Source organism: Coffea arabica, chromosome 9e, assembly GCF_036785885.1.
Source record: "Coffea arabica cultivar ET-39 chromosome 9e, Coffea Arabica ET-39 HiFi, whole genome shotgun sequence".
Taxonomy (NCBI): Eukaryota; Viridiplantae; Streptophyta; class Magnoliopsida; order Gentianales; family Rubiaceae; genus Coffea; species Coffea arabica.
Genome location: NC_092327.1, coordinates 29,306,212 through 29,377,546, shown reverse-complemented (window position 1 = coordinate 29,377,546; position 71,335 = coordinate 29,306,212). Strand labels below are relative to the sequence as shown.

The window sequence follows — 71,335 nt, the reverse complement described above, 5'->3', positions numbered from 1 at the left end:
TTTGAAGAACTTTGGAAGATATTTGAAGACTCAAGTCTTGATATCTGGGAGACTTGAAGAGCTTGAAGAGCCGAACCTTTGTAGCTTGGAGCTTCAATGCTTTGAGCGTATATGATGCTCTTTGAAGTCCATCTGTGTATTTTTTTGTCTCTTTGATTTGGTTAAGAGACGTCTATTTATAGTTGTAGCAAGAGATTGAGGTTGAAGACCTGCATACCACTTACTTGTCTTGCAAGACGTGCAGTCATATTAGGACTGTGCTAGCCAAATATTATCTCTTCATTTTATATTTATTAATAAAGAGATAAGTAATCCCTCGATTGGCCAAACCCGTGGGGACACGTGAAGTGGCGCCGTTTGACTGGCCAGGCCATTGCAGTATATAAGAGATATATTTGGATTAAACAACTCTAAATATTATCCCTTTAATAAGAAATAAATATTTAGATATTTATCCGATAAACATGTGATATGATGTGATTTGATTGGTGGAGATACCCCTGCAATTTGAATTGATTTGGAACACCTCACCTTGACACGTGGCAAAATATAATTGGTCATTTAATAACCAATTTTTCCAAGTGTACATGCCATATGGCAATATCCGATTGGACAAAAATATTTTATAGACCAATGGTAGTTTTTGGAATTTAATTAAAATTCCATTGTCTACAGGTATGTCTCTCTTCCTCCAAGCAAGCAACCTCTTTTTTTCTTTTTTTTGTTAGGAAAAAGAAGATGCATTAAATAAAGTTAAATTAAATTAGGTTCATCACAAATACAGACATCTTAGAGATAGATGAATTATGCTTAAAACAGACATCACAAATGCTTAAAGTAATACAAACTCTTTTACATTATTATCTTATTATGTGCTTATTCAGTATATATATTAATCTGGCCAAGTTTTAAGTAGGCTAAGGTTGGTGCACCTCAATCTTAGTTCACAATTAAATCAAGTCTTAAGTAGCCTTTAAACCCAAGCTTAACATAGTTCGGCTTATATTTATTAAGGCTCAATTCACTCTATTTAAGGTAGGTTGGGCTGAACTTGAGCAAGCCAAGTCCAATTAACAACCCTAAATATGATTGTGCAGTGGGTTTTTTGAGCCCCCGGGGAGTGGGGGGAGGTTCAGGGGGGGGGGGGGGGTTGTTGTTGGGGAGGAAGGGTCCCATTCCACTCTACATAAGTCTTCCTGCCCATTTCCCCTACCCTCGCTTCACTACGCTTCTTGGTGTATCCTCCCAATGTGATTGATGAAAGAATAAAAAATTATGAGGTCCTTGACAAAAGGTTTTAGAAAGGCGTAATTAATGCAAATGTATGTAAAGTAAGAAATTAAATGATTGATTGAAAGTTTATATAGTTGCTATAATTAAGAATGTGAAAAAGGAAAAGAAAATAAGTGGGTGAAAAAATAAAGAAAAATTGATTGTTACCAAAAATAAAATAATTAAAAGGTACAAAAATACTTAAAAGCTAACTCAAATAGAATATTGTATTTGGCCACATGACAAAAAATAGAGCATCCACTTAGGGAAGGATTAGAATAGCCAATTCAACAACTTATCATATAGAGAACTGAACATTGTTTTATTATATGTTGCCAATTAGAATTTATACGGGTTTCTAAATGGGAATGTAGATTCCTGGTACAACAATTTCTTGGCAAGGAACTGGGCACAATTTTTCATTGATTCGCTGGTTTTACTACATCTGCAATTAACTAGACATTCTAAAACTGGAGTGGTGATAGTTGCCTGCCAACTAGGGCTGCAAACGAATCGAGCCGCTCGCGAGCGGCTCGAGTCAAGCTCGAGTCGAGCTCGTTATTAATCGAGCTCGAGCTCGAGCTCAGAATATTAAGCTCGTTAGCTCGCGAGCCGGCTCGCGAGCTTGGGTATATATATATTTTTTTTTATTTTTATTTTTATTTAATAATAAAATTACGTATATTATATATATATTTTTTTTTATTTTTATAGTAAAATTACGTATATATCCTTAATATTTTATTATTTATTAAGAAAAAAATATTATTTTTATTTATTTTTTTTAAAATAAAATAATTATTTTTTATTTTTTTTCGAACTCGAGCTCGAGCTCGAGCTCGAAATTTGCCGGCTCGTCGAGCTCGAGCTCGAGCTCGAGCTTGGTAAAATTTAGTCGAGACTCGGCTCGATTAGCTCAAAGCTCGACTCGGCTCGGCTCGTTTGCAGCCCTACTGCCAACTGAAGATTTTGTATTTTAAAAATACTGGTCCATTCCCAAATTAGACATAATTGGGCAACCTCATGCAACGCATGAGGCCCCAATTTTATATACATACATATATACATATATATATATATATGTGTGTGTGTGTGTGTGCGCGCGCTCGCATGTGAAACGTGTTTAGGATGGGGATCAAAATTTGCTAGATATAAAAAGTTTGCTATTTCTAACTCCAAATTGAAGTTAGAACAATTCGTACTATAAAGATGTCAGTAATAACAAGTTAACTGAGAATTACAAAATTATTTGGAGATCTAGTTGTAATATAAAAAATTTATGGAAAAAAATAAAAAAATAATAGGCATGGTTTATTATGGAACTGGTGCCCTTCATTTGTAGGATGTCATAGTTAAACTACTATTATTTATAGGATTAATCTTCTACATGTACACAGTCTTTATCACTATGCTTGACACTAACTTTGAATTTGGATTTGAAATCCAAATTTTATATGTGCGTTGTTCATCTAATTGTGACAGTGTATACACTGTAAGTATTTATGAGATTTACTTATATAGAGATTGGGGATCGAATACATTCAATTGTGATATTGCATAATATATAAGGTTAATTACATTTACCTCTTTCATGGTTAATTACATTATTTCACTGGCCTCCCTCCAAGTTTCAAAAATTACACTAATCTCTGTTGAGGTTAATTATCTTGTAACACTTAATCCAATCAATAATTAAAAAATGATATTAAAAGAGAGAAAATAATATGATTCCATCATTGTCCCTCATATAATACATTATTTAATTAATTTAATACCAACCCACACATTAAAGAAAAACTCTAAAATTTACTGTTCATTGTTAGGGATCAAATCATACATGGTATCAAAAAAAAGGATACCATTTTATATTTTTCACTTAATATAAGATCCAAATTACTTTTTTCAGTTATATACCCATTGTCAAACATGATCAACAACAATTAATCAAAAGATTTGCAACCAAAATATTATAGAAAACAAACTTTAACATCATAAATATTCTTGTCAACACATTAAAGTTAGTTAACTAAACTTTTTATTATATTAAAGTTCACTCTTTGTAATATTTTGGTTACGTATTTCTTTGATTATTTGTTGTTGATCATATTTGACAATGAGTTTGTAATTGAAAAGAGTAATTTGGATCTTATATTGAGTGAAATATACAGAATGATATACTATTTTTGATGCCCTATGTGATTTAATCCTTGATGATAAACAGTAAATTCTAGTGTTTTCTTTAATATTTGGGCGAATATTAGTTTAATTAAACAATTCAATAGATGAGAGCCAATGGTGGAACCATATTATTTTCTTTCTCCTAATATCACTTTTTAATTGTTGGTTAGACCTAGATGTTACAAGATAATAAATCTCAAGAGAGGTTAGTGTAATTTTTAAAAGTTAAATGGACGCCAATGAAATAGTCAAAAACCACTGAGAAGGTTGAGGTTTCTGAAATTATCCCTTCTTTTAAAGCAGGAAAAGAAATGGAAATTTACTATCATGCTCGTTTCGTTATATGCTTTCGAATACTACCGAAGCAATACCAAGTATGTAGGTAAACTTCATGTATGTCCATCCCTATTCCAACATTTACTTGGACAGTTGGCAAGCAATTTGGTAAAAGTTGAATTTCAATTCATGGGTGACATTGAGCATTGGCAGTTAAGTACACAAAATGCCCATGACCAAGGCAAATAGATGTTTTTGAAGAGAATGGTGTTTTGTGATAAAATCATATACATTTACATATCTTTCAAAAAATGGTTTGCTTCATTCCTCGCTGCATTTGGTCTTATGGATGCTTTATTTGATTTTGATGCTTTCTAAGACTGGCTACTGCAAAAAAAATTTCCTTTTGCTATGATATATTCTTTATACTCTTGAATCATGACACAGTTGCAAGAATGTTTCAAGGTAGTAGTTAAAGAATCAACTTCTAAATTGCATTCATCATCTAGATCTTAAATGATATTTTTCCCTTTTCTCGTTTCTTTCATAGTTTAATGAGATTTTTCATTTGACTTTTCTTAAGCTCTTAGTTATGTTCCCTTTTGATTTACTTTGGGTTTTTCTCTTTCTATATATCTCACCTATGAAATTTAAAAACTGTGTTTGCAACTTTCCTTTTTTTGCTCATTTGAGAAGGGAAAGGTAGAAAGGTAGGACAAAAAAGACATGATATGAAGAAAATTTTGTGCCAGCTTAAAGTGAAGTCTTAAAAATATATTTCTAATAGGGAAGATGTAGGATTTAAGAAGTGAGTAGAGGACATAAGACTTCTAATTCCTGAAATCTCAACCTTAACCACTAAACTAAGGTCTCCTTGACTGCTTAAAAAATAGTTTTAAGTTGAGGATACTAATTTCCATTGCTGTTTGTCGTTTTGCAGGACTTCTAATTCCTAAAGTCTCAACCTTAGTCACTAAACTAAAGTCTCCTTGATTGCTTAAAAAAAAGTTTTAAGTTGAGGATACTAATTTCTATTGCTGTTTGTTGTTTTGCAGGACAAAGCGATCTGTCCACTGTGGAATTATGGCAAAGAATGGTGAGGAATCAAATCTGCCGAGACGTTTGTAATGATTTCTTACTTTGCGTTGTTCATTGTGTAATATCCTGTAAGGACTTCTAAAAGCAGGAACTGGAACTTTTATTTCCTTTTCTTGATTTTGTAGCTCTTCAAACAAATTGTATATAAAGAAAGATATTTAGCTGGGTCGCTTACGAAAAGGTGTGAATGATTTCAATTTCTTCCCCTTGTCTTCATCATTTAAATCCTTGACGTCTTCCTACTATATAACCTGATGTATTCAAAAGGCATTAAATTGTATCCCACCATTTATATAACAATCAAAGATATTGGAGAAGTGCCACGAACTCAAAGTATTATCCACTTGATGAAAAATCAAAAAAGAAGAATTAGTGTGCCATGAATAGTTATCTTATTTTTTTAAAAAAATACTAAGCTTAATATGCAACAGACATGCACCAAGCACCCATGCCTTGCGCGGGTCTTCCATCACAGTTTACATGTCTCCTTTTGGATTCGACTATTTTTTAAAAAATTAATTTTTCAAACACAATACTCCAATAATACATAAAAAAATAATTCAAAAAATATATCATCCATATAATATATCAAAAACAACTTAAAAATATAAAAAAATAAAATAAAATAAATTTTACAACATTTTTCACCTATCACCACCGCCACCCCCTCCCTCTTCCACCTCCCTCCTCCCTTCCCCTTCCCCCTCTCCCCCCCACCGTCTCCCCCTTGATCGGGTCACGAGAGTGGGAGGGAAAGGGAAGGGGAAGAGGGAAAAGAAAAGAGGAAGAGGGAGGGGGTGGTGGCGGCAGTGGTTGTGAGTGGTAGTATTGATTTTTAAAAAGTAACATAAAAATATTTTATTTCAAATTTGTCCCAAAATATATTTTAAAAACCCCTCCAAAAATATCACAAAAAATATATCTACAGTAAAAATTTTTCATATACAGTGTTATAATAAAATATTTCAAAAACACCCTAAAAAACAACTAATCCAAACGAAACCATAGATATATGGGTTATTCAAATGTCCCTCCTCAATATCCCCGTTTTACTTGCTCCTTAAACGTCCAATTTCGTCCATCTCCCTCTTGTGCTATTACGTTTTTCCTAATCAAGCTCAATTTGCATGAAAGCACGTCATGTTTAGACCAAATTACTCCCATAAACTCTCTCATGTGACTTTTGCTTTGGTTTTAAAAACAGAAATCAAAGGGACAATTCCACTGTTAGTCTTTAGATTGAGTCATTGGCTATAAGATTTGCTTGTAGGTCCTATTTGATTGTACTCATTAGTAGCAATTTTACTGGGAAAAGGGAGATTGATGGTATAGCATAATCTAGCATGGTGATATTAGGAATTCTACCTAAAGAGATGAAGGAAACCTTTTCCTTGGAAGGGAAAGGGTGATAATAAAAAAACAGGGAGAGGGAAGGGGGAATTTAACTCAGATTTTTTAATTTCTGATATCTCAACTTTAGTCACTAAGTTAAGGCCGCAGGTGGAGGTGGTAATGAGGTCAACTTCAACTTTTTTTTTTCTTTTTCCTTTTTGAACATACATAAATATTTTTAAAGCCCAAAACAATTGAGTTTATTTCGAGTAACTTCATTTATTCACAAAAGTTTGTGCAAGGCACATGGTCAATTTAAACCTAAAATGGGCGTCCTATGTTAATTAGACCTGATTGGTAAAATTACAATATAACAAGGACAAAATTGATGCAATTGAGCATTGGAGGAGGTAAAGTAAGAAGAAGGCTTTTTGGTGAGGGAGCTTTTGGAATTAATCTTAGATATATAGATACTTAGATCTATACTAAGAATTTGAAATTGAATTAAAATTACATATAAAATATAAATTAAGATTTACAAGAACTCAAATTCTTAATTATATTTATATAACCTTGAGAGATTTGTCGAAAAATTTGATATTCTCTCAAATCCCTTTAACCTTTTCAAGAGAAGAGGAAAAGCAATTTTCAACTAAAAGGGCAAAATTAACCTTACAAAAAATCTGTTGCATAGAATACCCCTTAGCTCTCTTTTATTCCCTTTTTCATTGCTCCTTCTCTCATTTTTTTTTTCTTTTCTTTCAACTTTTAGCATTGCTATACCATTACTGACACTGCTACACCACCATGACGAGCAAGCACCATTGAAATGGAAGGTACAAGAAAATTATAAAAACAATGAACACGATATACAACAACCGAGCAATATCAATGTAGATCAACAATGAAACCTATCATAACTATACGAGAAAATTGAAAATAAACATTAAAAAGCCATGCCAAATTTCCAGACATCAAAATCCAAGACACAATCTTATCATGTTGTGAGCCAATCTACCTCCAATCTAATTGCTATATTTAGCAACAACAAGATGAAAAAAATAACAAATAAAGCTGACATGAAGAAGTCAAATGTAGATTAAAGGATTGACCCGATTGGAGGCCTCATGAATCAAAGAGCAACATGCTCCGTGAGTGTTGGTTGATACGAAATTTCAAAGACAAATAAGATTTGGTGCGATTTGGGAATATTGGGAGGGATAGGGACATGAAGACAAGGCACTCTAGGAAGGAGAAATGGGTTTGCAAGATTTAGGGTTGAAGAATCAGCAATTTGAGTGGGGTAGCCTTGTAGAGCTTCGTAATTTTTGATAGAGTTATTGTGAATTGATGCTATGTACAAGAAGACATAGACAATTTGGGTAGTTTATTTATTTCATTGATAGGTTGCGATTTTATCATTTATTTTATTATTAATTTTCCCTATTACCTGACCCGATATGGATTAATTATTAGATTCTACTCACTTTTCGTAATTTACATTTATTTTAGGGAGTAGAACGAAAATACCACAACCAATGCTAATTTGACAGTCATCGGGAAAGAGTTCAAATAGCAGGCATTCAGGAGCATTTTTGGAACAAGGAGATGCAAGCCCTTTTTGGTAATTCGGCCGAAGACAAAAGGACGAAAAAGGGGAGTCTTCTGAGGGCATTAGGAGCCGCTGCACAAAAGGAATGCTTAGTTAGTATTAGATAGAAAATGAGATATAGCAGAGGAGGAGCACTACTTTTGATAGCTTTTCACTTTGACTTTTCCGTTGCCGTCTTTGAGTAGTTGCTCCCTGCAGATGTCAGGTACCATTAGAACCAAGCAATCACTTTTGTAGTTTAGCTTTTCATTTCATGATTCGAACGAATTGGGTCCTCTAAATCGGAGACCATGGCCGCAATTACTTCTGAATTTGCGCGTGGGTTTTCCTCATTAAACATGAACTAATTTCCTCACTCTAGTCAAGGAACAACGGAGGTTTTGGTTCGGCTAAAAATTGTGAGATCGATTTAATTTTATCTTTCCTTTTACTTATTGGTATTCGCATATTTCTTGACTTCAATACTTGTGATTATTTACTTAATTGATTGTCTTGGATCCGGATAATTCGTTAATTGGGTAATCTACTGTCAATTGGGGCATTTAAATCTGTAATTGTTTAATTGTCTTGAATTAGTGACAACTGGTATGATTAGATTTGTGTCAGGGGGATACGCGGGCTAATCTGAAATAATCCTGGTAGTGCGTTATTTGGTTAGAATAGAACTCCTCTAATACGTAAGGCAATTGGGGAATTGAATCTTACGGACGTACCTAGGATTATTTCTCAATTAGAGTAGTGGTTAACGGGCGTACCTTAATCACCGACATAGTAAGGAGGGATTGACTGTCATCGCTTGTTTGGCAGTTATAACTTATTTATTAATAGATAATTGGAATTGCTTGTGCATCGATGATCAATTAGGTGAACCATTGCTGAAGTTATTTCTTGGCTAGACCTTTAATTATTATTACTTTGCTTTCAGTGAATTGTCATTGAATTTTTAGTTGGCTATTTTATTCTTAGTTGAATTGTTTTAATTGTTATCGTTTATACAAAACCATCCCCTTGTGTTACTTTGGATTTCTTAAGAGAACAAATATCCCCAATCCCTGAGAATACGACCCTACTTGCTCTGTCTATAAATTCATAATTATTTGTGAAAAAGCCATCCCACTCGAGTATATCGGATCACGCAAACTCTTCGGGAACAGGGTGAATCAAATAACCCATTGCACACCTAGAGTCCCGCTCCAGTACTTGAAATTGGGTTTTGGCTACTTTAACTGGCAATTAGGTTTATTTTATTATTGTACAGACTTCGACAACCTGTCAATTTTTGGCGCCGTTGCCGGGGACTGGTGTCAGTTATTTGTTTCTTTTTAAATTCATTTTTGTTCTAATTTTCTGGTGCTTTTCGAGTGTATACCCTGTTCTTCTCGTACAGGTGAATTAATTTTCGACCCCGAGGTAGAGAAGACTGCGCGTAGAACAAGGAAAGAAATCAAACAAATCAGAGAAGAGCACTCAAGTGTTGCATCTCAGAGACCTGAGCCAGAAGTTGACCCAACAGATTCGTCTGGTGACACTTTGAGTGATTCGGATCAAGAGGAAGTCACTATAGCTAATGCACGAACATTAAGAGAGTTGACTGCTCCTGATTTAAATCAGCAGCCTTTGTGCATTACTTTCCCGAGTTTGAGTGATAACACTCCCTTTGAACTAAAATCTGGTCTAATTCATCTTCTGTCATCTTTTAATGGTTTACCAATTGAGGAGCCTTACAAGCACCTGCAAGAGTTTGATATCGTGTGCAACAGTATGAAGCCCCCGGGCATTACAGAAGAGCAAATAAAAATGAGGGCATTCCCCTTTTCCTTGAAAGACTCTGCAAAGGACTGGCTGTATTACCTACCACCAGGTGGTATCACCACGTGGGACCAGTTGAAGAAAAAGTTCTTAGACAAGTATTTTTCCCCGTCTCGAGCTGCAAGTCTAAGAAAGGAGATCTGTGGTATCAAGCAGCACCCAGGGGAGTCGCTTTACGACTACTGTGAGCGGTTTAAGAAGTTGTGCATCAAGTGCCCCCAGCACCAAATAAGTGAGCAGTTGCTCATACAATATTTTTACGAGGGGCTACTCTTCAGAGACAGGAGTATCATTGATACTGCGAATGGAGGGGCACTGGTGAACAAGACCCCTCGAGCAGCGCGGGAGCTAATTGAAGGAATGGCGGGGAATTCGTAGCAATTTGGTACGAGGGAGGATGTCCCGATACGCAAGGTGAATGAGATAGAGACATCCTCTATCCAGCAGCAACTGACTAAGTTGACTTCTTTTGTTAGTCAACTGGCTGTAGGAAATGCATCTCAGGTCAAGGTGTGCGGAATTTACACTGGCATGGGTCATTCTACAGAGATGTGCCCAATGATTCAAGAGGAAAGTGCATAGCAAATGAACATGGCTGGTCACACGCCCGCGCCAAGAAAATCCTATGACCCATATTCAAGTACCTACAACTCTGGTTGGAGGGACCACCCCAACCTCAGCTATGGAGGGAACAGGCAGTCTAACTTCGTGCCAAATAGACAACGAGAGTACCAGCAGCAGTACCAACCCCAACCACCTCCGCTACCGAGCTCTAGTCCATCTTTGGAGGAGATGATGAAACAACTGATGGCTACCACCGAGCAGCATCAACAAAAAACGGACTCCGAATTGCAGAACATAAGAAATCAGATGAATTAGATGGCAGTAGCAATCAATCACCTGGAATCCCAAGTTTATGAAAAATTGCCGTCTCAACCTAAATTGAACCTGAAGAACGTAAGTGTGATGACTTTAAGGAGCGGGAAGGAAATTCAGGGACTTGACCTCACTATTTCAAAGGACAAGGATGAGGAAAACATCGAAAATGAACTTGAGAAGGAAGGCAGTAATGGCACAGATCCAAAGGTACTTCCAGACCCAGCCATTACAATAAAAACTAACCCACCTCCCTTTCCTAGCAGGTTAGAGAAACCGAGGAAGCGGGATAAGGAGAAGGAGATCCTGGAGGTATTCCGCAAGGTGGAGATCAATATTCCCCTATTAGACGCCATCAAACAAGTGCCGAAGTATGCAAAGTTTTTGAGGGACCTGTGCGTCAATCAAAGGAGGTTGAGGGGAGATGAAAGAGTCATCATGGGGGAGAATGTGTCTGCAGTTTTGCAGAGGAAACTCCCACCGAAGTGCAGGGATCCAGGTGAGTTTACTGTCCCATGTAAGATAGGTAATACTTTGATTAGGAATACCCTGTTGGACTTGGGAGTATCGATCAACGTAATGCCTAAATCTATGTATGCTTCTCTGAACCTCGGTCCATTAAAAAAAATCGAGATAATAATTCAATTGGCTGACCGAACAAATGCATACCCTGATGGGTTGATCGAGGATGTGCTGGTTAAAGTTAATGAATTGGTATTTTTAACTGACTTTTATATACTTGACATGGATGATGATCATTCCCCTGACCCCTCACCTTTGCTACTAGGTAGACCCTTTTTTAGCACAGCACAGATAAAAATTGACGTTAATAAGGGTACATTGTCCATGAAATTTGATGGAGAACTAGTCCATTTTAATATTTTTGATACAATGGAACATCCTGTTAACTCTCACTCTGTGTTTGTTATTCATGCTATTAATCTCTCTGTACAAGAATTTTTTGAGTTTGCTTGTAGGGGCAAATTCAAATTTACTGAGAACAAGTATAAGGGGATGAAAGCAATGTATGAGGTGAAAAGGAGTAGGAAATTAAGAAAGAAAGCTACACTCAAAGGCTATTTGGATCCTGGAGGAGGGCCACCAATTACAAGGAAAATTACGTTACACCAAGATTGAAGAGTGGTGTTTAATGTCTAACCAAAGACATTAATGAAAGGCGCTCATTGGGAGGCAATCCAATTTGTTTTAGTCGTTTATTTAGTTTTGCTTGATAGTTTGAATATGTTTTTCTTGAGTTTGACTGATTTCGGGATTCAATTTTCGTTTTTGATGATTTGTAGGTGTCCCTCTGACATGACGCGCCCGCATCAAGTCATATGGACAGCCCATAGTCAGAAGGGTTCTTTCCTTTATGACGCGCCTGCGTCAAGTCGTATGGAGAACTCACGGTCAGAAGGATTCCTGCTCTCTTGACGTGCCCACGTCACGTTCGTGGGAAAGACAAGTATTCAAAACAGGAGGACAGTTTTCAATTCCCCGTTACTCTCTCATTTTGAATTTCAAAAATAAGTTTTGTTCATATTAATAATATTCAAAAAAAATTATAACAAAATTTTTTTTTAATTAATTAATTAAATAAAAAAATTCAAAATTTTCGGACGATAAAATCCCATCGGACGATAAAATCCCATCGGACGACGTTCGGACACAGAAGCTCGGACGATAAAATCCCATCGGACGTCCGAACAACAACTTGACTGATTTTCGGACGATGGGATCGGACGATGACTAAGCTGTAGGACGCCCGACATCCCCAACGGCTAGCTGACTCTTTATCTGTCTTCTATCCGTTGGAAGCATTAATGAAGCCCATTTTAGGTCCCCTTCAAATACAAACGATTTTGAACAAGACAAGGACTTTTGCACACTTTGTTTACAAGATCTCAAGAGATATCTTAGCTTGAAAATAGTCTCCAAAGCTAGATTTGTTCTCCAAGTGGTGTGAATTTCTTGTGAGCATTTCTTTTGTGATTGAAAGTTTCTTTAGTGTAGCTTTGTTGAGGGTTATCTGAGTGATTGTAAAACTTCTTAGCTTGACTAAGTGAGGCTTAGGGCAAGGAGGAAGTGCTCCCTCCATTGTACATCTAGTTGATCATCTTTCATCAAAGAGAAGTTGCTCAACCTAGTGATTGGTCTTCAAGTTTGAGGAAAGCTTGGTAGACAATCGGTTTGATATTCTATCTTATTCTTTTTTGTTTAATAAAATTCTCATTGCTTATCTATACTTGTTTTTCGAATCAATATTGCTCTCTTCTTCTAATCTACTTGATTGATCATTACTAGAAAAGAAGGTAAATTTTTATTAAGCAAAAAATTGCATAAATTTGATTAAGATTTTAATCAACCTAATTCACCCCCCTCTTAGGTTGTCTTTGGGCCTTACAATTGGTATCAGAGCTTGGTCTCCTAGAGATTAAGCTCAAACGGCTTGGAGTAAAGATGACAGCCAGTCATGCTATGTTTGTTGAGGAGCAATCTGTTACTAGGCCTCCCATGTTCAGTGGCTCCAATTATGTTAGTTGGAAAGAAAGGATGATTATCTTTTTGCAATCTATTGATATTGAGCTATGGTTTATTGTGAGTGAAGGACTGCATGAAGCTAACTTTCTTGATGCAGATACAGGGTTGCTTCGGCCAAAAACGAGAGCTGAAATGAATGCTCAAGATAGCACTAACCTCACATTGAATGTCAATGCCATGAATGTTCTTTATAGTGCCTTAGATTCAAATGAATCAATTAGAGTAAAAGGCTGTAAATCGGCCAAAGAAATGTGGGATAAGCTAAGAGAAATCCATGAGGGTGGTGACAACGTGAGAGAACAGAAAAAGGCTATCTTGGTCACAAAATATGAATCATTTAAAATTGAACCTCTTGAGGATATTGACAAAATGTATTGCAGGTTCAATGACTTGATCAAAGATCTCGAGGTATTGGGTAAAGAGTACACCTTGGGAGAGAAGAACAGGAAAATTCTCAATGCATTGGGCAAAGAATGGGAAAATAAAGTGACTGCAATAGAGGAGACTAAGGATTTAAATTCTGTGCCTATTGAATCTCTCATTAACTCACTAACCTCTTATGAGTTGAAACTGAAATCTAAAGTGCAGGAGGAAGAGGATGCTAGAGCAAAGAGAAATATTGCTCTAAAGACTACTCAAAGTGAAGATGATCCAACTCACTTGGATGATGAAGACTCGGATGGTGATGATAATGATCTTGCTCTCATCACAAGAGGCTTCAAGAGAATCTTGAATAAAAGAAAGTTTAGAAAGGGATGACCTAGCAATCAATTTCAAAATTATTCATCAAATGCAAGGAACAAAGGAAAACAAGAATTCAATAAGAAGCTAGTGGACAAATGCTATGAATGTGGACAGCCTGGATACTATGCAAACGAATGCCCCATGAAGAAAATAAAAGATGGGAAAGCTGATCGAAAGCCAAGATTCAACAACTTCCAGATTACTTGGAATGAATGCAACTCTGAAGGGAAAGTTGAAGAAGAGGAAGAATCAGCTCAAATGGCCTTCATGGCTATTGGAGATAATGAGGAAAAAGGCTCAAACAAGTCCAAATGGTTTATTGATAGCGGCTGCTCAAGGCATATGACCGGTGATCCCTCTTTGTTCATAAAGCTAAAATCAAAATCAAGTGGAAAGGTGACATTCGGTGATGATGTGAAAGCTAAGACAATTGGAATAGGTGATGTTGGTAAGGAATGTGAAACTTTTGTTCATAATGTGCTCTTAGTTGATAATTTAGGTTATAACTTGCTTAGTGTTAGTCAATTGTGTGATAAAGACTTGAATGTGTTGTTTAAAAAGCATGAATGCATTGTGCTTGATTCCAAATATAATGTTGTGTTCAAAGGTAAGAGGTTTAACGACATATATATTGTGGTTCTTGATAAATTGATTCATCTAGCTTCAAATGTCTTAAAGCTTCAAATGATGATCCTTGGTTGTGGCATAGGAGACTTTGTCATTTTAACATGAATTTACTAAAGGAAATTTCGAAAAAGGAACTGGTTAGAGGCTTGCCAAAAATTAGTTTTGAAAAGGATAAAATTTGTGATGCATGTCAATTTGGAAAGCAAACAAAAGTTTCTTTTAAACCAAAGAAGTGTGTATCAACTTCTAAACCTTTAGAACTCTTGCATCTTGACTTATTTGGTCCTACTCAAATCACTAGCTTGGGAGGTAAGAAATACTGCTTTGTGATTGTGGATGATTATTCTAGATATACTTGGGTGATATTTCTTGCTCATAAGGATGATGCCTTCAAGAATTTCACTTCATTGTTTGCTAAAGTGCAAAATCTGCTTGGCTTTAAAATTGTTAGGATTAGAAGTGATAATGGAACGGAATTCAAGTATTGTGGTTTTCCAGAATTTTGTGATCATAATGGCATAACCCATGAGTTTTCTATTGCAAGAACTCCACAACAAAATGGTGTTGTAGAAAGGAAAAATAGGACACTACAAGAGGCTGCTAGAACTATGTTAAGTGAATGAAGTTTGCCAAAATACCTTTGGGCTGAAGCTGTAAACACTGCATGTTATGTGATGAATAGAATCCTTTTGAGACCCATTTTGAATAAAACATCTTATGAACTGATTTTTGATAAGAAACCTACGGTCGGATATTTCAAAGTCTTTGGTTGTAAATGTTTTATTTTAAATCTAAAGGTACATCTTGGTAAGTTTGAGAAAAAATCTGATGAATGAATATTTTTGGGTTATTGTGAGAACAAAAGAGAATATAGAGTCTTTAATAGAAGGACTCTTGTGATAGAAGAAGCCATTCACATAACATTTGATGAAACTAATGATGATAATTCCAAAAGGTCGTGTGAGGATGATGATGTAGGTGTTCGTGAAGGAATGGAAAAGCTGAAAATTGGTGATGAAGGAATTTCTAAACCAGCAGCAATGGAAATGATGGATGAAGCTCATAATGATCAAGAAAAGGGTGATGAAGATGAGAATGATGATTCAGTCAAAGACCTTCCCAATGCTTGGAAATTTAGCCAAAATCATCCAAGAGAGCTTATAATTGGTGATCCATCCGAAAAGGTAAAGACTCGTTCTTCATCTAGAAAATTGATAGACAATTTTGCTTTAGTTTCTCTTTTTGAACCCAAAAATATCAATGATGCTTTAAAGGATGATAACTGGATTTTGGCTATGCAAGAGGAACTTAATCAATTTGAGAGAAATAAGGTTTGGACACTTGTTGATAGACCTCAAAATCAACCTATCATTGGCACAAAGTGGATATTTAGAAATAAATTGGATGATAAAGGTGTTGTTGTAAGAAATAAAGCCAGATTAGTTGCTAAAGGATATGCACAAGAAGAAGGAATTGATTTTGATGAAACATTTGCTCCCGTAGCGAGATTAGAATCTATTAGAATGCTTCTTGCTTTTGCTTGTTTCAAAGGTTTCAAATTGTTTCAAATGGATGTTAAAAGTGCCTTTTTAAATGGTTTTATTGATCAAGAAGTATATGTGGATCAACCCCCCGGTTTTGAAAATACAAAATTTTCAAGTCATGTGTTTAAACTATCTAAAGCATTATATGGTTTAAAACAGACTCCAAGAGCTTAGTATGAAAGATTAAGTGGTTTCTTGATTGAAAATGATTTCAAAAGAGGTATTGTGGACACCACACTTTTTACTAAGCAAGTGTTAAATGACCTTCTTATTGTGCAAATATATGTTGATGATATTATTTTTGGTGCTACTAATGAGTATCTATGCAAGGATTTTTCCACCACTATGCAAAGTGAATTTGAAATGAGTATGATGGGAGAATTAAATTTCTTCCTTGGACTTCAAATACATCAAGCCTTTGAGGGAATTTTTATAAATCAAGCAAAATATACCAAGGAATTGCTGAAAAAGTTTGGCATGGAGGACTCAAAGCAAGTTGGAACTCCAATGTGCACTTCTACAAAACTTGACAAAGATGAAGAAGGTAATCATGTGGATGAAAAGCACTATAGAGGTATGATCGGAAGCTTACTCTATTTAACCGCAAGTAGACCTGATATTATGTTTGCTGTTTGTTTGTGTGCTAGATTTCAATCTTGTCCAAAAGAATCACATTTAAATGCTGTTAAAAGAATTTTTAGGTATTTGAAAGGTACATTAGACTATGGTCTTTGGTATACTAGATCTTGTGAATTTGCTTTATATGGATATTCGGATGCGGATTTTGGTGGTTGTCGTGTGGACAGAAAAAGTACTAGTGGAACTTGTCACTTTCTTGGTAATTGCTTAGTTTCTTGGTTTAGCAAAAAGCAAAATGCAATATCTCTGTCTACAACCGAAGCAGAATATATTGCTGCTAGTGCATGTTGTGCTCAACTTTTATGGATGAAGCATACCTTGAATGATTTTGGATTGTTATATGACTGCATTCCTATATTCTGTGATAATACTAGTGCTATTAATTTGATCAAAAATCCAATTCAACATTTTAGGACAAAGCATATAGATATAAAGCACCACTTTATTCGTGATCTTGTTCAAAAAGGTGAAATTTGTGTAAATTATGTTTGTTCTAAAGATCAATTTGCTGATATTTTTACCAAAGCTTTGCCATTAGATCAATTTATTCATCTAAGATCAAAATTAGGGTTAATCGAAAAATCATCTTAAATTTTTCATAGCCTTCGGACGTCCGAAAGAGGATGAACGGACGTCCGATGATGTTCTTCAGCTATTTTCCCAGAATGCACCTGTTCGGACGAAACTGTCGGACGCACGACTTCGTTCGGCCGTCCGACAGTACAACGGCTCATTTTTTAAAGGTAACTTTCTTAGTCATTTGCTTCAAACTCTTCTTCTTCTATTTCCTCTCGGACGAAAACCCTTTCATCTCTCGCCCTCAAATTCATACCATTCTGAAGCTCTCATTCCCAAATTGACTCAAACAAAACTTTTCCTGATTGATTGCGATTCATTTCTCCTGATCATTTCACCGAATCGCATAACATTTCGTAAATTCCCAAATTTCCCTCAAAACCCTACTTTCTCATAACCGCTCTGTCAAATCTTGTTCAAGGCATTTTTGTCCCAAAAATTCTGTGTGATTCACTTCCATACTACTGTGTGCATTATTTGCATCCTTCATTCCACACATTTCGCACAATGGTGAATCTAAGAGGAGGGAAGGTCACTGCCGGACGCAAACACCCACTCAGGGATGAGGATGATGATCTTCCTACGGTCAAACGATCATCCAAACGCTTCAAGAGAGGAGCTGTAAAGGGTCGAATGTCACAGCCTACACCACAACCCTCCCCTCAGCCTGAATTTGGACAGGGAACCTCATCTCAACCGCCTCCAAAATCAACCACACTCCCTACATTCTTTGATGATGCTGCAAAAAACAAACACTCCTGGATATCCCAGAAAGGTGTCATTCCTCAACGCACTATAAATTCTTCTGAATTTTGCCAAATAGGTTTAGAATCCATTCTGAGTCTGTTTGCTTTCCAGAAATGGTCACATCTCATTTCTATGCCCAATGTTTATTACCCTAAAATGCTGTATCAATTCTTTGCTAATCTTAGGAAAGGCACTGACCAAACTGAGATTATGTCCAGGGTTAATGGGGTAGACTTAGTCTTTGATTCTGAAATTGTGAATGATATTTTAAAAACTACTATTGAACCTGGATGCAAGAGTAAAATTGCAAATTTCTTTTCCTATGAAGAGCATCCTACTGCTGATAATCATTTTGATGGGGCTAAGATGTTGACTTATTTTAAACGAAGTTTTTTTGCCCCTGCCGATGCTAAACTGAATTATCTTGCCCCTGTGAATCTAATTGCTTTTTCAATCATTTCAAACCTGCTTGTGCCTACTGATGGCCATAGAACAGATGCAAACAAAATGGAGTTGTATCTCTTTTACTGTTTTCGAGAAAAGATTCGTATTGATTTTGGTTTTGTCATGTGCAAGTTTTTATTTCGCTATGCCACTGATTCTCGCAGAAAATTATCTTATGGAAAATTTCTTCAAAAGATCTTTGAGTTTTACAAAGTACCAATTCTTGGTGTTTGTCCTAAAGAAGCATCTTCTTATGCCTTTACCAAAGGATATTTTGAAAGGAAAAATCTTGTCTTTAAGGATAATCTATGGGCTTATAAGGGGGCATCATCCAGTGAACCTAGGTCTAAGGCTGCACATGATCCACTACACAATCCTTCATCTATTGCACTCACTCCCATTCATCCCAGGAAGTCTGTCACTAAGGCATCTTCCTCCTCCAATGATGAAGTGATTGAGCTCCTTCGTGAACTCAAACAGCATGTTCTTCTTCTAGAACATGGTCTAATGCTCACCATGTCCTCTGAACATCAAACAGCCTACCTAGACAAAAAGAACCTTCTTTTTCCCCCACCTGTGGTTGAGGAAGTTTCACATGGCAAAGAGCCACGCCCCACTGATCCAAGTTCATCAATTCCAGACCCGAACTCATCAACTCCTGTGACTCCTCATGGCCCTTCCACATCAGATAAAGGCAAGGCACCAGTTGAAGAAGCTGCTGAAGATGATGAAGAAACTGAAGAGGAGGACCTTTCCCAATATCAGCTTTCTCGAAGGACACCTGGATCCACCTAGTTCACCATAGGGTCATTTGCATTTTGTTTGACTATTTCATGTGTTTTTAGTGTTTGTGGTGTTCAACAATGGATATGTAGATATAATGCTTATGTTTATGTTATGTTATTTTAGTACTTTTTCATGGATGATTATGGCTGTAATGGTTATGGATATGTGGATGGATTTTAAGTATGTTGAATGATAAATGTGTGGATGTGATGAATGTTTTTTGGTTCTCCGTGATATATGTGATTGATTGGCCTTTTGTGATGACAAAAAAGGGGAGAGGACTGGATTGGATTGATTGATGATTTAATTGAAATTGAATTGGCTTGATGGATTGAATTGGTAAAATGTTGGATGTTGGCTGCTTAATGGTTATGTTTTTGGATAATTGATTAATTCGGTAGGGTAGGCAAGTGAGGGGGAGTTTTTCAAATTTTTGCTCTATGATTCACTAAGTAAGGGGGAGCTTATTTTGCAATCATCAAATCGCATTTCAAACCATTGTTTTGTCATCATCAAAAAGGGGGAGAATGTTATTCTTGGTTTTGATGATCACAATGTACTTTGAAATGTTTATCTAATTCTCTTCAAATATAAGTGTTTTTTGCCTATCAAAAAATCAGGTACGAATATGTCAAGAAATGAATATCAACCAAAAGAAGAAGCAAAAACAGGACACTCATATCGGACGTCCGAAGGAATCTGTCGGAAGTCCGAAAGGATGAAGAACATCAAGAAGGAAATACTGTCGGACGCTCGTAAGGAAACATCGGACGTCCTGAAGGATCGGACGCATGCTTCGGACGCACATCAATCTCATCGGACGTCCTAAAAATTCCACAAAGCTTTGATAACTCTCTGGACGACGTTCGGACACAGAAGCTCGGACGATAAAATCCCATCAGACGTCCGAACAACAACTTGACTGATTTTCGGACGATGGGATCGGACGATAACTAAGCTGTAGGACGTCCGACATCCCCAACGGCTAGTTGACTCTTCATCTGCCTTCTATCCGTTGGAAGCATTAATGAAGCCCATTTTAGGTCCCCTTCAAATACAAACGATTCTGAACAAGACAAGGACTTTTGCACACTTTGTTTACAAGATCTCAAGAGATATTTTAGCTTGAAAATAGTCTCCAAAACTAGATTTGTTCTCCAAGTGGTGTGAATTTCTTGTGAGCATTTCTTTTGTGATTGAAAGTTTCTTTAGTGTAGCTTTGTTGAGGGTTATCTGAGTGATTGTAAAACTTCTTAGTTTGACTAAGTGAGGCTTAGGGCAAGGAGGAAGTGCTCCCTCCATTGTACATCTAGTTGATCATCTTTCATCAAAGAGAAGTTACTCAACCTAGTGATTGGTCTTCAAGTTTGAGAAAAGCTTGGTAGACAATCGGTTTGATATTCTATCTTATTCTTTTTTGTTTAATAAAATTCTCATTGCTTATCTATACTTGTTTTTCGAATCAATATTGCTCTCTTCTTCTAATCTACTTGATTGATCATTACTAGAAAAGAAGGTAAATTTTTATTAAGCAAAAAATTGCATAAATTTGATTAAGATTTTAATCAACCTAATTCACCCCCCCTCTTAGGTTGTCTTTGGGCCTTACAGGGTCATTTGTTAAGATTTTGGGGGGATACATTTATTGCTCTTGGTTTGTTTGATTGCCACATTTGTTGAAATTGTTTGGCTGAAAATGACTTGGACATCCTCTGCCTATTGATTGAAATTACTGCATTGTTGGGACATTTGTCTAAACCTTGGGTGACTACCTTGTGCATTTTGTTGACTGGGTTGACCGTTTGAGTTGCTTCATTATCTGTGGGGTGCACCAGTGGTACTGATTGGGGTATTTTGACTAGCATTTATTATTTCTAATTGGTTAGCTGCTTGTTTGTAAAGGGAGAACTTGTAATTGTGTGGTTATTGTCAAATTTCTAAACTACTATTGCTGGAATTGCCGATTTTGAGTTGAGATATTCACTGTCCAATTGGAGATTTTGTTGAGATTTTGGGTGGACAGAGTTTTGCATTTGCTGGTTGAATTGAGTTGAGATGTCTCAGAACTTAGCCACGTACTTCCATCACATCGGTTTCCCTCCACCGTTTCCGCCTACCCCCTAGCTACTCGCGAGGGAAGTTTCGTTGTCCTCTTCGCTTTATTTGTTTTATTACCTCCATTGAGGACAATGTCGAATTTAGGTGTAGGGGGGATTGAATCAGTTGTGGTGCTAGTTTTACTAGTTTTTAGTTTCTATTTTTTTTTCTTTCCTTTATTTTTAGTTAGTTATTTGTCGATCTTTCTTTCATTTTCTTTCTTTTTTTTTAGTGCTTAGCTCTCATGTGAATACCAAAGTTTAATGTTGGGTTATTGACTCTAATTCTACTATTGCCAAATTTTAATAATACAAGTGTATCGAGTTAATGTGGTTGAGTCCAAAAAATCTCTTTGGTGAATATCGGTGATTGCTTGACTCTTTTGAGATATTTGTTAACTTTTCTAAGTATAGGGAATGACTGTTGGCATTTTTTATATGAATTGGTCCAATATTAACTTTAGTTCTCCATGTTTGAAAAAAAAAATGAGGCTAGCTACTTTTTTTGTTTGTTTTTGAGGTGTTATTTTGAGTTATTGTGTTATCTAGTTGTAAATAAGAGTTTACTGTACTCCGCTAGTTGTTACTACAGAGTAACCGGGGATCTTCACCAAAAGTGTTGATTCTCGCATCAAAAAGTAATAATTTCTATGAGTACGTGGTCGTATGGCGATAGGAGCTGAGTAACTGGGCTCCTTCATCTGAAAAATATCGGAGTTCGCGTCAAAAGGCTCCAATGGATAAAGACTAAGTCTTTTGTGCTATTTTTTTAAAAAAAAGGGAAAAAAATAAATAATAGAAAACGTGAAAAAAGTGTAGGTTGTGTTAGTGTATGATAGAGGTCAGCTTGCCGATTTATGGATTTAATGTGGAGATTTTGGTTAATATTTGGACCATTTACTGATAAATGTTGTGCGCCATTCCTTTTTCTTAGATTAGTTAACCTGGAATTGAATGAGTTTGTGGTTTAGAAACTAACCGGGGTGATGTTTCTCGGATTTTGATCACTAATGCTTGATATATGATTTTTCTTGGTATCTTGGCAATATGGTAGATAGAGCAATAGTCATTGTCAAATTTTGGTGTCTGTTTACTGTTCTTATGCTTGATAACAAGTATGGTTTAGGTGTGGGGGGAATTGATAGGTTGCAATTTTATCATTTATTTTATTATTAATTTCCCCTATTACCTTACCCGATGTGGATTAATTATTAGATTCTACTCACTTTTCGTAATTTACATTTATTTTAGGGAGTAGAACGAAAATACCATAACCAATGCCAATTTGACAGTCATCGGGAAAAAGTTCAAATAGCAGGTATTCAGGAGCATTTTTGGAACAAGGAGATGCAAGCCCTTTTTGGTAATTTGGCCGAAGACAAAAGGACGAAAAAGGGGAGTCTTCTGAGGGCATTAGGAGCCGCCGCACAAAAGGAATGCTTAGTTAGTATTAGATAGAAAATGAGATATAGCAGAGGAGGAGCACTACCTTTTGATAGCTTTTCACTTTGACTTTTCCGTTGCCGTCTTTGAGTAGTTGCTCCCTGCAGATGTCAGGTACCATTAGAACCAAGCAATCACTTTTGTAGTTTAGCTTTTCATTTCATGATTCGAACGAATTGGGTCCTCTAAATCGGAGACCATGGCCGCAATTACTTCTGAATTTTCGCGTGGGTTTTCCTCATTAAACATGAACTAATTTCCTCACTCTAGTCAAGGAACAACGGAGGCTTTGGTTCGCCTAAAAATTGTGAGATCGATTTAATTTTATCTTTTCCTTTTACTTATTGGTATTCGCATATTTCTTGACTTCAGTACTTGTGATTATTTACTTAATTGATTGTCTTGGATCCGGATAATTCGTTAATTGGGTAATCTACTGTCCATTGGGGCATTTAAATCTGTAATTGTTTAATTGTCTTGAATTAGTGACAACTGGCATGATTAGATTTGTGTCAGGGAGATACGCAGGCTAATCTGAAATAACCCTGGTAGTGCGTTATTTGGTTAGAATAGGACTCCTCTAATACGTAAGACAATTGGGGAATTGAATCTTACGGGCGTACCTAGGATTATTTCTCAATTAGAGTAGTGGTTAACGGGCGTACCTTAATCACCGACACAATAAGGAGGGATTGACTGCCATCGCTTGTTTGGCAGTTATAACTTATTTATTAATAGATAATTGGAATTGCTTGTGCATCGATGATCAATTAGGTGAACCATTGTTGAAGTTATTTCTTGGCTAGACCTTTAATTATTATTACTTTGCTTTTAGTGAATTGTCATTTAATTTTTAGTTGGCTATTTTATTCTTAGTTGAATTGTTTTAAATGTTATCATTTATACAAAACCACCCCCCTGTGTTACTTTGAATTTCTTAAGAGAACAAATATCCCCAATCCCTGAGAATACGACCCTACTTGCCCTGTCTACAAATTCATAATTATTTGTGAAAAAATCAGCCCACTCGGGTATATCGGATCAAGAAAACTCTTCGGGAACAGAGTGAATCAAGTAACCCATTGTACGCCTAGAGTCCCTGCTCCAGTATTTGGAATCGGGTTTTGGCTACTTTAACTGGCAATTAGGTTTATTTTATTATTGTACAGGCTTCGACAACCTGTCATTCAATTAGGACAAAATTGTTATATAAACTTCTTTTGAGCAATCTACAATAAAATAATAATAGAAGATAGTAAAATACAACAATTGATTAGTTTAAGGAGTAAATAAAAAATCTGATATAGTTTAGAGGTGCATTTTGCGATTGACCCTATCTTTTTTTTTCTAATCATCGAGCAAAATTACAAAAGTGATCTCAGGTTTGTTTGGTTCATGGGCTGACATAATCCCATATCATCCCATGTTTGGTTGCTATTTATGTATGGGATGATACATCCCACCTAATTGAATAAATCCCGTATATGGGGGATAAAATAATCACATTAGGAGTGGGGGGAAGTGGTATGAGTTATCTCGAAATGAGTAAAAGGCGAAATGAGTAAGAGGTGGGATGATAACAATTGGAAATTATTTGCTACTAATAGAACAATGCTTTGTTCTAACAACTAGGCAAAAACTTTGATAGATTTGGCAAAATTTGAAGATATGACAAAATTTGGGCCACATGGTCTACATAGACCGGGTCTACTTGAGTATTTGTCTAACAACTATATAAACCTACTGTTTAGCTATAATATTATCTAAATTTTGGACTAATTTTCTCTATTAATCACACAGTAAAATTTTGAATGAATTTGCCCCAACTAATAAAAGATTAAATTTTGAACTAATTTAATCATATTAATGATATACCATAATTTTGGACTAATTTGCCTACATTATCAACAAAATTAATTTTTACTCATTTGCTCATATTAATGAAATAATTAAAGTTATGGACAATTTTGCCCCTACAAATAAAAAACTTTTTATGTTTTGAAGTAACTTCCCATTTTAACAACTAAGCAAATCTTGGACTAATTTACCCCTATTATTAATAAATTGATTTTTTGACTAATTTGGCCCATTAAAATTTTAGTTCGATTTACCCCTGCTAAAAGAAAAAGTAAATTTTATACTGTTTTGGCTTTACTAGTTAATTATATAGCCATATCTTCTTGGTCAAATTTAATTCATAAAAAGTTAGGCCGGTAGATTGAGACTGTGAACCCATTTAAAATGGTTGAATCAGTCCAAAACAAAAAAAAACTCATATGTTGGTTTGGGCCCAGACCACACAAAGCTCACATGTGTGCTGTTTACTAATATCAATCTCATGTTCAAATCAATCAGTATACATTTATATCAAGCTCATGTTTTGACAATTATGTGTATGTATGCGTATGATGTGTATAAAATTTTCCCCTCTATTGGAAAGTATTAACATAATATATTACTATTTTTTGGAAAAGAATGAGGAATACCAAAGAGCAAAAAGAAGGAACTATAGTCAATGCGAACTGTATGTGTTTTCTTAGCATAATTTATTTGGATAATTAACTATTATTTGGTTTGTTAAATTGAAAGTCACCAGCAAACACATGAGCTCCATGTATTTCATAATTTGTATGTCAAATACTACAATAGATCCAGAAGTTTCATGTATCTACAATCTGCAAATGTATAATTAGTCAAAACTTGAAAATTTATAAGTTATTTTCAAAATGTTAGATTGAAGTATGAGAATATATCAAAACATTCAACATAACAAAACTCCACAATACAACTAAACTGAAGGGGCAAAGCGTATATATCATTGGAAGCTTAGTGTCTATACACCTAAAAAGGGTGACATACTGAAACATTGAACAAAGTAAAACTACAGAGTACGAACAAATTTAAGGGACAAAATGTATACCATTATTGAAAGCTTACTATCCACACAAATACAAGGATATCGACAACAAACAAGGTCAAGTACAAAATGATATTTTTGTTTCCCATATGCTACCGATTCAAAGACTACCAAGTAGTGTTAGAGATTTGGATAAGCATGCAAAAATTGGAAGTTAAATGAAAAATAATGGTATGAAACTTTCCCTATCACCCACATTTTGGCCTTTCCCATTGATATCTACTCAACAGCTCACTATGTTTGTTTAAAATATAGTCATTCATCATTCACCACTATTCACTGTGTTGGCTAGAGGTGGCAATATAGATAAAATGGTTCGTAATTGGTTGGATGATGGATGAAATTTATCGAATCCATTTATAATCATTTAATTAATAAATCCTGAGGATCTAAGTGAGAACCAATTATCATTTATCATGTGACAAGATTGGGTGAGCAAAACCCGCAACTCATTATCTTATTTAGATTTTTGTTTCATTTTTTCCCTTACTGAATAGTTATCCATGTATAACAAAATCTCTGATAAAATTCAGAAACCTATAACGTACAAGTAGCTGAAATAAAGACAAAATGTTAAAATATTGACAACATCTTGCTCGAATACAGTCAAAAAATTCACAATGACATTATTGTAGTCATCCCAAGTCCCAAATACTATATATAGAGTTCGTCACCTGCTATCCTAGTGCTACACTGGAAGTTCTATTTTCTAATCTGATCCTCCATTCTACCATCAAAAACCTTCCAATTAGCAAGCTTCAAACATATGTGCAAAAACCTCATCATACAACTAAACGGATTCGGATTCTAGTCTGACACAAGCAAATAGAAAACAACAAGATATTACCAAGGAAAACACGTCAATTGTCCAAGAGTCCCCTCAAATCTATGATTGTGACTCCTCTGGCTATCAAGATAAGTCCTTATCAGCAAAATGCAGAAGCTTTTTAACTCTTAGAACCAACCATGTCAGAGTGAAATGGTAATGCAAATTTACTTTCTGTGCAGGAGTTACAATCATCCATGATAAAGGATGAAGTTCTTTCTTCATGATTTACCTTGATGTTGTTGCCTAGTCTTGTTTATAGAGTTGTTCCTAAATAGGATTCTTTCTGCAGTTGGGCCAATATTTGGATTTATCTTGATATTGTTGTGTACTCCTGTTTATAGAGTTTAGTTCTTTATGCAACTAAACCAATAATTTGTGATGTCCTCCCCCTTGATTAAACATGATAATGTTAGACCATTGTTACAACATTGAAGTATGGGATGTGTTAAAATGATTCCTTGCCTTGTTGGATGTTTATACCAATATTAGGACAATGAAATTTTAGCAAATTATACAAAAGAAACAGTGTTTCAAAAGCTAAAGAGTTTTCATTTCCATAATTTTCCAAACAAAAAAAAATTTACCAACACTGCTAATCATGAATTATTGTATGAGCTTATTTAGAAAACTATTCATCCATGCTTCTAGTGAGGTTTTGATGATTCAAAGTAGATGGCGTTGGATTAGGCCTCCTTGTTATCTTAGATTCTTGAACATATGGGAAGCTATTATTAATTACAGAATGTTTTGGTTCCTCGTAAATTTCTCAAGGTTTGTGCCTATGTTGGGTTCAGATAGCTAGACACCTATTGGAGCCAATTGTCACACTTGTGCCAATAACATTGCTATTTGAATTGTGCCAAAAAGATGGAAAGCAAGCCGATATAAGACATTGGAGAAAAGGGGAGAAAAGCATTGCAAGTGTTTATGTCGATGGGCAATTTGTTGTCTCAATTTCTTTTGAGCAAAAAGAAAATGCAGAGCTCCATGCAGCAAAGGCTGCTGTGCAGAAATTATCTTACAAAACCAATGAAAAGTTTGGTAGGGGCATTATAGGTGAAGTCAATAGAGCTACCGAGATTGAAGGTGCAAACTGAAAGCTCCATGAGCTTTGTGGAAAGAAAAGATGGCCAAAGCCAAACTACAGGTACTTCTTACTCAACTACAAGTAAATGTGAGTGATGACAATTTTGGATATTGTAAAACTATCAAAACATTTAAAATTACAAATTTGTGGAAATTTCATTATAGAATAAACTCACGAAGAAAAAATATGTATACATCTATAGTGTATACTTAAACTTAAAGCAGTTGGTTGTACATTATGTTACAAAACCATTATTTGATTAATGCGAATCACTTAAAATTCCGACACATAAATCAAACACACTAGGTTTTAGTTTCTAAATTAACAAACTGAAAGCAACGGCTAATTTATGGTGAATGAGCCAAGGGAATTGGATGGACATTTTTCTACAAATAAATTTTGATTTTCTTAATTTTTTAATTAGTTGAGGGATTGAATTTTGAACATAGAAAAATTTTTACTTATAAGTGGGAGGGTTAAGGTGATAAGTAAAAAATAAAATCTGTATTTGCATTTTCGCATTATTTTTTCTTACTGTTTGATTAAATATGTCTACAGATACAATCGCACACCATAAAGATGCAATAGTCTTAATTTATAATTTTTTGAACAAGCAAAGAAAATTCTACAATCAATTTGGGAATTAAACCTAGCACAACAATAAAATAAAGAACGCGTTATGAAACAACTAAAAGAGATGTATATCCATTAAGTTCGCCTACGTCCATTGAGTTTTCGAAAAATATGAAGGGACAAAAGAGTCAATGAGGATGTCTATTTAGTTCCCTCATATTTATGTACCATTGATTTTGTTTTGCCTATAAATAGAAGCCTTTCTAACATCTCGTGTAACCTTTTGATCATTTGAGTTAATAAAACAATAGTTCTTTACTTTTGTCTACTTTTGTAAACTTTTCTTTACTTTACACGCGGAGCTCAAGGCCATACTCTTTGGGGTGCGGCTTTGTGTTGCTCGAGACTTACAAGAGTTGCATGTTGAATCCGACTCACTTGTCTTGGTGCAAATACTCCAAGGGACACATGGTTGCCCTTGGAGACTGCAACGGGAGGTGGATGAATTGCTCAGTTTCAAGCATCATTTCCGTGAGATAACCCATTGCTATAGAGAGGGGAACAAATTCGGAGCAAGAGGATGTTTTTGACGACTTTCGTTCTTTGCCGGCTACTGTCCGTGGGGAGATTATCATGGACACTTTAGGTTTCCCTAATTTTCGTAGAAAATTACTATAGCTTAGCTAAAAATTTGTATTAAATAACTGTCAAATGGATATTTTCATGAGATTGGGTTTGTTGGCAGGGAGTTTCGTCCATTTATAAGAGGAAACTCTGCCAAAATTTTTAATAAATAAAAAAAAGTTTCTAAAAAAAAACTCTCTTATGCATTTTGCTGTTTTATTAGTACTCCCTCCGTCCCGAAATAATTGTCGCACTTCGGGTCTTGAGCTTTTTTCAACAGTGCTGCATTTTGGTCTAAATTCCAGCCGTGCCCCTTCTATGCATTTACTCCATTGAGTGGCGGAAAGAAAATGAAGAGATGACAAGATGTGTGGGACCCATACTTCAAAAATGTCTCCAGCCGTTTTTTGGGAAAGTACCTTGCATGCCATTGTTTGCATTTGCTGTGGGACTCACACATACCAGTGCAACTCTTGTAGTTTTATGGGGCCCATCAAAAGCTTAAAAAGAATCTGGTATATTTAAGGGCATGAGATGGAAATAGGGGAAAGTTTTATTGCCAATTATGGTAAGTGACATTAATTTTGGAACAGACCAAAAAGGAAAGCATGACACTTTCAATGGGACGGAGGGAGTATTAGTTTTATAACACATTATCAGTATGAGTCTCAAACTTTGAGTAAAGATGTAGTATAACTCTTTAACTTTGAGCAATCAAGTACAAGTTTCTACTTTTGAGCTATCAAGTACAAGTCTCAAATTTGAATGATTATTGAACAAATGTTTCTATCCTTAAGCTCTCCTTGAGGTAAGATTCTTCCACAAACTTATTTTATTTCTTATGATTAATCTTTGATTAATCACGAAGTACAAGTGTTTACCATTAAACAATCATTGAGTACGAGTCTATACTTTTTGGGCAATCTTTGAGGTAACATTTTTCTTTTGAACTCAATTTATTTCTTTATTGAATAATATTACAAAATTGAAACTTGTGCCTCTTGATATCCTTGGAAGAATTATGTGGCATGAATACTAGATGTTGAAATACATCTCGGTTCAATGGATCTTAGAGACATCATTATAAAAAATCAATGATACTTTAGAAATCACTTGTCCTTTAAAATAATTAAAAGAAAAAGATCTGATCACCTGAAGATGGTCATTTTTGCAAAAGTCCGATATGATAAATTTACCTAAGGCTACAAGATTTTCAATCAATTAATGAACATAATTCTACAATGTTCAAAATTATTTCTTAATGAGATTGTACAGAGCAAATATTACTCATGAGATGTGTTAAACATAATATTCTCCACACTTCATTCCTTGATTATGCTCATGTAGTAGCAATAATGGGAGAAAAAGATTGAGAAGTCTTCTATACTGATTACATGCCTTCTTGTAGTTGAACAAATTTTGAAATCTGACCAATTAGCTCTAGTTCATTTCCTGGAGTAAATGCGACTAAATTTTGAAATATTAGTTGTGGTTGTGGTCATGACCATAGTTTTAGTAGATATGTATATTAGTATAGCAATAATAGAAATTATCCCCTGGAGTGGATAATATTGGAAAAAAGGACAAGAATAGAAGAATCCTAAATTACATGCTAATGTTAATCTATTAGTCTTTATGAAGTATCACTGAAAAAAAAGATCCTGAAGATCTATAAATGCGATGTAAAAGATTATTTCCATACCTAGAACATGATTAAATATTTTGTTAATCTTTATGATGTATTAGTGAAAAAGAAGGCAAATGTCTTGAAATACATTTGACCAATCAAAATTATAACTTTGAAGATATTGACACAATATCTTAATGTGGCCAATTTCTTTAAACACCTTGAAGGTATGTTGTGATTAGTTAGATTTATGATGGTAATAATTGTACTTTCTTCCTAAAGAAGAAATAAAAGCAAAATATTTTGGATCCTTAACATGGTGATGATGATACTTTTATCATTGCTAGTGTAATGAATACACACAAAGATACAACTAAGGAATTCTAATGTCAACATTAGAAATGCTAGTGCACGATTGCTTGAAGGCTTTAGAAGAGTTACTATATTTCTCTCTAAGGGATTAAAGGCTAACATAAATAATGAATTACTATCTTCTAATATTTGAAAAAATAGACTGAATTTTACGGATATCCTATCAAAATAGATATCATATTAAGAGAAAAAGTGAAATAAAGTTTGATTATACCACAAAACATTCGAGGTTTAGTTTATAATTAATTCAAAATCATCACTCACAATAAACCAAAAGTTTACTGATCCCAATGAATTTATAATTTGACAAAAGTGAAATTTTGCATGATTGTAAGAGTCAATAAGTACTCATACATACCCTTTTATATTATATATGACTATGTCATGTATCAATCACTCTCTACAATTAAACATCGTCAAATATTAATGAGTGATCTATTTATTGAATAATTTAAGAACATTGTGATGAACTATAATTCTCAATATTAAGGGAAGGAAATAATCAACCAAAAAAGAAAATCACTTAAAAATAGTATTGAATTTCCTTGATCCTCTTATGAAACAATATGAACTTGAAGTTCAAAAGATTACCTATTTGGAAACAATTACAAATTAATTATAGGATGTATTTATAGATTCCAGAAGAGTTACTAAATAATTCTAACTAGGAATACTCTGATTAAAATTGATATCCCTGAAGGACACATACAAGTGCTATAAATGAGTTTAAACCTAGCCTACCTAAAGATATCTTGATTTCAAATATCTCCAGAGATTAAGTAAATGTCAGGAACAAAATTCAACTTCCTGAATAGGTCGCTCCTGAAGAGGTCGCTCTTGAAGAGAATGAAATTATAGAAAATTCAATAAGTTTTGTCGCTATCAAAATCTTGGAACCTAAACAAATAGAAATAATATTTTTACATATAGTGTAGCACTCGATATCATTGAAATTAATGTATAATAGTTGATGGATGTCGGCGTAGAAATGATTGGCCAAAATGAAAAAATGCAATCCCATTAGAATCAGATTCTCTAACAAAACGAAAAGTCTTTGGACCCATAGTTCATACACCGAAAGGTGTAAAGTCAGTTGAATACTAATGGGTATTCAAACTATATGTATTAATAATTTCAATTTGATTGAAACTCTAGAAGAGTTACCAAAAATTGATGCATGTTTAAAGATAGATTTTGAAATCAAAGATTTTGAAAAAATAAAATTTTGCCTTGATATACAAATTGATCATTTAGAAGATGATATTTTTATTCATCAATTACCTAGAAGGTATTGAAGTAATTTTACATGGATAAAGCACTTCCATTAAATACCCCAGTGGTCGCCTAGTCACTTGATCTTAGTAAGGATCCTTTTAAGGGAAGAGCAAATATGAAGAGATACTTATTTCTATGTGACAGCCCACCTTCCCCTAAGGCGTACCAAAGGGGTTAACGAACTGCATGCCCAACTCTCGTCAGAACTACTAAGACGGTTATACACAAACTAAAACGTTCCAAAATATATTAGTGCGCTTAAACGATTCAATAACCACGAAACGGAAAAATGAAAACGAAAACGAAAGATGAATAGTAACTGCCACGTCACAATCTGGCCGGATTCTAGCCGGATTGGAGGCAGTAGGCAACTCAAAAATTTTCAATTTCCCTTGCCTATCCGGCTGGATACTTGGCCGAATTCAGTGAACAGTTTCCGGCCAGAAATTTTCTTCTTTCTTGTTCAAATTTCGCGCGCGTCCAAACTTCAACCAAGTACAAGTAAATTCTAACTAACATTAAAGAGTACACATTCTCAAGTAAAAATACTATATACACATGAGAAAACACTTTTATATATACATGTTAATGGGTTTACATAACAAAAGGGAACATTGGAGCGATACATTTAGGGTTTCCAATTTTCGAGGAGCTATACAAAAGAACAAAAGAATTTCACTAGCTCAACTCGCTTCCAAAATCATGGTTTCCAAAAGTTGATCCTGTACGGAAAACAAAATTAACGAGGGGTGAGCTTTCGCTCAATGAGGTACCAACAGGTTATATAGTCACGAATCACAGAAGTACACTTGAACAATCACATGAGCCTTACTTAAATACCAAGGAACATCACATTTAAAGGATACGGATGGCACTCAAGTGCCAATTTCCCATCTTTGCATTACTTGATCTCAACTTGTTGACACTCCGCCAACATTCGAAGCAACGAACATGACTGTAGACTTCACTTTACACCAATTACCTTCCACCATACATTCCCCTTACCGGGTCCGAACACCTCACAGAATCAGAAAGGGTAATACTCGAGTATACCACAAAGTCGAGGAGATAACTCTCCACTCGACAAACAGTAAAACCCATGGTACGTTATCTAATCGACCAAGCCCATGCCGGCTCGACTCGATTAACGACCCATGCGGTTTGAGCTCAGATATCACAGTAAAGTCGTTGGACACATGCCCCAAACGACATCTAACCATGCACAGGTAACAAATCACAGTTATACAGTAAACAGTTGCACAAATAAGAGATCGGGAGTGATAAAGTACACTCTCGTCTCGAACGGAATTCACAGTCATTCAGTCCAAAGATTCAAGTACAACAACCATGATCTTATTCAAAATTCCAAAGTTATTTGTGTTATTTAGTAACATTATTTTTTCCTCAAATTCAATGATCTTACCTGAACTTCATCCATGGATTCAATGGTGGGACTGGTTCTACGACCTCACTTGTTCCTACTATCCGCATTTCTTCCTCTCCACCTAAACGATCATTCCTTTTATTGGCTCTTTTCCTTCCCATCCGGCCCCTGCATTATCAACATTCTAATGCATTATAATAAAAACAAATCCAACCTGTCATGACCATACATAAGCACTGACCACTTACCTATTCAATAATTTAGGTGGTGTCTCGTGTTCTGTTTCACCAATTGTTTCAGCTAGTTCTTCTCTCTCTGCTTCCTGATGTGAGCTTCTTGATCGCGTTCTTGCCATGTAAACTAATGTTTTTTTACAAATAAATTGCACTTCAATTCCAAAATTTCATTTCCAACCACACGCATAATATATGATGAAGTACTGCTAAGCATAATATATGAGTTTCAAATATTAGTTACACTAATTATAGTACAACTTGTAACATTTTTTTCACATTGAGTAAGTTATTCTTCACAGTTTGTTATTTATTCCAACTAGCACTAATTAACATAATCTGTTGTCCTACCTATCAGGTTTTGCTTGGGATCAACTTTTTCTTTTATTTATCATGCTATTGTACAATATCAATGAAGTACCACACGGGGGCAAGCAATTTTACACTATGTTGATGTAATTTTACAGAGCAGTTCTATTACTGTCACTTCTGACCTACTGTGTGTAACAACTATCAAACTTGGTGTCCAACCACAATAATTACTGTACTAGTAATCTTCTTTTTACAATTTATTTGTCACCGTGCAAAGTTTCTTGTTAATTATGCCTAATTTAGTCATATCATAATCTATTCTCCTACCTACCAAGCTCGATGCAATTAACTTCTCCTTCATTTATCACGGTATTCAACAATACGAATGAACAAATCCGTAGAACAATTTCAACGTATGTTCAGCCAATTTTACACAACACTTCTAATACTGTCACTACTGAATCACTGCGTGTAACAATTATCCAACATGATGTGCACCCACAATAACTAACAGGATGCGTAACCGTTTTCCCACACTGAGTATGTCAAATTTCACAATTTATTATTTCTTCTGCCACACATTGTCAAATTATAACCTACTCTCCTACTTATTCAGTTCCATGCAATAAACTTGTCTATCTAAACACTGTGCTAGTATACAATTCCAGTGGAGTGACAATCACATTCTTGCAATTTCATCATTTGTTGGGGCAATTTTACACACCATTCTGAAGGTGTCACTAGTGACTCATTGCATAAATGATTTGTCCAACATGATGTGCAAACACAATACCTATCAAGACTTGTAAACTTGTTTCCACATTGAGTATGCCAAATTGAGTATGCCAAACTGTGTAATACTTTCTACCTGCCATTGTCAAATTATAACCATCTCTCCTACTTAGCGCATTATAATCTTCTCTTCTACGGCGCCCTTAAATGAAATATCTTGTAACCATTTCACTTCACTTTGTATGTCTCCCTCAACAGTGTGTGTTAAAGTCCAGCCACAGCAGCAATTCTTGACTTCTTGCTGCAGCCGCAATTCTTGATTCTTGACTGTGGCAGAATTTTGTAATCCCACATCGCCAGAAGCTGAGGGAATAGCCTCCATTGTTTCCTATAAATAGAGAAGGCCTTTGAGAAGTTTAACTCGCACCACTTAAGAGAGTTATATGGGCTATTAGCTTCTTAAGTCATTTAGCCCATTCAGTCAAATATTTTAGGCTCTCTTATTTTGAGTTTAGGAATATTTTCTAAACTCTTTTGTAAGTGCCTATTGGCCTAGGAACCACTTTCCTACGGCTTTTGTATTTCTTCTTCATAGTAGAAATATTGCTCCTCCCTCGCCCGTGGACGTAGGTCAATTTGACCGAACCACGTAAATCTTCTGTGTCTTTTATTTGCTTTGCTATCTGTCTTTATATTGTCGGTTTTACCGCCTAATTATTATATGGCTGGTATCTACCGCCTATCTATTATATGGTCGGTCATACCGCCTACTTTGTGCTAACTTGAGTTTGTCTATTTCCTGGTCCGGTCCTAACAAACTGGTATCAGAGCTGGTTGTTATATTTTGCAAGACAGGTTCATCTGGTGGGGCCCGTTCATCTGGTGGGGTCCGTCCATCCTGTGGGGTCCACTCATCCTGTTGGGTCCGTTCATCCATGGGGTCCGCTCACCTTGTGGGGTCCGTTCATCCCGTGGGGCCCGCTTATCTCGTGGGGTCCGCTCACCCTGTGGGGCCCGCTCACGAGACTTGCATATTTGTTTGGCCAGTTTTTTGAGACAAATTTCACGTTACAGATTTTGTGGCAACAATGACGATAACAAAGACGGTTGTCGAGAAATTCGACAGGAATGTCAACTTCGGAATGTGGCAGCTCAAGATGGAGGCCATTCTTGTTCAAGACGGAGTTGATCTAGCGATTCACGGAATCGAGAACAAACCAGAAGATGTCAAGGATGCGGATTTCGCCGATATGAATAAGAAGGCCAGATCCAGCATAATCTTAAATCTCTCCGATGAGGTATTGCGTGAGGTAGCAACGGAGACTTCGGCCAAGGTTATGTGGGATAAATTGAAAGCCTTGTATATGAAGAAGACAGTCGAGAATCGGCTATATTTGAAGCAGAGTTTGTACATGCTTCGGATGTCTGAAGGTACATCTATACTCTCCCATCTTGATAAATTTGATTCCATTATTATGGATTTGGGGAATATAGATTCGAAAATTGATGATGAAGATCAAGCCCTATTACTTTTGTGTTCCCTTCCCCAATCTTTTAAGCATTTCCGTGATACTATGATTTATGGAAAGGAAACAATCTCGTATCGGGAAATTAAATCTGCATTAAAATCTAAAGAGCAGATAGATAGGGATATTACTGGGGAAACTAGTGGGAGTCAAGCCGATGACTTGTTTGTTCGGGGTAGATCTGAAAAGAGAAACACAGAAAATAGAAGTAGATCCAAGTCCAGACATAAAAATGTGGTGTGCAATTATTGTAAAAAGAAGGGCCATGTTATCTCTGATTGCTTTAAATTGAAAAATAAAGAAAAGCAAAAAGGGAAATTTGTTGAGAAAAATACTGAATCCGCTGAAGCTAGTATAGCAGCTGATGAGAATGATGGAACCATTTTCTGTGCAACGGAAAATAATTTTAGGTCTAACAATGAGTGGATTTTAGATTCGGGTTGTTCATATCATATGTGTCCCAATAGGGACTGGTTTTCAACATATGAATCAGCTGAAGGTGGAGTTGTCTTAATGGGCAACAACGCTGTTTGTAAAGTTGTTGGCAAAGGCACAATCCGGATTAAAATGTACGATGGTATTGTGAGGACGCTCACAGATGTTAGACATGTTCCAGATTTGAAGAAAAATCTCATCTCTTTGGGCACTCTTGAGTCTATAGGGTGCAGGTATTCAGGTGGAGACGGAGTTCTCAAAATCACTCGAGGTGCTCTTGTTGTTATGAAGGCACACAGATCTGGTACTTTATATATTTTGCAGGAATCTACTGTTACAGGTGCTGCTGCTGTTTCTACATCAACTTTGTCTGATTCTGATTTTACCAAATTATGGCACATGAGATTGGGGCACATGAGCGAGAAGGGCTTATCTATCTTATGCAAACGAGGTCTTCTTGGTAGTCAAAGTATTGGAAAGATGGGACTCTGTGAACATTGCATTTTTGGAAAGCAGAAGAGAGTTAGCTTCCAGTTGCCGGCAGTTCACAGGACCAAAGGAACTTTAGACTACATTCATTCAGACCTCTGGGGGCCTTCTCGTGCTCCTTCTAAAGGTGGTGCCAGGTACATGTTGACTTTCATTGATGATTATTCAAGGAAAGTTTGGGTATATTTTCTTAAGCATAAAAATGATGTTTTCCTAACTTTCAAGCAATGGAAAGTTTTGATTGAGAAGCAAACAGGAAAACACATTAAGCGGTTGAGAACAGATAATGGCATGGAATTTTGTGGAGGTGAATTTAATGAATTCTGCAAGAATGAAGGAATTGTTCGGCATCACACCGTCAGGATGACGCCTCAACAAAATGGTGTGGCCGAACGTATGAACAGAACTCTTTTGGAGAGAGCAAGATGTATGATCTCCAATGCAGGGTTGACAAACGACTTTTGGGCAGAGGCGATCAATATGGCCTGTTATATTGTCAACCGTTCTCCTTCTGCATCTCTTGATTTCAAAACTCGTGAGGAAGTTTGGTCAGGTACTCCTGCTGATTACTCCAATTTAAAAGTTTTTGGGTGTCCAGCATACATGCACGTGAATGATGGAAAATTGGAGCCTAGGGCTAAAAAGTGCATTTTTCTTGGGTATGCTTCTGGGGTGAAAGGATACAGATTATGGTGTCCTGATCCCAAATCCCCAAAATTTGTAATCAGTAGAGATGTTACTTTTGATGAATTGTCTATGTTATCTTCTAAGAAGGAGTCTTCTAGTCCTTGTACTACTGATAGTACACAGAAGCAGGTGGAGCTTGATATTGGCAGTTCTGGTCCTTCTCAGACCAAATCTTCTATTCAAATGCCAGTAGATACACCTGAATCTACTGTTGAAGATAGTTCTGAAGAAGAAGAGTATTCCATAGCCAGAGATAGAGCAAGGAGAGACATTCGACCACCACAAAGATATGCAAATTTAGTTGCATATGCTTTATCTGTTGCAGAAGAAACTGATGCAGTTGGTGAGCCTTTCACCTATTCAGAAGCAGTTTCTTGTGATGATTCTGCAAAGTGGTTGATTGCGATGAATGAAGAAATTGAATCTCTTCATCGTAATGAAACTTGGGTTCTTGTAAAGCCGCCGTCAGCTAAGAAAATTGTTGGTTGCAAGTGGGTCTTCAAGAAAAAGGAAGGTATTCCAGGGGTTGAAGATGCAAGATATAAAGCACGATTGGTTGCAAAGGGCTATAGTCAGGTACAAGGTGTTGATTTTAATGATATATTCTCACCTGTTGTTAAACATAGCTCTATTCGTGTTTTGCTTGCTTTAGTTGCCATGTATGATTTGGAGTTAGAGCAGCTTGATGTTAAGACAGCTTTCTTACATGGCGAACTTGAAGAACAAATTTATATGAGACAACCCCAGGGTTTTGAAATTGAAGGTAAGGAAGACCATGCTTGCTTATTGAAGAAATCCTTATATGGATTGAAGCAGTCTCCAAGACAATGGTATAAAAGGTTTGATTCCTTTATGTTGGGTCATGGTTATTTGAGGAGCATGTATGATAGTTGTGTTTACTTCCGGAAGTTAAATGATGGTTCTTTCATTTATTTGCTGCTTTATGTTGATGACATGCTCATTGCTGCCAAGAATTTGTCAGAAATTCACACTTTGAAACTGCAGTTAAATAGTGAATTTGAAATGAAAGATTTAGGAGCAGCTAAGAAAATTCTTGGCATGGATATCAAGCGAGATCGAGGAGTAGGGAAGTTGTTCTTGACCCAGAAAAATTACCTTGAGAAAGTTTTGGAGCGTTTTGGCATGAAAGATGCTAAACCAGTATCTACTCCTCTTGCTAGCCATTTTCGGCTATCTGCTGCTCAATCACCAAAATCAGATGAAGAGGAAGATTATATGGCACGGGTTCCTTATTCCAGTGCAGTCGGCAGTATTATGTATGCAATGGTTTGTACTCGTCCAGATATTGCACAAGCAGTCAGTGTTGTTAGCAGATATATGTCTTGCCCTGGAAAAGCACATTGGCAGGCTGTGAAGTGGATTCTCAGATACTTGCGAGGTACTTCAAATGCATGTTTGGAGTTTGGAAGAAATAATAACACTTTGATTGGTTTTGTAGACTCAGACTACGCTGGAGATCTTGACATGAGAAGATCACTTTCAGGCTATGTATTTTGCATTGGCGGTTGTGCTGTTAGTTGGAAAGCTACTCTACAACCTGTCGTAGCTTTGTCTACTACTGAAGCAGAATATATGGCTGTGACCGAGGCAATCAAAGAAGCCTTGTGGTTGAAGAATTTATTTAGCGAGCTAAGTCTATATCAAGGTGTTACTGATATTCACTGTGATAGTCAAAGTGCCATACACTTGACTAAAGATCAGATGTATCATGAGAGGACGAAGCATACTGATGTGAAGTATCATTTCATTCGGGATATCATTGCTGAGGGAAAAGTCCTTATTCAGAAAATCAATACTAAGGACAATCCAGCCGATATGTTTACGAAACCTCTTCCAGTTTACAAATTCAAGCAGTGCTTGGATTTGATTGGTGTTCATTGTTGGTGATTTACGCCCATTGGGGCTTATGTGGAGAAGGTGGAGAAATTTTACTATTGTCGATAGTGGTACTCAAAATTATGCCAAGGTGGAGATTTGTTAAAGTCCAGCCACAGCAGCAATTCTTGACTTCTTGCTGCAGCCGCAATTCTTGATTCTTGACTGTGGCAGAATTTTGTAATCCCACATCGCCAGAAGCTGAGGGAATAGCCTCCATTGTTTCCTATAAATAGAGAAGGCCTTTGAGAAGTTTAACTCGCACCACTTAAGAGAGTTATATGGGCTATTAGCTTCTTAAGTCATTTAGCCCATTCAGTCAAATATTTTAGGCTCTCTTATTTTGAGTTTAGGAATATTTTCTAAACTCTTTTGTAAGTGCCTATTGGCCTAGGAACCACTTTCCTACGGCTTTTGTATTTCTTCTTCATAGTAGAAATATTGCTCCTCCCTCGCCCGTGGACGTAGGTCAATTTGACCGAACCACGTAAATCTTCTGTGTCTTTTATTTGCTTTGCTATCTGTCTTTATATGGTCGGTTTTACCGCCTAATTATTATATGGCTGGTATCTACCGCCTATCTATTATATGGTCGGTCATACCACCTACTTTGTGCTAACTTGAGTTTGTCTATTTCCTGGCCCGGTCCTAACAGTGTGTACCATCTTAGAAACCCATATCATGTTTAATCTCCACTCAGCCACTGTTATGTAACAAAACCTACACCAACTTCATGCACAATAACCATAACAATCCCCAACCCATCCACACAATTTTGCAAGTACTTGGTGTGCAAAATTTTCAATACCTTTCTTTCCCCATGTTAGTAATTATAATACCTATTATGTGCAACCAAAGGCTTCAGTGTATTATCCATTTTCCACTATATTAAACAATTACTTCGACCAAAACTGCAACAAGTATAATCAGCCCATTTGTTCACAGCGATGTATACAACAAAAGATAACTACAAGTCAAATCGATCCACAATTTATCTGATACCATTGATATTTTCTTACCTGTGTTTTTTTTGCTTTATCTCTTCTCCGGATCTCCCAACCTTGTACTCCACAATTCCCGTTCACCTCTCTCAAGCCCTTTGATATTTGAGTACCAATCCTAAACTCTCTCCTTCTGCCACTACTTATTGCTTCTCCTTGCCGTGATTTTCCTTCGCAGCCACTCTATTTCTACTACTTCTTGCTATCCCTTGTATACTACCTGGCAATTTCCAATTCTGCAATGTTATTTTCCCTTTGCTTTTCTTTCTTGCTCTGTTTTGTAGAATTTTGCATCAATGAATATGGGCAATTATTTTGGAGGGAGTGCGACTTAGCTTTTCGTTTTGAGGATTCATTTGGGCGGTAACGGACCAACGCTTCATGAAACGGTCCTTCAACTCTTTTTCTTTTTGTTTTTCCCATTTCTTCTCAACACGGCATCGTTCTAGCCCCTACTGAAGCCTTCATGATGTGGTCTATTGCAGTCCTTTCATTTCCTTTTGTGAGAGGATTACTCAGGGACGGTCCGTCTAATGACCGTCCCTGCCCCAAATCCGCAAAAGTGAGGGGTCATATCAGTATATCACACGTTTGTCAGAGTAGATTTAATGCTTGGACATTGGAGTTATATGCAAATTATAAAAATAGCTATAGAGTAGATTTATATCACATTTGATTTGATGTATTTTCTGTCATTATAGATTTATTGAATGAAATGATCTTTTCTATAAAAAAAAAAGTCAAAAGTTAATTTATACCTCAAGAAATCAGCAAATAGGGGAAAAATTTAGAGGAAACAAGTATTTAATGCTTGAAAGGAGAGGATTTAAGAGGCCCATAAGAAAGATGACTAAGCCAACTTGAGATTTGAGTATTATCGCACCAAACAAAGAAGAGGTCAAAGATTCAATCTTCTCTGACGGTATGAAAGGGAACATAAAAAAGGGAATCCTATCAATTTGTTCCGATCTAGGATAATAAGTTTATGAGTTTGGTCTTACTTCATCTCCTGAGTCTTCCAAAGGTTAATTATTTAACAAAATTGGCCCGTGCTACCAAAATTGCCTGATATGCATTTTGTCTCTTAATTTTACTTGTAATAGTTTCACGCAGAACTTCTAATTTTGAACCCTAATTCAATTCACAGTTGAAAGTTGAAACATTAGATAGAAATTCTGTACTTAGAGATACTGATTCTAGAAGACTGGAACAATAACTTGAACGACAGAAAATGATTTTCCAATAAATATTCCATGGCAAAAAATTGTCAAGAACTCTCATGCTTATTTCTAAGGAAAATAAATAAATAGAAAATTGAAAGGAAAAACATGTTAATGGATGTTGATGCCCTATGGTCCATAAACAATAACTCGACATTACCCAATTTCTATCCAAAGTATGGCGTCGCTTGCAAATGTGTGATCTAAAGACAAGCAAAATTATTCTATCTTAGATAAGCAACATTATTCCATTGTAGTGGATTCTCTTTTGCAAGTAAATAATTCAAGGTATAGAGATTTTGAATTCAAATCTCCTTCTTTTTGCCTGCTCCTTAAATCTCATTTCTTCTTTGTTGGAACTTTTTTTTTTTAAAAAAAAGAGGTAAATAAGCTAAGAAGATCTAAACTTTTGTGCTTATAGCTTCTGCCTTCCTCATTTTTTAAAAAAAAAAAATCTCTAAAGGATCACTTCGCACTGGCAAGAATTTGCTTAGAATTTGCATTTTTGCCTCTAAAGGATGTAACAACATCTATGCATTAATGTTTAGCTTTAACAAAAGATAATTTTCATCCGCTAGTCAATATTGCATAGAACATCTATTTTGTCTAGTTGCTAAGATCCAAATTTCTAATTGAAGTAAAAAAATTCAGTTATCCCAATGAATCTAAAATTAAAATCAAGTTACAAATTAATAAAGTGCCGAATGGTCGGATATTTGACCATGACCAATTAAATACGAAACTAATGAACAAACACATTTCAGAGACGCAATGGATCTTCTGTACCTGATGGTGTTTCTATCCCTTTAATTATTTTTACCACCTAGAGGTTTAGCCAAATTACCAAATGCACCTTCAGGTTTGGCCAAATTACAAAAAGAATCCTCAAGTCATAAATTCATAACAAGCAACCCACTACCGTCAGTGAACGTTAGTTGTCACAGTAACTTGCTATGAGTTTTTTTTTTCTTTGTTTAGAAAATAACTTGCTATGAGGTTAGGAAACTTATAAAATGGAAGACTCTTCTTGAACTGAGATAGATCACAAAATTACAAAATATTAATGCAGACTTTTCTTGAACCTTTTTTTCCCTTGAATATGTTTCTTTCTTTATTTTTTTTTATAAAAAATTAATCTACACAGGAGGGATAAACACAAACTTGATTCTCTCATAATTCAACAATATTACATTTAATTACCATAAATCATGAGGTAAGAATTAAAACAATGTTGGACTCAAATGACATATACTCCATAATATGTTACTAGGTAATTATGCAAGTATTATATTCTTTAAAAGATCTAGTGTAAATTATTAAAAATACATTTTTGAATTTTATATTTTACTCATGTGCATCAACCATTTATTTGAGAATAAGAATATGTGAAACCATTTCAGATCATGTGAAAAAGTGCATCAATTTCATGCAACTTTAACTGCAATTGCCCAAGTCCCTTAAGTCACACTTGAATTTAGGTCTCTTGATAGCTTTTCAAATTCATCAAAAACATCATATTTACTTTCTCTTTGTTTTTTATCAAATAATTGAAATCCAATCGGCATTCTTTTCTGTGACCATAATCCAGCATACACCTCAAGCCATCCATAATCTTTAAGACAATACTCATTCTACATGTGTCTTTCATACAATGGTTATAGCAATACTACCTCAAATTCCTTTCCCTCTTTCTCCACTACTTTATATAAATACTACTTCCCACCCCCTATCTTTGCTTCATTCTAGCCTTGACCATCCGCTCACTTCTGGCTAGCTGCACTTTTCTTGAACTCTTAATCACTTCTACTTCTCCCTCTTCATTTTTCCTTTTCTCTCCTTGTATTCTTTCTTTCTAGTTTATACTCTTCTGCTTTACTGAGAAAAGCTAAGTACTAGTTATAATATTCGAAGTACAAACAAGAGTTTGAAATATGGAAGGTGGGATAAATCCAGAAGATGCAACAGGGTTCAAAGACTGCTTGCTTTTAGCGAGAAAAAGCCCCTATGTTCTTCGTTTAGCTTTCTTTGCTAGGATTGGTGGACTGCTATTTGGCTATGATACAGGTACTCTCTCAAATCTCTGTCTCTTTCTTGATGTTTATTGCCTTGCTGCTGTTTAGCATTTCTCTTTGAACCTTGCTATCCCTTTATCAAAAAAGATTAAAGAGAAATAGAAAAAAGAAAGAAAACAAAGTATTCTTGTTCCTATTTTTTGTGCTTATTTTTAGTTTCTACTAAGTTTCTTGGTGTTGAATGTGGAGTGCAGGAGTCATTTCAGGCGCTCTTCTGTATATCCGAGATGACTTCAAGGCTGTGGATAAGCAGACTGTTCTACAGGTATAAGTCCTTGTGCTCAAGTGGTTCTTTAAAAAAAAAAAAAATTTCAAGTGTAATTATGTTAAAAGATGTTGGTTTGCAACTTTACATGGCTTTATTTGTCCTCTCAATTCAATGTTTGAAGAAAGAAATAATAACCAAACAAAATTTTTTGTTTGATATTTTAGAATGCAGTGATTTAACACTTGAAATATACTAAATATGCCATCAAGCAAATTTCCAGTTCTGCTTATCATTTTTGTACTCTTCTGTGCATAAATTTAATAAACTAAGGCTTTTCTTGACAATTCTCTCACCGTAACAAACATACCTTTTTTGTTCATGGTGAAAAATTATGGCAGAAGTTTACAAGCCCAGTTGCTTTCAAAATATTAGAATTCACCACGTAATTGAGTTCTCACTTTTTTGGCATTTTCCTGTTATATAACTTTTACTTTTCCTTGAAATGGAACTTAGACTTTGATTTACTTAAATCCTAAAAAGAATTTTTTTCCACGTTTTTTTTCACGAGCTAAGATTCACACTTTTTTTTAATATATAAAAATGTCCATTTTCCTTGATCAAATTCTTTTAGTTTTCTTCATTATGTCAAACTAGAAAAGTTCCAATGCATAATTGATCAGATGTGTCAACATTATAACCATGTTTCATTGGCTTCATTGTTTTTGCCTATCATTCCTTGGCAAAAGAATAATCAGAAATGTGTTTGCATGATTCGAAAAATGTTGATAAATATTCCATAGGAAAGCATAGTGAGCATGGCAGTTGCTGGAGCAATCATTGGGGCAGCAATTGGAGGCTGGTTAAATGACAGATTTGGAAGAAGAAGTGCTATTCTGACCGCAGATTTCCTCTTCGCCACTGGAGCAGTTCTGATGGCTGCAGCCCCGATCCAGGTGTTCTGATTTTTGGCAGAGTTTTTGTTGTCTTAGGGGTTGGAATGGCATCAATGACTTCCCCTCTGTACATCTCAGAAGCTTTACCAGCTAAGGTCAGAGGTGCCTTGGTTAGCACCAATGGATTCCTTATCACAGGACAGTTCTTGTCTTACCTTATCAATCTTGCCTTTAGCAAGGTATGCCACATTATTGTATGACGAAAAACCAAAATTTCTTATCTTGAAAGTCAAAGATTGCTGATTGGCGTATTATGAAAGCAATGGTATAACGCAATTAGGTCATCTCAGCTATACCTGCATCTCATGTTTTTGACTTAAACACTATGACTTATTATAGAGTAGAAATCCCAGTACAGAAATTACAAAATTCAAGAATTTTTTTCTGGCGCATATCCCTGTTCTTTTTTCAGGATAGTTAAGCCCAATCTACTTAAATAGTTAAGTCTAATCTACTTAAATTATATTGTCATAAATTTTCTGCTACAGTATTACTAAATGAAAAAAGTTGATTATACCTGGCTTCATCAAGAAGATAATTATGCTCGTTGATGATTGAAATAGGCACCTGGGACTTGGCGTTGGATGCTTGGAGTTGCTGGAATACCAGCGTTATCTCAATTCGTTCTGATGCCACTGCTTCCAGAATCCCCCCGATGGCTATATCGCAAGGTCTAGTCACGGTTCTCATCCGAAAATTGAAAATCCCAAATGTGCTTTTCCAATCTTTAGAACTGACATGACCACAAACATCACTTGCCTGAAACAGGGCAGAGTAGAAGAAGCAGAAGTGATCTTGCAAAATATTTACCCACCTGAAGAAGTTGAAACTGAAATTCAGGCTCTGAAGGAGTCAGTTGACAAAGAGATTAAAGAAAAAGATTCATCTGAGAAGATCAATGTTTTTCAACTATTACAAACCAAAACAGTAAGAAGAGGACTTGTAGCTGGTGTAGGTCTTCAAGTGTTCCAGCAGTTTGTGGGCATAAATACTGTGATGTATTACAGCCCTACAATTGTTAAGTTGGCTGGTTTTGTAACTAATCAACAGCATTGCTCCTATCTCTTGTTATTGCGGGCCTGAATGCTATTGGCTCCATTGTCAGCATATATTTCATTGACAGAACTGGAAGAAAGAAGCTTCTGATCTTTAGTTTGTGTGGCGTTATCGTCTCACTTGGTGTTTTAGCAGCAGTTTTCCACGCTACCACTGAACATTCACCTCCAGTTAGTGCAGCTGAGACGTCTCATTTTGGAGGGTACACCTGCCCAGACTATCATTCTGCTGGATCTGCTTCCTGGGACTGTACAAAGTGCTTAAATGCTTCTTCCCCAAGCTGTGGATTTTGTGCTTCCACTACAGCTAAGGTAATCGAATGCATATGTGTGTTATATTGGCTTCCATATAAAAATCACAAGAAGTAATTCAAATTTGTACAGCACTGCACTTCACTATTTGCTGTTAAGAAAATCAATCTTGACAAGCATGATGCCTAGATCATACCAAAAAGTACAGTAAGATAAAATCTCTAGCAAATCAAACTGGAGAATTGCTGATTGTCCAAATTAAACATAGATGTCTCAATACTTGTAGCAACTTCTGGATATCATTATTATCATAGTTAATGTTCATTATTTTGCAGCTGTTCCCAGGGGCCTGTTTGATAAAACAGTTCAGGATGCTTGTCGTGGAGAAGACAGGTTATGGTACACGAGAGGATGTCCAAGCAGATATGGTTGGCTAGCCCTTATCGGCCTGGCTCTCAACATCATATTCTTCTCTCCTGGAATGGGTACAGTTCCTTGGATTGTCAACTCTGCGATATACCCTTTGAGGTTCCGAGGGATCTGTGGAGGAATAGCTGCAACAGCAAACTGGATTTCTAACCTCATAGTGGCCCAGTCTTTCATCTCCTTAACACAGGCAATTCGGACTTCTTGGACTTTCCTTATATTTGGAGTGGTATCTGTCGCAGCCCTGTTGTTTGTTTTGGTCTCTGTGCCTGAAGGCTGAAACAAAGGGTCTTCCAATAGAAGAAATAGAGAAGATACTAGAAAGGAAAGCTCTGCAGCTGAAGTTCTGGGAGAAAAGGCCTGATAATAAGAACCAAGATGTCTGGCAAAAATAAGGCATCAATAGCGGTTGTTTCAAGAACTGAGAATGCAGTTGGATCTACCGATTATTTAATGGCTTAATAATTGTGAATTAAGCTCCCAGCTTCAGATGTATTATCTCTAAACAGATGGGAATAGAAATTTGATTCGTCTTGTTTTGCTGTTTTTCCTTTCTTGCTCTTCTGCGACTATTAATTACTGTGGATGAAAGAGTGACCTGTGAGAGGAACGATGTCTAAAGACCAAAAAATTGGATCAGTGGTCGAGGGAGGTCTTTGAACCAAGTACTACATAAAAAATAAAAAGATTATCAAAAGCCTATACTTCAAAATCCTTGAAACAAAAATAAGATTCTTCCAGATTTCTTTCTTGAGTATCCTGTCGTAATTGAATATTCAAGTCTACAATTAGGTAAAGCAGAAAGAAGAAAGTCGCAGCAAAGAAGGAATGATAATCGAGGGCAAAAGAAGCAAGGAAAAGCGATTGATTTCTTATATTTGTTTAGGGTTGAAAGATGAATCAAATTATTTAACACTCAAATCAAGCTCGACTTGGTAAGATCTCGTTCGAATTTGGTTCGTTAGTTTATCAAACTAAGTTTGTACAGCAATTTGTGTTTGATAAACTTTCAAACTCAGTTCGAACTCGACTCAATTTGCATATAAGTCAAATATACGTATAAAAAGTTCAAACTATTCGACTTGAACTCTAGTTCGACTCAATAAAATCTCGTTTGAGCTCGATTCAAAAAGGAAACAAGTCATATTTGAATAAAATTTCAAACTCATCAAAATATTCAAACAAACTTGAACACTAGAGTGTTTGACTCATTTGGATTCGTTTATATCCCTGTACTTGGCATTTTGACAAATTTGGATCCTTATGTATCAGATCACCTACGATCTAGTCCCTCATCTTTATAAAATAAAACCAAATTAGAAACCTGTAACGAAAACAATTAGAATACCCTAATGAAATTGGTGACATTGGATGACATATGCACGGTAAGAAACCACTATTTTGATCCCTCATCTTTAAGCTCATGTCTAATTTGGTTTCTTATCCTACCAATTTAATCCTTTATCTTTACAAAAAAAAAACACTGCAGGACGTCTAATGAGAAATTTGAAAATGGTAATGGAGTCAGTCCGTACATGGCATGTGTACCATAAAGCAGAAAAAAGCAAAATAAAAGAAAAAATCTCACAAGCCCCAATCCGAAATTTGTTGATTTCTGTCTCCAACTTCTCCAAATCCCTAATTAAAGCCTGTAATTCATAAATTTTCATCTAATACTGGTAATACAAAGAATATAAATGTTGTAATTTTAGAACTAAAGAAGATAATTTGGTCTATCCATTATTTCTTCAAATGCCATTGATTATATTGGTATTACCCGGATTAGTGGAAATTTTTTTTTTAAAAGAACCAGGGAGGAAAAATGGGAAATTGAACCAAGAAATCAAGATCTAAAACCAATACCTCTAATTCTTGATGTTTCAATTTTAATTACTAGACTAAGGCCTCTCGGCAGCATTGGTGGAAGTAGACATGTCAATGGGAAGGGTCTGGGTTGGATCCCTTTGATCCAGATCCAGACCCATTTAATTTAGTTAGATCCAAACCCAAATCCAAACCCTTTTGGGTCTGAAAAAGTAAATGCATACCCGAACCCTTATGGATCTGGGTATCCAATTGGCATCCATGATTATTTTCTGAACATACTAAAGTAAAAATATATTTAAAATATATAGAGTTCATAAATAATATAAATACAATCCAATTTTTTCTTTCAAATAATAAAAATAACATTCAACAAGTGAATGCAATATTGTGAATTCAAAGAAAGAATTATTATTGACTACTTCTATATATTTTCAAAGATTCAACTGCATCCACATCCAATATTTCATTTGGTTGCCTTTACTTTTTCTCCTTTTCTTGAAAAAGTTTGTATCAATTACAATGATAACTATGACTAGTTTTTAAAAAAAGAAAACAACCATAATATATATAAATATTTAGTCTTATTAAAAAATGTAATTTTGTACCTCTTTTTCTTATTTAAACTTCAATATTGGTAGATGTCTCGCAATCCAGCACTAAAATAGTGAATGAGATAAAAGTCATTTGACTAAGGACCGATGGCAAATAAAGAATAGAATAAGAAAATTTATAAACACTTACTCATTTTTTTTTATTCAATCCAATCATCAGTAATCACCAATGTTTCAAGCATATCTAGAAGCAATTTGGCACGAGTCTCATCAATCATCCAACCACCAATACTAAATGCAGATTCTAATGCCATAAAATCTTACTGTATTTGATCCAATAGCCATAAAATATTATTTTATTTTATAAATTTACTAATATATATTATTTAATTAAATAAATATGGGTCTAGGTAAGGTCTGATATGGATTTGGATTCCAGACCCTACCCAGACCCTACCCAGACCCACGTCTCTCTGGGTCTAGGTCTGGGTAGGGTTTGAATTTGAGAAATTAAATCCAAACCCTACCTAAATATATTGGGTCTGGGTTGGATCTGGATAAGATCCGACCCATTGACATGCCTAGGTGGAAGTTATGAAATAAGGGTTGCAATTAGGGATTCAAGGAATTTGAGAGAGAGAAATTGAGGTAATTGTAATTAGTGCTTGTGTAATTTTTTTTTTATTATTATGCTTCTGTTTGTTTCAGGAGTACACATACTATGCACTACACTAGCTCTATCAAGGTTCTCTTATTTCCCATTAAAAGCCATAAATTTTCTTTATATTATGAAATGAGGGCTTAAATTGGTAGGAATGACATATAAGGAATCAAATTGGATATGATCTTGATGATAAGATATCATGGATATGATCTTGATGATAAGATATCAAAATAGTCATTTTTAATGGTACTCATGCTGTGCACGTGAGCAATATCATCATCGGTCTGCAGGGCTGAATGGACCTCCCAATATTAACTTTATTTTTTTAAAAGTAACGATTAAACTAGTAGGCGGTGATACATAAATGACCAAATCATCCAACATACCAAATATAAAGAACTAAAATGGTCGTTTTTCTAAGAAGTATCAGGAATAAAAGCAGGCTGAAATGCGGGTTAGTCCTAGACACCATATAGTCCTCTTATACTGAAGCCTCCACCACATTCATATAGTTCTCATGCTCCATCCATTTACTTAATTTTGAAGCTTAGTCATTTTACTATGGTGTTGCACTCATCCTAGCAATACTAATAGTATCAGACAAGTGTAACCCATAATTCTTCAATCACGTGCTTGACTAGCCGAAATATATATTGCACTAAATATACCTTGAGTTGGTTGAATATTAAAGACTCCTGGTGGTTGACCTAGTGTTAGCATGTTTCATGGAACTGAATCTTGTTGCTATTGTATGGAGTAACTAATATTGTATGCTTGCATTTTATTTAAAATCATACTAGCACATCATGCACGCTGTAATTACAAAATCAAATGTTAAAACATACTAATACCTCAAATGTTAAAAAATCACATGACTATTTATTTGGTATAAGAATAATAAGTTGGGAGGTTAATTAGTTAGCCTAATTATATAAGCATAAAATCAATCAGTAAGAGATGTTGTTTGCAACTCTCAAACTTAGAGCATATGTGATCTTGCTTTTTTTTATTTAAAGAATACTAGTAATATCACATATATTAATATTCTGACAGTTATCGGGAGATATAAATATTTACCTTCTTTGGTTTCTATGAAAGACCCCTTAATGATAATCAATTTATCAAGATTTCTTTTTGTGACACCTTATTTTAAGTATTTGTAGTGGAATGGGGATTTTGTGTATTTCATAAATGTGACAGCAAGCATTGTCATCGTCAAGTTAGCGAAAGAAAAATATACCTTAATCCTTATGAAGTATATGAAGAAAAATACCTTAATCCTTAGAGAAAGTTCATCTAACGATTGCAAGTGTATCAAATGAAATTCGGTGACATAACTTTTTTTTCCCAATTTAAATGGCTTATATTATATAGTTTGGCTACATACAATACAAAAAATACCTATAACCATAATTTAGTGAAAAAAACATTTAAAGTGCTATTAGCAACAAGATGGTTTGAAGTTAGCCATAATGTATTTGACAAAGTGTTGCAAGGAATAAATATTATTTTCTATTCTTAGGGGCATTTAAAAAGAAGATTGTACATAGCCCTATTTAAGGAAAAATAGATCGTTTATGTTTAATCATTTAATCCTAATTTATTTGACTAACTAAAAGAAGATAGTGGCTTTTGGATAAATTTTGAATGCATGGTTCGGACAATGATGTTTCGGTTTGGCCATTCTATTGCCCTTTAGACGGAGTGGACTTAGCTCGAACGTCCGATCAATCTAACTACTAATTTTCAATGGCTATATTTTTTATGTTAGGAACAAATTTTGGACATCTATATAAAAGATATCACCATCAACTTTTTGCCTCAACAAGCGGAGGAATTTATGTAAGAGCTTACAAGTCAAATCCTTTGATTCCTATCACAAGTTCATGAGGATAAATTGTCTATTCTTTCATCTGGGAGCTTATCTTTGCAGATTCACACTATTGAGTGTGAAATCGAGGTTATATTTGTACTATTCACAGTTCTAGAGTTTTGATTCTTCTCGTGATAAGAATAGAATTGTGTTTACATGAGGTTTCTTATTAAGAAGAAGCAAAACATCTAGAGAAGATGATCCTCACTTATAATTCATCAAAGCTACTCTTCCAAGGAATAAAAGTCGTGACTAAAGAATTGGTGAATCCATGGAAGAATATTGATCCTCAAATATACGTGGGCTTTGTCACATCACTTGTTGAAAGAGGAACATGGTGAAGAAATATCGAGACTTGAAAGAACCAAGAAATATAGTCAAAGTACTATAAATAACTTGTGTTTAATTTGTCTCTCCTTACTCTTTTACTTTCACAAGTGGTTCTTTAAATTGAACTAATTGTTCTTTAATCAATCTAACTGCACTCCTAATTAAGCTTGATTTAGGGCAAACATAAGGGGCTTTTGATTAGTGGTTACCCAAGTTTGATTACTTTTAGTCCTAAGAGGTGACAGGTAGAGGGCAATGGTAAATGTACTTTATGAAATATAAAATCTGTCTACTTTAATTCTTGAAGCATAACCCACTTGAGTGCAAAAGTTGTCTCACTATATTTTACTTAGGTGGGACAAACTTTATATTATAGAAATTAAAGTGTCCCATTTTAAACTTTACCAAAATTAGAATACAAGGGGTGCAAAGTGAAATTAACCTTTATGAGTACTATTTATTGAACTAAAAAGAACTTTATTTTAGTTGTGCCCCTACTGAATATTTCTTCTAACTGCACCACTATTCGAGCTGGAGTTCAAGCTCGAATGAAGTAACTTAATTGACCCTAATTGAGCTCAATTAGCTTAATTAAGTTTAAGTACTTTTGTTTTAAATTTTCTAAAATAAGGGATACAATAAATTTACAATAATAAATATATAAAATAAAAAGATCAACTTTCAAACCAGACACATGTATACTTGGACTAGATTTGTTAATATGTTCAAGTTGCTCAAATTTAGTTAAAACTCAATTACCACAAGCTCGAGTTTGAGCTCAAACTATGACCAAGCAAACTTGCAAGTAGATTATTTGAGCTCAATTTGATTGCACCACGAAGCATAAGATTATTGTGATTAAAGGATGATAACTAATCCCATTTATTAAAGCTAACACTAACAAAACAAATTGGATGAGTATACAATTGTTAACGCTATCCTTGATCATCTCACAAACCAAATTGGGTGAGTTTGCAATGGTTAACCCTATCCTTCACCATCTCACAAACCAAATGGACTCGAAAGTTCATCCCATTCCTTAGATAAAAAGCTTAATAATCACAAATTTCTGAAAGCTTAGCTCAAAAAAAAAATTTTCTGAAAGCTTAATAACAAAAAAAAAATTTCTCCAATAATATTTCAATAAAATCAAGCCAAACTTCTTGTCAGAGCTACCATTATCACCATTTGAAGGCTAATTTCTCAGAATATATGTCATAAAAAGAAAAGTCTGTCAAATGTAGCTCTGACATGGGAGTGGTACAAAATTATAGCTACCCTGACTAAAAACGACAGTAATTTTTTTTTTTTTTTTTGGCAGGCTACCATGCACGGTCAGCAGACTTAGCACGGCAGCCAGAAGCGAGTTTTTTTTTTTTTTTTTTTTTTTTTAACCAGGACCTCAAAGTCTTCTAAGGAACTGGATATACGTCAAACTTACAATGCGTTTGGTAAGAGGGTATCGGATTCGGGGAATGGAATGAACCCCATAAATGGTGTTTGGTTCACTGGAATGGGAATTGAAATCTTGGAATGATTTCTAAAAATTTGGTGTTTCTCCATTCCCAAGTATTTTGGTGGGTTTTGTCCGATTCCCAAGTTTGATTCCAAGAAACAAATCCAATTACATATTATAATTATACAATGATATAATTAATATTTATATATATTATATATTATAATATATACATATATATAATATATTATAATTATAATATTAGTACATTATATAAATATATATTATAATTATTTAGTTAAATATAATTATATTCATATAATATATATTATAAATTTATTAATATTATATAATAATATATTTATAATATATATGTATATTTATAAATGCTTATTATATGTGCATATGATTATAATATACACATGTATATAATATTAATAAATTATATAATTATATAATTATTATTATTATTATTATTTTAAATACAATAATATATAATAATTACTATATCTAATATTAATATGCATTATACTTATATAAAATATGAGTACAATTAATATTTATATATTATATAATTATAATTATGTATTTATTTTATAGCGTTTGTATAATTATAATTAATTATATATATAATATTTAATTTAATTAGTTACAAACTTATAATAATGATGTTATTGTATTATATAATTATATATTATAATTATTTAGTTAAATATAATTATACTTATATAATATATATTATAAATTTATTAATATTATATAATATTATATTTATAATATATATGTATATTTATAAATGTATATTATATGTGCATATAATTATAATATATACATGTATGTAATATTAATAAGTTATATAATTATAATAATTATTATTTTAAATATAATAATATATAATAATAACTATATTTAATATGTAATATATATTATATTTATATAAAATATTATTATAATTAATATTTGTATATATTATATAATTATATAATTATATATTTATATTATAACATTTGTATATTTATATTTAATTATATATATAATATTTAATTTAATTAGTTACAAACTTAAAATAATAATATTATTATTTATATGTATTATATAATGTATATTAATTTATGTAATATAATTAATATTATCCATTATACTAATAATTATACATGTTTACTAATAGAAATTATTAATTAGTTAGACTAAATTTACTAATACATTTATACTAATATATTTAATTAGTGAAGATTTCTTATATCCCATTTACAAAGAGCCAATAACTATCATTTACGATGGGGTTTTATAATATATTTATTATATTCCATTCCGAAAGAGTCGACGACCAAACATCAACTATAGTAATGATACACATTCCAGGTACTTGAACCAAACAAATGTATTGGAATGAATGACCTCATTCCAAACCCAAGATATCCAATTCCGAATCCGAATCCAATACCGATGTGCGAACCAAACGCCACCTTATATTTGTACAAGTCGCAGCTCGTTTCTAGAGAAGGAAAATGCAGTTATAGATGACATTAATGTGACTGATGGATGATGTCAGTTTTAGTTGAGAATGTATGGTACTCCAAAATTAGTGGGTGCGAGTCTTGTCATCATGGAAGAATGGTGATTCAGAAATAGACATACATAGCAAAATCCCTTGCTTATGCATGGTTTCAAAGTTGATTAATCTAAGCTAAACTCATTCAGATTGTGGTTTTCCAAACCAAATTGAGTCTGTACTGATTCACCGTGCTGGTTATGCACGGTAGCCGGCTGACTTTTTGGAAAAAAAAAAAAAAAAATTCACTGTTGGCTATCATGTTGACTGTGCACGGTAGCCGGTTGCCTTTTTAAAAAAAAAAAATTTCGCTACCGTATCTAGTTAGCACAGCAGCTATAGTTTCGTACCACTTCTATGTCATAGTTATATTTGACGGACTTTTCTTTTTTTGACTATATTTTGAGAAATTAGTCCATTTGAACCCACCACCGTGTATTGCTTCTAGCAAACCTTTTTCATATATTGATATAGTGATGGAAAAGAAGAGACATGACCAAGATCTTCCAAGTTTGTAATCTTAATATTTCATTCGCCCCATCACATCACATGAATACTTATACTTGGGATCCTCGGTGACATATTTTCTATGCTAATCTAATGTCACCTCTAATATTGCGCCAAGTGTCCTATTATTATTTACATTTTAATTTCTAATAATTCAAATTGATTTGGTTTAACACAAGTTTTCTCTACCCTCTAAACCTTTGAACCAAAATTAACCGATCGCTCCAATAATACTCATCTTATTACTTGAGCAAGCAGTGGAGTCAGCTGCCATGGCCGCCCGCTCCATCTTCCTCACTATGGCTCGGTAACAACTGACAATTTCCATCTCCATGTGTATTTCTGTATTTCAGTTTCCTTTGATCCTTTTCCATCCCTTTTGCTGAAAAAAATTAACCCATAAAGAATTTCTTGTCTGCAGTAAACTAAGGCGAAGGACTGCATTGCGATATTTCTATACTCCTTCTCCTTCTGCAAGCGAGGTTGAAGTTGTAGCATGTGATCAAGCAGATGAGGAGAAGGGTTCTGATTCTTATTCAGAAACTACGACGAATGATGATTTGAAGAGAAGAATAATGAGGCTTAGGCTCCCTAAAAGAAGCGCCACCAATGTCCTCCACAGATGGGTTAGTGAAGGCAACAGCATTACCATCTCCGACCTCCGTCAAATCTCCAAAGACCTTCGTAAATCTCAGCGCTATAAGCATGCCCTCGAGGTTCCATCCCCCCCTTTTCTTCTTCTTTGCTTAATAGCCTAAAGTTCCCCTTTTCTTTTCTTTTTTTTTTCAAAAAAAAAACTGCATTTTTTGTTTAGTCGTGTAAAGAGAGAAACTTTGGGTTTGATTTTCTATTTTCTTGGTTTGATTGATGTCCATTGGTTGAATGGGAAAAGGATGGTTAGTAATTCTGGTGAATTTGATATGAATTTGAAGGCGGCTTTGGCATCATGTAGATAGAAACCAACTGGCGCACTTGAATTCCATCTGTAAAGTTAAAGCCATTGGCATTATATTCATTTAATAGATCGATCAAGCGATGAACCAGATGTATAACCATTAGGGTGGAATTGAACGTAGAAGTTGAGATGTTTCTTAGGATTTATTGGAGCGATCGGTTAATTTTGGTTCAAAAATTTAGAGGATAGAGAAAACTTGTGTTAAATCAAATTAATTTGAATTATTAGAAATTAAAGTGCAAATAATAATAGGACATTTGACGCAATATTAGAGGTGGCATTGGATTGGCATAGAAAATATGCCACCGAGGATCTCAAGTGGAATACTTCAGCCTTTGTTAACCAAATTTTTTATTTTTGTAAGCAAAGGCCAATGATTGTTATTTCAACAAACTATCTGGGAGGTAAGTGTAATTTCACCTTTGCTTACTCGCAGCCTTACAATTTATATAGAGTTACCAAAATTGAATTCATTTCAAATTTCCTAATTTTACTTTTCTTCTGTTAAAACCTTCTCTATTAATTACACCTGCAAACCCCTTAACCCAAAACCCCATCGCCGTCGCCTGCACCGGCAACGGCGAATCCCTCCCTGTCAAAACCCCACCTTCTGAAAACATACGCGTAGAAATCTTTTCCGCAATCCAGAAAATACAGAACAAATATGGACGACGGAGAAGGAGGTCTAAGTTTCGATTTCGAGGGCGGTCTTGACCTGGGCCCCACTCATCCTACGGCATCCAATCCGGTAATCCAACCCTCCGATGCCTCAGCTTCGGCCATCGGTGCCTCCTCCGCAGCCGCTAATATTACTAATAATAGTATGAACCCATCAGTAATTCCTCCGGCTGCGGCGGGGGTGGGGGCGGCGGCTCCAGATGGCGGAATGGGTACAAATCAGAGGAGGAGCTTCCGGCAGACAGTTTGCCGGCATTGGCTCCGGTCTCTGTGTATGAAAGGTGATGCTTGCGGATTCCTTCACCAGTATGATAAATCTCGGATGCCGGTTTGTAGGTTTTTTCGGCTTTACGGGGAATGTCGTGAGCAGGATTGTGTGTACAAGCATACTAATGAGGATATCAAGGAGTGCAATATGTATGTATCTTTCTTCTCTTTTTCTGCTTCTTGGTTTTTTTCTTTTTTTACTTCTATTCTTGTTCTTATATGGCCGTATACTTGGCGGTTAAATTCTTTTTTTTTTTTTTTTTTTTAAATTTGCATGGATTGTAATTTGTAAAACCTACAATTGATATTGCTAATCAGTTTTGTAGGCTGGTTTGATAATTTGTGGAAATTGGGAAATCATGTTTTCTGGTAGAATTTTATTGAGTTTTGGCTCTTATTGGGTTTAACTATAGTTTAAAGTATGAAGGAATTTAAAAGTTCTAGTTCTTTTTAAAGGTTAGAATTTGGAAGAGTGAAATTTTAGGAATTGAGTTGGAAGTATTTATTTTGGTTGCTTTGTTGTCTGCCTAACTACGTTAATTTATTCTTTCTGGCGTTATTCCTCCTTGCTATGTTCATGTCTCAACAATGCCACCTTTTTGCTGGAATTTGACCTTTCTCTCGTATATATCTTGTTCCTTATCGGGAGTATAACTTGTAGCTAAGAGAAAATTATAACTCCTATAAATGAAATTTCCATTATTCTCGTATTTGTACTTTTATTTGTCCAAATCATGTTATTTCTTCAGCGAAAGATACAAACAAGAAGTATTTCACAAGCTGGAGCAATTTCTAAGTGATTGAGATGTTGTTCAATGTCTCTTCTGATGGATGGTTGTTTTTCACAGGTACAAATTAGGGTTTTGTCCAAATGGTCCTGATTGTCGATATAGGCATGCAAAACAGCCTGGACCTCCACCTCCTGTAGAAGAAGTCCTCCAGAAGATTCAGCAATTGACTTCCTACAACTATGGAAATACAAACAGGTTTTTGCAAAACCGGAATCCTAACTATTCACAACAGTCAGAAAAGTCTCAGTTTTCACAAATACCCAATGGTGCAAATCAAGTTGCAAAACCTACTACTGCAGAGTCCCCTGCCTTGCAGCAGCAGCAGCAACAACAGCAGCAAGGTCCACCGCCACAACAGATCAGCCAGGCTCAAGCACAAAATCTTCCAAATGGCCAGCAAAATCAAACAAATAGAATGGCAACACCCCTGCCCCAAGGAACATCTAGGTGTGTTCAGAGTAACAAGGTCTTCTATTAGGTCATGTAATCAGGCATTGTACTTATTTATGGATGTTATATATAAGGGTTGTCCTACATCCGCTGTAATAAATTTCTTGAGCGTCATGGTAGCAAACATAATTGGTTATACATCTATTTTTCTTCTGCTACATTCTTGGACAATGATGTATAAATGAGCTTTTGCTTGTTTTCCTTTGCTTTATCTTGTTTGGCATCTCTATTTCACTTTTAGGGGAGTCTTGTTTGAGTATCTGTTATTTCTTTGGCATAAAATGCTATAATTAGTTGACATGTTAAAGTAATCTTTATCGAGTCTACATAGTTATCGATGTGGCACGTTTAGGGTTCATGGAATTGGAAACAATCCCAGAAGCATGTTTTATCCTAGTCGATCTAGGTTTATAGATTACCTTTTCAAATAAATGTTCCTAACATGTTCAGTTGCTTGTTTATTTCTGTATTTGGTTCTAGTTACTGAGTAGGACAAATGTGTTTGATGACCTGACTGGGAAAACATTACAAACTCAGCCGCATAGTTGCCTGTAGAGATGTCATATTCTGGTAGGACTCTTGCATTAAGGATGACTTCTTCTTAAGGTGACAAATAAGAATTTTGAATATTACATAACAAAAGATGCATCATCTTATAGGCCAGAGGCTTCTAGATGATCAATTTGATTAATTACCAAGTTCCCGGCTAATACGAATTTTTTTTTTTTGGGTTTTCTATCAAACTGTTTTGAGTCAGAATGTGTGCTGGTTTTTTTTTTTCCTTTTTCCCCTTCCAGTTGACTTGTCTTAGTTCTTTGCTCACATGACTTGTTACCAGAGAAGATTCTTCTTGTTGAGTGCCATGTGCTTGCTTTCTGTGTCACATGCTTTGTATTCCTCTAGCTTTATCAAATTTAAAGAACAGGTTTATTCTTGTTTCCGTAGGTTGTATGTAGGTAATTCATTTGTATGTAGGTAGTTCATTTGCAAGCTTTATGTTTACTACAGTAACTAAGTACTCATTTAATGTATATGTGTTTGGATAATTGTTATGTTGCATTTTACCTACCTCTGTTTCAAAAGCTGAAATATCACATGTAGCCTTGTTTTATTTTTCATAGAAAAGATTCATTGCAGGTACTGGCCTCATTACATATGAATTGTAATCTCTATGAGAATAGATGGTTGCTTTTTGGATTTTATCTCCAAAAATTAGTAATCTTTTTATGACCTATTTTCTTATTGGGTTTCCTTCTTGCCATTTTTACTGGCGATGAATGTTGCAAATGTTCTAAAAATGTTCTCAAAATTTATTAACCATTTAATTTTGTTTATATGCATACTTCTCAGCCAAATTGGTTTGAATCAGTTTTTCTTAAGAATCTCCTTTTATCACATTCTCCTCTGATTTTTATGGTTTTTTTTGTTGATGAAATTGGAATAGAATCCTGTGCATATTACAGCTTGATGGAATAGAATTGTTTCTAATCTATGTGTTTTTTCCTAAGTCTGTATGCTAAATTTTTCTTTGTTGGAGCAGTCAAGTCATTTGATTTATTTGACTTGTGCTTCATGTATTTGTCTTTTCTTTCTGAGTTATTTTTCTGTAGAAGTTTCTTAAAGGAATGGATTGACATGACTTATTTGCCTTGTAGTTGTTAGAATTTGTGCTTAAGTTGCGATTTTTTTATGGTACTTTGATGTTATCTTTCTACGTACAGTTAGCATGTAAAGTTCTGATCTTTCATCGTGGACCTGGCTTGCGGGATCCGTCCGATGGTCAATTACTTGAAACTCTATTTACAGCTGTTTCTGTTTATTTTGACTGATAGGTTCCTTTACTCTGAGGACAGGGGACTAGTTATCCTAGTGGTGTACCCAATTTGTCTTTTAGGCATGTTTTCTGTATATATGAGTACGTATTTTGGATGTAGCTGCTACAGGATTCAAGTCAACGAGTGGGTTATGGAGTGGTAATATTGTAGTTGAAAAAGTTTTAACTTCTTGAGAAAACTAAAGTCTGTTAAGTAAAGTGTAAAGTTTTGGATAGAAAGGGTTATGGTGATTAAGAAAGATTTCGACCTTGAATAAGCTAAAAGCAATTGGTGGCCTGTCAGTTAATGGTTTTTAAGCAGGCTTAACTAGAAATGTGTTGGAAGAGGTCTTGTTGGATGAGAGTCTGATGATGATTGTAACACCTTTTATTTCTGACATTGGTTACTGGTAGGATGCAAGCACTGGTGACTAAATAGGCCTGGAAGAATGTGGAATTAATAGCTTTGTTGTGCTTGGACTCTTTCAAGATCTTTGAGAACTTGAATCAAGTGGGAATTGGGTCCTATTTTTGGGGAATAGACTGAATCACTAGAACACTTTTTGAGATTGAGGACATGAATGTTCTGTCTCTTGATACTGTAAGACAAGGGATTATTCTAGGATGGCTTTCCTAAGCTTTATCTCAAGGATGTTGGAATGGTATTTAGGATGTTTTTCTCGAGGCATGTTCTTCAACCAATGGTGTCATGTTTCTAGATCTATGTTCTTTAGAAGGGGACATCTATGCAGATTAAGGATCTTAGATCTATCAGCTTGGTCTCTACTCTTTTTAAAGTTTTGACTTGAGTACTTTTTGCAAATGTTTTGAACTTGTAATGTTAAATTACAATCATTGAAGATAAGACTGATAGTGGATGCCTGTCATGTAGCCAACGAATTGGCTACAGAAGTCCAGGACATTGCATTTAAAATCGACCTAAAAGTCGAATGACTGAATTGTATCTTTTGGTCATCAGTTTCAGAGAAAAAAGCTTTAGCTACAGGTGGCAAGAATTCGTGGATGCCTCTATCGGTGACCTGACTAGTACTTTGTTTATAAGGAAAATAGGTGGTTTTTACTCTGGATCCCTTGTGGACAAGCTGTACCTTGTGTAATAGGTTTTATTGTATTCTGTAAGTTCTTTACCCCGTGTCATGCATCTAGTTTGAGAGTATAGTTAGAGAAATTCCCACTTCTATCTTTTTCCCACATAGTTGTTCCTTGACAAATTTGTTTGGGTACTCTTCCTTCTAAAGCCAGAGCTTTTAAATGCTTTTCCTCCCATAGTGGTTTATCAACAACTTTTCCTGCTAAAACCAGAGCTTCTACATGACCAGTAGGAAATGGAAAAACAAATCTCTTTTCCATGGATAGAATCATGGCTAATGATTTTTGACATTTTTTAGGCCTCAAAGTTTCAGTGTGTGCCACCTAATTATTGTTCCCTCCAAAGTCAAATGGTCATGAACAAGTGAAATTATCTATTTGATGATACTGGGTGGAAATTATTAAGAGGCACCACGGGGTTGCTGCCCAAGAGAAACTAGTAGTCATCTCCTTATGCAGTGATCAGCCCTATTTAAAAAATCAGCCCAAGTTAGACTTTCAGTGGAGAAGTGGGTATATATCCAAAAGCAAAGTGTGGCCTAGAATTAAGAGTTGACTTTTCCTGATTCTAGTGGTCTCCATTGGAAGCTCTATTGTTTATGGTGCTTTTCTTGGTGGGTAAACTTTTGAATGTTTTGGAAAGAGAAAAGTTAGAGCCGAACAGATAACACTTGCAGGATTGTTTTCAGGGACATTTATCTGCTTCTTCACTCTTGGCTAGTGCTTCTAGTGTGCATACTGATATGTCATTGAGAAAGAAATCGTTTTATAAGCTGTTCATTCTCATTCTCTTTGGAGGATTGTTCAATTCTACTTATTTGTGTCATCTCTCTTTAATGAATTACTTTTTGTTCATGTGAAACATGAACTTATTTTCTTTGCTGTTTCCTCAGATAACGGGGAGTAAAGAGATAGAGCCATGATGATGTTGTTGGCTCCGCTAGATAATTTTCTTTGGCAACATGTTTTGCCTTGCATTGGGAGTCGGTCTTGTTCGACTGATTGTATCACTTTTAATTAAGTTGTTAAGACTGTTGCTACTTAGTATCTTTTGCAAACTGAAGCAGAGGGATGTGGATGCATCTAAGTCTAATTTCTGGGAGATTGGTAAACTGTAATCAGGTAATCTTAGATTGCCGCATAGACACATTAGATTTGTGTGTTTGTCAATGATTTTCCTAATTTGAGAGGCCAACTGTACGTTAACTTATATAGTTGAAATCTGGGATTTGAATGCTTGTTTGAATGGATACATTAAAGTCTTTGAGCCAATGTCTTAGTTCTGTTCTTGACTTTTTCCAGCTTGTTGTTATGCAATGTGGACCAACATCATGTGATGTAATCATTGGGTCATGCATTACTATTTTTGCATCAAGTTACCTCTGAAGCAGAATATTTTATTCTACTCTTTGTTTAGGGAAAATAGGTTGGAGTTCTGTATTGGCTTGACAATGACATTGAAGAGCTTTCATATGGCAATGGATTCTGTTCATCTTGCTTCCACTGTTTGAACCATTACATTTGTGACTTTGCATCTCAGAATAGTTTTTCTGTACAGTATGGTGTACCACAAAACTAGTCTCCTCTAGTGTAGTTCCGGTTTATTTCAATTTAGCTTCTTTGTTTGGGAAGAAATTAACTATGATTTGCACAACAAAATCAATCATTAGCTTGCAGTGACATTGGATGTTGATAATCCTTGCTGATTGTAACTGGGCAAACTTCGGTTTTATAATTCATATGCTTGATGTTCTTATTTGTTAATGGATGAATGCCTCAAATGCTTGTTCAAAATATTTTCCTTTTGGGACGGTAAACAGGAGCTTCCTGCCTTCTCTTTGGACAAATTTGGTTGTCATTAAAATTTTGTTTAATAGCCTCAGGTTCTGGAAGACAGGGTTTGACTTGGAACACACACTTCATTTTTATTATTTCTGGTGACACACCACTAAAGAGTTCTCTGGGTGATGAAGATGATTATTATTTCTGATACACAGTATTAAGAGTGTTCTGGACGGGGAATGAAGTTGAGATGAGAATAATATGCTTGCTTTGCTTTCATGTGCATTGACTTGAGGTTTTACATGTTTTGACTGTTTTTAAATACTAGCAAATGAATCCTTGGGTCATTCTGTACTCTACTAATTAAAAATAATTCAAAATGCATATTGCTTATGGCATTGCAAAAGTTTTGAGCTAAATTCAGATAAAGCAGTCTTCCCTTTATTTGTGCTTTTTCCATGAGCTATTTTCCTTGTGTCTCTTAGTTACTTTATTTCCGCTTATTTATTTCTTAGTCAAAAAAACTTATTTTTTATCATAAATGAAGTATAGGTACTTTATAGTCAAAAGTTGCAACCGTGAGAATTTAGAATTGTCGGTACAACAAGGAGTATGGGCAACTCAGAGGAGCAATGAGGCCAAGCTAAATGAAGCTTTTGATTCAGCGGATAATGTTATTTTAATTTTTTCAATTAACAGGACCAGACATTTTCAGGTTGGTTGAATTGAACCAAGCTGTTTTTGCCTCTACAAGAGTTGCTTGTCTAATTTCTCCCTGGTTTATAGGGCTGTGCAAAAATGACATCTAGGATTGGTGGTTCAGTAGGCGGTGGCAATTGGAAGCATGCACATGGAACTGGGCATTATGGAAGGAATTTTTCTGTGAAATGGTTAAAGGTACCATGTTAGTGCCTTTTCTCTTCTAAAACCATCACCTAAATGTTGGTACTAAGTTCTCTGCAACCATTGTAATTCTTCTCTGCATTTTGAGACCAATAGAGCTTGCTGTTTCTTTTTGGTCTAACTTTTGTTTTCTATCCAATTGAAGTCAATTACCCATGAAATGAAGCTAAATTGTATAGTAAGGTCTCTACCCTTTTATTTTTCTCCTTTTAAGAACTTACTCATCCTTTTTCTTTTTGTAACCAACCCAAGAATTTGCTATTTCTAATCTTAAGATTCTTTCTACAACATCTTTCTCGACCAGAATTTCAAGCAATTGAGAGCTACTCATGACAAGACTGATAATTTTTGGTTTCCAATCCTATGGTCTCTACCATGCTGTCATTATTCTACAGCTGTCTCTTAAAGTTTTATGAGGATGAAGCAAAGGATACTTGACTATTTTAACCTATTCAGATATTTACCTTTCTCAACTGTTATTGAATGCATTTATGTTCTCAAAAAATGGGGGAAAAAGAATAAAAACAGAAAAAAACCTTATGTTGCACACGAACTATCTTTAACCTCTATTTGTCTGTCTGTTCCATCCATTTGTCTCTCTGAGTGCTGATTGCAGAGTTGGGAGGGTGTGTCTAGGACATGCTTTTCATTTATAGAGTTAGTGGGCAATCCTCAAAGAAGCTTGTAGCTCAACAAAATTCCTTCCCCAAAGTGTTATGTAATGAGTGTATATGGTGCAAGGACATAAAAAAGGACATAAAAAGATAATAAACCTCTGAATGCTAATATATCAATTGAAAATGGGTTGGTATCTAGACACTATAATTCTGGGTAATGATCATGTACAAAGGTCCGTGTTGTTTGGTTTCATTTTCTCTATTTTATATCTTAGTTACGGGTATTTGAAGATAGAATTCTTGCATGCTTCTCAAGCTGCTGATTTCTTATTAGACGATGTTTCTGAATACAAGACTTTCTTACTTTGAGGTAGTGAGTGTTATCAATGTCAATAAATCAAAACGATCCTTATGATTTGGCTCACTCTTGAGAATTACTTTTTTTAACATCACCCATTCTTATCGTTCTAGTTTCATGTCTAGATGTTTTTGCTTTGTTTTCTTATATGCTTGGAAGATTAACCAGATCTTACCTTGTGTACATTCATACAAACATTGTTTGCTGTCTGTTCTAGTCTGTTTACATTTCAAAGTGCTCTTTTGGCAATTTAAAACAGGAAAATATGATTAGTCATGCATGTTGTATTCTTGAACTTTTTTCTTTTTTCTTTTTTTTTTTAAAGTTTCATTTTTGCTGGAATATGCTAGTAAAATTTGTTTTATTTGTTGCAAGTGCCTGGATCTTTGCTGTTTATTGCCAAAAGTAAGTTGATATACTTCCTAATTTCAAATTGACTTGCTTAAAAAATAGGGGAAAAAATAAATTTATCATGACACCAATTTGGTAGAGACTTGAGTAATGTATGTGATGAGGCCAGAAGTTCTGTTTCTGTGTTCGTGCAGCTTGAAAACTCTCAGAGAAACCTTTTCTTATTTCTTATTTCTTTTTTTTGGGGGGGGGTTCAATTAGAATGGCATCTGTTGAATTCAAGCTCAATAATTTTTGGCCCAGTTTTTAACTCGCTCTTATTTAAACCCCAGCACTGTCATTGCTTTGGTGGTTAAACTATATTAGCTTAATATGTAGCAAGTAGTTGTGACTGTTGGTATAAGTTCTACTGTGCACTAGTTACTTGATTCTCCTTGTTTTGCAGCTCTGCGAGTTGTCCTTCCATAAAAGTCGTCATTTGAGGAATCCATACAATGAAAATTTGCCAGTGAAGGTACTAAAAGATTATCTTTTTGCTCTCACATGCGCTCATGGGCACACAGACATCTTCTATGTTCTAGAATTCTGTCTTTACTGTTATCTTCAACTTAGATTCAATTAGTTGTTGTTCAGTTGATTCAAATCTGACCGTCTTTACTGTTATCTTCAACTTAGATTCAATTAGTTGTTGTTCAGTTGATTCAAATCTGACCATCAACAGTCTTTTTGAAGCTGAAAGTGGAGTTAATAGGTGAAATAAGAAACACTTGAGAGGGGAGGAGGAAAAAAAAAGGTGAAGCTGAGAGTGCTAAAGTTTCTATTACTTCATTTTCGTCCAAAACTACTCTTTGGGCAAAGCAAATATTTTAAAAAGCAAACATGTCCAATCAGTTTAACTTCTGTCTCTCCTCTAGTCGTTACACATATAAACATATGAGATAGATAGATGCATTTATGCATGTACGTCTGGATGCTTATGTTTATTCGTCTAACTTCACTTTGTTATCGTACTCTTTTGTTTGTAAAGTCATCTCATTTAATGATGTACTTGAGGAAACTGGTTATCAGTTTTTCATTTGTAAGTTCAGTTCAGTCAAATGATGTACATTGAGCCAGGAATTATACCAGACTGCCTGTTTCCAAAAACCTGATTAGAAACCCAGTTTGATTTCCAAAATAAGAATAAAACTGATTTTTAAGAAATAGGACAGAGGGAAATCTAGGAATCACGCCCAGTAAAACAAGGAATTACTGCTTAGAACATTGGTATTACATCAACTCTTGTAATTGAACGTTAGAATCTTCTTATACAGTTACTTGCCTCTCCTCTTGGAGAGGAGGTGTATGTTGTGCAAGGCAACTAGTTGGTATTAAGTAATCCTCATTCACATCAGCTTGGCACTTAATTAAAAGAGCTGCACTCCAGAGAATTTGACAAGAGGAGTCCTAGTCATTCAAGTGGCATGAATCCCAGGGAATCCCTTTCTTTTTTTTTTCTTTTTCCATGGAACCTTTTTGAGTTCAGTAATAATAGAAACAATAGAACTACTCATTCTATGAAGAACTTTGTGTATTTATGACCTCATACTGTTTTGTGTAAAAGTAACAAAAGTCACCTCTAGTTTCAAACTATTACATGCCTCCCTTTTTGTTCAGTATTTAGGATGAATTACCTCCATTATCACTAATTTTTTATGCATAGAAGTACATTGTCTAAATATTTTCAACAAACCAATTATAGACATCTTATGCATTTTCCATAACAACAACCCCACTTTCCCACTACTGCCAGTTCCTCCAAAGCTGGTTGAAGAATTTCCCCCGGAACCCATGAATACTTCCCTTCTTTTCCGCCCCTCCATTGAGAGCTTTAATTCGCTACCAGCTTAGCTGCATTAAAGGATTCAAGCAAAAATCAAGTGATAGCCAGGGATCTTATTGGCCTGGATCTGCCAGCAAGATGAAACTGTATCCAAGCATTAAAAATGGTCAATGTTATTATCTTTTTCCTAAAGCTGAGTGGAGCAGTTGAAACGCTTCTTTTGAGATGTTTTTGTTGGTTGTGCATAAATTGCAAAATCTGCACATCTAAAACTTTTTGCCAACTGAGTTCGTACTGTGCAGACCTCCATCTCTAAACCTGCTATTTTGAAAATGTTCTAAATTTGCAATCCAAGAAAGTAGTTGTAAAATAATGGGAAAAAGTCATACAGGGTCGTATCAGATGTTTAAGAGGGACATTTCAGATTCTGCCAACATTGTGACATCCCAACTGACTGGTAATTTGATCTGAACTGGGTTTATAATCTATACGTCCATGCATACCCTGAAATTTTGGAAATCTTTATCTTCAAATTAGGATAAAATCTTCAATTCTCAAACCTTAGTAAACTGAAAAATGCTGGGAAGACTATGCTTTTCCTTTCTGTATGTGTACTTCTCCTACTAATATTGCTTCGTTATGTGTTATAATTACGTTTTCTTTAAAGGAAAAACTGAACCTTGGAATCGTCAATGGGCTAATTGCAGTGTGTTTCCCAGTTTCCACAGAATACATGTCTCTGAGAAGTTTTATTATGTTCCATCAGACTTTTTTGGAAGTGTTTTGTTTGGCTTTCTTTTATAGTAAAAGTCTAGTTTATGAATCAAGTTCTTGTTTGTCGTGTGATTTCAGATAAGTAGAGATTGCCAAGAGCTAGAGCCATCTGTTGGTGAGCAGTTAGCCTCCCTGCTCTATCTTGAGCCAGACAGTGAACTAATGGTACCATTTTTTTTTTATAGTTTTTACTTCAAGCTACCTTTTATGCATTTTGTGTAGGCATCAGCATTTTTTTACCTTCTTTTCCTCCCTTCATACTTAACGAGAAAACAGAGGTGTTTTTCTGTGTTGGTGAGCAGTTAGCCTCCCTGCTCATATTCTCAAGTTGTCCATCAAATTAAAAAAAGTACTGTTAAATTTACTTACATTGACTGGTTATGTCATTTCCAATTTTTAGGCAATCTATTGTACACACTGTCTGTTTTCTTTACTCATGGACACCTCTGTAATTCATTTGATATCTACAAATACGAGGTGGAATTCCCTAACGTGTTATATATATTATTTTTTCTGGAATGAACTGTATAGATTTTATGCTCATTGCTTGGGCAACAAGTTGTGGTCACGAGTAAAAAGGCTTTAGTCTAAGGGAACCCCCAAACCCCCCCCCCCCCCCCCCCCCCCACAAGAAAAAAACTTTTCCTTTTCCTCTAAATCCAGTTTTCAGATGAAGTGACATGATGACCTAATGCATAATTTGTATTTCTAGTTTATGAACTAGGAATGCTTTGAAGTGCTTGAGAAAATTTAGTGTTATAGTTATTGTGCGAGTAGGATGTGCCTAATTCAGTCTGTATTGAACCTTTTCTGCCTGTAACATTCATAAAACATAGTGAGACCAGGATTGAGATGATTCATCAGGAAAGATCTTTGTAGTACAGTTGAATGCTGAAATTTTGTGAGTTGAATGATACTGTCATCGTCTATGCTTCTTCCTTTGAGTTCTTGTATATTTTGTTCTAGCTATTAAACTTCTATATGATTGAAAAGTGCCAGCTGCATGCAGACCTGCACGCGAATGTCTACATATGCAAAGGTTTTTTCAATATTTTGTTAGTACTACAGGTGCAAGATCCACACATAAAAGCTGGTTGCAATAGTAATGGGGCACAAAATACTTTTTTCCCATGTTGCAAATAAAGCAATTTTTGCAGCATAGAAATTGGAAGCTGCAAAATCTTTTAACTAATTGTACTGGGTCGAAGTGATTTAAGTGGTCAACTTTTTCTTTCAGGCTGTTTGGGTTGCAGCCGAGTCAAAGAGAGAGGAGGAAAAGGCAAAGGGTGTCCCGGAAAATAGAAGTGAGAACCCAGATATTGTCCCATTTGAGGATAACGAAGAAGAGGAAGAGGAAGAAAGTGAGGAAGAAGATGAGAACTTTGGCCAGGTCTATGGGGCAGCAGCTCAAGGCAGAGGTAGGGGTAGAGGAATGATGTGGCCTCCTTTTATGCCTTTGGCACGTGGGGCCAGGCCACTCCCTGGAATGCGTGGCTTTCCCCCAGGTATGATGGCTGGCGATGGATTCTCATATGGTGGCATGACACCTGATGGTTTTCCAATCCCAGATCCATTTGGCATGGCTCCCCGTCCTTTTGGTCCATATGGCCCTAGATTCTCCGGTGATCTTGTTGGTCCTGGACCTGGAATGATGTTTCCTGGTCGGCCTTCCCAGCCTGGGAATTTCCCAGTCGGTGGATTTGGGATGATGATGGGTCCAGGAAGGGCCCCTTTTATGGGTGGAGTAGGTGCTGGCGCAGCAGTGCAACCAAGAGCTGGTCGACCAGCTAGTATGCCCCCAGTGTTTCCCCCTCCATCCTCTCAAGCATCTCAATATTCAAATCGGACTAGGAGAGATCAGAAAGCACCAACCAGTGATAGAAATGACAGATTTAGTTCCGGTTCAGATCAAGGCAAGGGTCAAGAGATGGCAACCTCAGTCGCTGTAACTGATGATGACTTGAGGCATCAGCAAAGAGGGAAGGCTGAAGAAGAGGACAAGTTTGGTGGTGGAAACAGTTTCAGAAATGATGAAAGTGACAGTGAGGACGAGGCACCGAGAAGGTCGAGACATGGAGAGGGAAAAAAGAAAAGGCGTAGTCTAGAAGGAGATGCTCCCAATGGCTCTGATCTGCAGACATGACTTGCGAGGATAAAATCACATCGAGTTTGAAATTTTCTTGATCTGAAATCATCTTATGTATCTTGCAGTGAACTAGAAACATCTTATTTGTGTTGCAGTGAATTGTATTTTGGGTTAATTTCAAATACCTCGCCTGAGGTTTTTTACAATTGTAGAAAGCTCCCCTCAAGTTTTAAAAATTACACCTACCTCTCATGTTTTTACTATTTAAGTAACATTTTAGATCCAAAAGGTTACACTTTTTCTCAAAATTCCTATAATACTCTTGAATTATAATTCACAACAAAAATGTAAAGGAAAAAAATGATTCATGATCTCTATTTCATTTATCTTTACTTGTTATCACTATTATCTATCCTTCAACATCAAAATCACTATTAAATAAACATTTATATTTGTTTTGATGTTTCTTTTTTACCTAAAAATTTTTAATGCAGATCATTGTATCAACTATAAATGTTATATCAGTTATTCAAAAGTTTACCTACAATTTTATATTATTATAAGATTTTACTTCATACACAACAATGTTCATCAATATTCCTACATTTTAATTTCATGGCTGTCACCTTTTAATACAAAATAATCTAAACCATCACTGCTAATATCAATATCCAATATACTCCGTTGGCACAGAATTCAAAATCAATCAAATTCTCTCTATAGGAAAAACATCAATAGTTGTAAATCAAAAATAGAAACAGAATGTAGTTATAAATATATACTAAAAACACTTTTTTTTTCATGGCAACCGTAACAGTAGAACCTGTATTTAGTTCCTATTCCACTTCCTATCCTTGATTTTTATTTTTTATCATAATCACTATCATCATCTCCATCTAGTTTGATAATGAAATTAGCACTCAATTTGTCATTTGACAATTTCAATTTGCTAATACCTATCAAAAATTGGAAACAAAAATGGGCACAAGGAAA

The 71,335-nt window shown here is 35.2% G+C and overlaps 1 protein-coding gene, 1 non-coding gene and 1 pseudogene across 2 annotated transcripts; 2 read left to right on the top strand and 1 right to left on the bottom strand.

Annotated features, from left to right (window-relative positions):
* Positions 1-9,700: 9,700 nt before the first annotated feature.
* On the bottom strand, positions 9,701-9,807 carry LOC113710830 (small nucleolar RNA R71). Its single transcript, XR_003453008.1, has one exon. It is a non-coding gene; the product is annotated as a small nucleolar RNA R71 (small nucleolar RNA).
* A 33,983-nt stretch (positions 9,808-43,790) lies between these two features.
* On the top strand, positions 43,791-47,220 carry LOC113709905 (probable inositol transporter 2; annotated as a pseudogene).
* Positions 47,221-57,008: 9,788 nt separating this feature from the next.
* On the top strand, positions 57,009-70,548 carry LOC113710378 (30-kDa cleavage and polyadenylation specificity factor 30). The gene is made up of 7 exons (XM_027233341.2): positions 57,009-57,635; positions 58,334-58,723; positions 63,984-64,146; positions 64,218-64,328; positions 66,106-66,174; positions 68,335-68,421; positions 69,494-70,548. Exons 1-7 carry the CDS (start codon positions 57,205-57,207, stop codon positions 70,397-70,399), a joined length of 2,157 nt encoding a protein of 718 aa, XP_027089142.1. The 5' UTR covers positions 57,009-57,204; the 3' UTR covers positions 70,400-70,548.
* Positions 70,549-71,335: the final 787 nt, after the last annotated feature.

What these genes read in the sequence shown, in the direction of transcription:
- LOC113710378 (XM_027233341.2), top strand. Translation starts at nt 57,205, where the DNA reads ATGGACGACGGAGAAGGAGGTCTAAGTTTCGATTTCGAGGGCGGTCTT. An exon ending in GATATCAAGGAGTGCAATAT is followed by an intron (nt 57,636 to 58,333) that starts GTATGTATCTTT and finishes TGTTTTTCACAG; the next exon opens with GTACAAATTAGGGTTTTGTC. An exon ending in AGCCAGACAGTGAACTAATG is followed by an intron (nt 68,422 to 69,493) that starts GTACCATTTTTT and finishes TTTTTCTTTCAG; the next exon opens with GCTGTTTGGGTTGCAGCCGA.